This window comes from Triticum urartu, chromosome 1A (genome assembly GCF_056163025.1).
Source record: "Triticum urartu cultivar PI428250 chromosome 1A, HENAU_Tu73, whole genome shotgun sequence".
NCBI classification, from domain to species: domain Eukaryota; kingdom Viridiplantae; phylum Streptophyta; class Magnoliopsida; order Poales; family Poaceae; genus Triticum; species Triticum urartu.
In genome coordinates, this window is record NC_141873.1 from 345,344,069 (window position 1) to 345,415,428 (window position 71,360).

The following is a 71,360-nucleotide window of genomic DNA, read 5'->3' on the forward strand; positions in this document are numbered from 1 at the left end:
ATTGAAAGTGGGAGCAATTAGCTAGAGTATCTCCATGCAAAGCATTGTAGACATAGAAATTTGCAAAATACATACGGATCTGAATGTGTTAGACCCTTTGACTAAACTTCTCTCACAAACAAAACATGATCACACCTTAGTACTCTTTGGGTGTTAATCACATAGCGATGTGAACTAGATTATTGACTCTAGTAAACTCTTTGGGTGTTGGTCACATGGCAATGTGAACTATGGGTGTTAATCACATAAAGATGTGAACTGTTGGTGTTAAATCGCATGGCGATGTGAACTAGATTATTGACTCTAGTGCAAGTGGGAGACTGAAGAAAATATGCCCTAGAGGCAATAATAAAGTTGTTATTTTATATTTCCTTATATCAAGATAAATGTTTACTATTCATGCTAGAATTGTATTAACTAGAAACTTGATACATGTGTGGATACATAGACAAAACACAGTGTCCCTAGTAAGCCTCTACTAGACTAGCTCGTTAATCAAAGATGGTTAAGTTTCCTAACCATAGACATGTGTTGTCATTTGATAAATGGGATCACATCATTAGGATAATGATGTGATGGATAAGACCCATCTGTTAGCTTAGCATATTGATCGTTCAGTTTTATTGCTATTGCTTTCTTCATGTCATATACATATTCCTTTGACTATGAGATTATGCAACTCCCGGATACTGGAGGAATACCTTGTGTGTTGTCAAACATCACAACATAACTGGGTGATTATAAAGATTCTCTACAGGTATCTCCGAAGGTGTTTGTTGGGTTGGCATAGATCGAGATTAGGATTTGTCACTCCGAGTATCGGAGAGGTATCTCTGGGCCCTCTTAGTAATGCACATCATAATAAGCCTTGCAAGCAATGTGGCTAATGAGTTAGTTGTGGGATGATGTATTATGGAACGAGTAAAGAGACTTGCCGGTAACAAGATTGAACTAGGTATCTTCATACCGACGATCGAATCTCAGGCAAGTAACACACCGATGACAAAGGGAATAACGTATGTTGTCATTACGGTACGACCGATAAAGATCTTCATAGAATATGAGGGAACCAATATGAGCATCCAGGTTCCGCTGTTGGTTATTGACCAGAGAGGTGTTTCAGTCATGTCTACATAGTTCTCGAACCCGTAGGGTCCGCATGCTTAACGTTCGATGACGATTTTGTATTATATGAGTTATGTGATTTGGCGACCGTATGTTGTTCAGTGTATAAGGTGATATCACGGACATGACGAGGAGTCTTGAAATGGTCGAGAGGTAAAGATTCATATATTGGATGATGATATTCGGACACTGAAAGTGTCCGAGGGTACCGGGTACATATCGTGTCACCGGAAGGGGGTTCCGGGCATCCCCCCGGCAACTACATGGGCCTAATGGGCCAAGAAGGGGACAGACCAGCCCCTAGGGGGCTGGTGCGCCCCATGTAGGCCAAATTAAGGGGGAAGGAAAGAGGGGAAGAGAGAAAGGAAGGGGAGCAATTCGGCCTCCCCCTTCCTTCTCTCATCCCTCCTCCTTCCTTCCCCCTCCGGATGAATATGGAAGGGGGGAGGCCGAATTGGGAGGCTCCCAAGTAGGATTCCTCCTACTTGGGGCGCCCCTTGGCTGCCTCACCTCCCCTCCAACCTATATATATGAAGGGGGCACCACTAGAACACACAACATTGATTCATAGCCGTGTTCGGCGCCCCCCTCCACGCCGCCGATCATATTGTCGTAGTGCTTAGGTGAAGCCCTGCACTGATCACTTAACCATCACCGTCACCACACCATCGTGCTGACAAAACTCTCTTTCGACACTTTGCTGGATCAAGAGTTTGAGGGACGTCATCGAGCTGAACATGTGCAGAACTCGGAGGTGTCGTACGTTCGGTGCTTGATCGGTCGAAACGAGAAGAAGTTTGACTACATCAACCACGTTGTCAAACGCTTCCGCTTTCGGTCTACGAGGGTACGTGGACACACTCTTCCCCTCTCGTTGCTATGCATCTCCTAGATAGATCTTGCGTGAGCGTAGGATTTTTTTGAAATTGCACGTGACGTTTCCCAACATGTTCAACAGACCGCTGCAATTCAAGAATTCTGGGCAATTGCTGTGCCAAATCGCAAAGGAGGTGCAGGATCTAAGGTGTGCAAGGATAGGTGTAGGAGGTTTACAACAATTTGTGAGAGAGCAGCCTTAGTTGAACTTGTGGGAGTCTGCTGGCTTGAATGTTCGCATTCATTGCTAGTCTCTTGTAATTAACTTTCTGCCTTCGATAATAATATGGTACGCCATTGGTGTACTCTTGAAAAAAACAAGACCCAGCGAGTCCGTCCCGTGTGTGACGGTTAGGTTCCCATGTGGTGATCATGAGGCGTTTCGCCCTTAGTCCAAAGGTGGAAGGAAGAAGTAGCCAGGCAACGATGGAGTTGCACGTCGGTCTCCGTGCTTCGTGCTGATGACACGCCGCTTTGCATGCTTCACTTGGGGTGTGTTGGAGTTAAATCTGGCAGATCCCTTAGTAGGGTTTCCTATGCTAAGTGTCTTGAAACGATGGTAACAGGGACACAGAGTTACCCTTGTTCTAGCTCTCCCGGGGAGATAAAACCCTACATCATGTTTTGTGCTTTATTGTGTTGGAGTGTATCGAGTGTACAACGTACTGAGAGGTTGTAAGTTTTATATCTATGAGCCTGATCCCTTGCCTTATATAGGATACTAGGGGGTCCTAGGGTACATGGATCCTAGTCGGCTACGTACGAGGCAGATTCCTCCACGAATCCAACGTCTTGTCGTGGATGCCACGTCTCTTGGAATCTTCCTTGTATACGCCATGGGTCACCTGAAGTTGCACGGGACGGAGCCGACAAGGGGTCCACCGGGTACAAGCAGTGGCGTGTGCAAAACACAACAGCAGAGATGAAATATGCCCCCTTTTTTGGTTCGGTGTCGGGGTACTACACACTCAAAATCCCTATCTACGAGAAGGTGGTTTATTACCCAAATTCAGGCCACTAGAAAGCGTAATACCCTATGTCCTGCTAGGTTATATTGTTGGATGTGATGAATTGAAAGTTACAACGACACACTCTCCTTGTCGGGGCTTGCCAGGCCAAAGAAAGTGTATTCACGTGTGGAAGTAAACTGTCAAGAGTCAAACCCTTATCTACGTAGCATGGGCCTCCTTCTATACTCATAATGGGTCAACACAGTGGCTACAATAGTGTATGTATAATACATTTACATTGGCATATCTACCGCATTAAATGTGTGGGTATGTGGCGTCATATCCCGTTACCGTGGTGTAGGCGCATGTCTTGTCGTGGCAGGCTTTAGTGACAACAACCTTTTACTGTGACACATCACTAGCGAGGTGTCATGCGCATGGTAAAAGGGGAGGTGATTCACCGAGCATGCCACCTAATCTGGTTGGAGGCCTTCTCTCCACTTGATAGCTCAATCCGCACCGCTATAAATCGATACAACTCTACTTGTAGCCTTGTCGTGTAGCTCTACGCCTGTCAGTAGGCGCGTCTGCTATTGACCAGTCATTGCAGGGAACGCGGCCTTTGACGTGGCACTGGTGCTGGAAGGTCCATTGTCGAGAGGCAACCTACTCAAGAAGTTATCTTGGCTTTGACATTGTCAATGGTGTCAGAAGACTTTTCTCAAGGGTGATGATCTTGTGAGTGAATGTCTTCACAAAGATCTGAATCTTGAGGGTCTTTACAGAGATCTACATCTAGAAAGTGAATTCTTCACAAAGTTTTGCATACCACTCATACGTCTCCAACATATCTGCAATTTTAATGTTTCATGCTATTATAGTATCAATCTTGGATGTTTTATATGTAATTATTATTTTTCTTTTTATTTTCTTTAGTTTTTTGCTTTGACTTTTCTTTCGGAGCAGCTCTATGGACTTGAAACATGGGAGATCATCATTCTTTCCTCTCCCAAGTGGTTCAGCATTCTCAAATCTCTTCCAAGATCATGTCATTTCCATTCTAGTCCAAAGCAAAATTCTTTTCTTAGGAACATTCCTTTTTCTATTAAAGGAATAATCCTGTTTGGCCTAGGTTGTGAAGCAACCTATATTTCTGCCTTGCCATTTATTCCCAAAAAATTCTCATAAATTCTTTGGATCATATCTTCCCCAAATATGTTCAAACCTTCCTTGTCCAGCTCACAAATAATTCAGCAATATTCATTCTTCAATTATGTCCTGAGTGGCAGTTTATGAAGGAAGTGCCATCTATCTTTTCTTGATTTCTCCCAAACTTCTAGGGCACTCTTTCCTATCCAAATAATTATATCATGCCAAAATTTAGCTCCATTTTTCTAGCCAATCTTCCTTACGAAAATTCATACGAGCTCACGAGCGCGTGCGCTCCTGGTATCGCGCACCATCGAATCTGCTATTGAGATGCGGGATGGCCGATTTATTATAAGTTGGTAGGTGGTACATGTACGACATACGAGATGTATGAATGTAGGATACGGAAATAACAGAGGCGGTCGTGGACGGACGTTTTAGTCTCAGGCGTCAATGTTGACGGAAGAGCCGTTTGTGATGAATTAAGTGCACCGTGACCGTCAGTGGACGGAAAGCGGTGGTTGTGCAGTGCAGCCAGGGCATTTATGCCAGCAGCCCACCCACCCTATCCTTATCTTCTCATTTCCACCCGGCTGCACCTCAGTTCGCCCCCAAATCGTGTGGAAGAACTACGAACCCTAGAGAGAGCTCATGGCGAACGTGAACCAAGTCGCAGATCCAGTTGCGCTGCCTATAGTTCCATGCCCGGATTGTGGTAGGCGTGTGGTGACGTTCGTGGCGAGGACTGGTCAGTTCGAGGGGGAGAGGTTCTACAAGTGTCGTAATCACAATGTAAGATATTTTCTTTTGTTCTTGGTGTTCTTAAGAGTTGATTATTTAATCGATTTCTCGTACCAATGGCAGCCGAAGAAAGGTGGGTGCGACTTCTACAGGTGGGAAGAAGCGTACGCCGAACATTTGGCTTCACTGGGGCCAACGGCGCCTCCGCTGGCGCAAATCAATCTAGGAGAAAATGAAGTCGGGGGAGGAGGTCAAGGTGGGCAGTTGCAGGCGATGAATGGTGTGGCAGGGGGCCAGAATGGAGCACCGGTTCTCCCGCGGGTGCCAGCGACAATTGATGGTGAAGGATCTGTGCATGGTGCGGCGGTCGTTGCTCCTCGTCAGTTTACCATCGCGCTTGACCCTGCGTCAATCAATCTGGTGGTGTCAGTTGGGAATATGGCTATTTGCGTTGCCATCCTTGTGCTGGTAGTTGCTTCAAGCATGATGCGCGTGTTTGACAGGGATTAGGCATGCTAATCTGCTGTCGAGGTTTATGTATCCCTACGTCATGTAATGGTAGTGGTTAGGTGTGCTGGTAGTTGCTGCTGGTATGGATTATGGGTGTGTGCTCACCAGATGGTAAGGTTGATGTATGGTAAGGTTGATGTATGGTAGGTGGTAGTGAGGGACGCCGTCGTATGTGTTCTAGGTATCTGTTATGGGTTGTTTAAGCTTCTGGTTGTACATTTGGTTGGCCCAGTATTAATGAAGTCTTAGTGCTCAACGTAGTGAATTTATTTATGGGTGTGATTTTGATTATAGGGACCAGACGGGTTGTTTGCCTGAACGTTATGCATGTATAGCACGTGGCGGATCGGCAGGACCCAGCGTGTTTGTCCGCGTTGGCTGATGTTTGTATCAGGCAGGTGGGCCCGACCGGTTTTGCTCTCCCAGCTGTGTCTATAGGCAGCTCTCTCTGGAGACGGTGACATTTGAAAGGCTCTGCTCCTCTCCAGGCGGCGGCAATATAGATCGAGATCTCGTCTCAGCAAGAGGAGCTAGAGGTGTGGTGGTACGAGGTTTTGCTGCGTTGATTGCCAAGCCGCTTGTAAGCTGGTCTGGTAAGTGACTTCTAAACTACAGTTGATGCATATACATTTTTAGATGCGTTTGGTTGCGTTTTGGGGTCGAGATTCGCTTCCCTTTTGATGATTTCTTACATTTTATCGGCATTTAGATGGACGAAGAGGATGAAGCTCGTGGATCTCCTGGGAGAAGGCACTGTGGCTGAAGATTTGTCACCTGATGATGTTGTTTGGGCATCAGAAGACTTAGAGGAGCAGCCAGGGTTGACCTCACGTCTCTCGGTGAAGCATGTTGTTGAGGTCGTCCAGAAATTTGATGATTACAAGAGGTGGCTTGTGGTAGAGATCGATTTCGAGGGAATGCTAAAACTACCATTGCTGAAAAAGATAGATCTGAGGATGAGCGCGTGGGTTATGAGGAAGGTGAAGGTGAAATCGCGCACAATTTGTGTAGATGAAGATCGTGTGATTTTGTTTACGCCAGAGAATTTTCATAAAAATTTTGGGGTCCCTTGTGGCAACCGGGCTGTTCTTGGGAGGGACGGTGAAATCAGCAGCGCAGCAATAGAATTTATAAAGCAGACAATTGGGATGGATGGATCACCTGCTCAAAATCTTACAATGGCAGAAGATTTCCTAAACAGGGATATTTCAGAACAATCTAGCAAGATTGAGAAGGATTGTTTTCAGATTGCATTTGTTGTTTTTGTCATGGGATACCTGTTGTGTCCAAGTACGAAGCATGAGTACAAGGTGATTGATTTTTGGGGTGCTGTGTCTAATCCAGAGTTGATATCACAATTCAATTGGTGCGAATATGCTGTTGATTATCTTATGGAAGCTGTGAGGAAGTTGCAGTCTGAGTATGAGAACAAGGCGCAGATAGTTCATCTGTTTGGTTGCCATCTGTTCTTTCAGGTATAGCGAAAGCGACGGTTGAACTTAAGATAACAAAGAAGACTGCCTGATTTTTTGTTTGTTTGTGTTGTCAACAGGTTTTCGTGCTGGACAACATTGATCTTGGGATTTTCAACATGCAGCATTCTGTGTTCCCTCGCATACAATGCTTTCATCAGAAAAGACTTTGGCAAATGATCTTGATGGCGCGGTGCGAGCAGCAGGGGGTGGTAACATATGTGCCAGCAGCTGTAAGGACTTACGACAGACTTTGCAGATGATGAAGTTTAATTTTTATGTGTCATTTTGTTTTTTTTGTTCTAATTTTATTTTTGCATGTTGTCAGGTGAGGCCTGCAGATTCAGTGTGCTATACTCGGGCAGTTGCGGCCAGTCCGTCGTGCAGAGGTGTGGCATCAATCCCATCTTCTTCAAAGCAACCAGTGGTAGGGTTAGTTGATACCCCCAATCATGGAGCATCAATGGCTTCTTCAAATGTCAAGACAGATGCATTCAACTTTCTAGGAGATCCTATGTCAGCAAGTCGGTCAGTCGGTCCCATTGATTTCAGCAAGTATCTCCGTCAGATTTGCAAAGATGATCCGGTATGTGTGGTCCATGTTTTCTGCATGTGTGGAACGTTTTTCCTATTTTTATTGTGTGACATCCATTCGTTGCTTTCATTTTGCATGGGGTGTAGGTGCTGGAGGAGATGAGCCTCATGTTGAAACAGCACAATGCGAAGTGTATTTTGAGTACCACTATGTTGCCTAACCAGTTGCAGTCCGATATGTTCGCTTTCGCTGAGAAAATGGTTCCGTTTGTAAAAGACCGGTGCAGATGTTGTGCAAAAAGAGGATTATCCAAGTGCATTACACTTTCCAGAACTGGTATGTTATTGGTCATTGACTCTAAATTTTGTGGTTTATGGGTAGCTGATTGAATAATAATAGATTATTAACTCATCCTAAAACTGGTATGCTCTGATTTTGGTGCCTCTTGAGTAGTACTAGACTAATGGAGATAGACTAATGTGCATGTGTGTATATAATAATAGGTGAAGAGGAAGGTGGTGCATCACGGGGAGGAGTGTTCGAAGTGGGGCGTCGTCTACAGATGTTTGATGATGAAGGTATATTTTCAGTAGTATGAGATATCTATGTGGATATTTTTAGGTTTTTTCTATTCGGTATGGGAATTCAGGGTTGTATTCACGGGTTCTCAGATGCGCGGGATGGCATTGATGATGCTTATCAGCAAAGAATAAAAAGGAGGTGTATTTTTGAGAATGAAAGTGCAGGAGGTCAGTAGTTTGGATGTAAATATGTTATATATATTTTTTTGTCGAGAGCGGAGGATATTGAATATATATGTGATTTTTATATGTTGCATTGTACCAGATATAGGTGGCGGACGATCACATAATATGGATGACGCTCATGTTTACAATAATCCTGTTGTGGAGCATCGAATTGTTGATAAGAACAAGTTTTTCTGTGATAGAATTGCTGCATATGCGCAGGCTATTGTTGACATGGTTCAATCTTTATATGATAACTATTCATAGGAGGAAAATGTTGTGTACTTTTCTTCAACTGATGCGATTTTACCAAGGCGTAGGTATGCCACGTCTGCAAGTTTCTGTGGTGATCCATGGACACAGGGTTGTCTGCCACAGCCGCCTCCAATACCAATGACTACCAAGTTTATCCAGTGGTTAGATGGAGGGCATGATTATCATCTGGATGGGTAAGTTGTCATTTTTTTAAGCATGGACATATATGTTTCATTTGGAGGGTATGCGAAGTAGATTTTTTCTTTTATACGTCACTAACACGATTTGTCTTTTGCTCATGTAGTGTATGGTTTTTGCACACGGTACCAAGATTTGTGAAGGTAAACGCTCTATGCGTGAAGGAGCAGATCATGGGAATGAAAGATCTTGATCATGAGGTTGCTACTCTTGTGTTGCGGAGATTTCACCAGCTTGACAGTGCTGTCCAAGGAGCAAGTGTCTACATGTTATGGAGGGAAGTTCTTGAACCGGATTTCTCGGTGAGATTTGCGCGATTGTTTTTTTTGTTTTGTGCTACTGGACCGATGGCATGATTGTTTTTTAGTTTTTTATGTGTTGTTGCATGTATATGGTAGATGTCAATGTGTACTTCTGACTTTATTTTGTGTGACAGTCGCATGTTCTTGCCGGGGAGAAAGTTGTGCATATTAAGGCTGTTCAATGTCAGCTTGCAAATGCGGCACATGATATTACTGCAAGTAGGATGGTTAGTGGTTTATGGTTTGTTTTTGTAGTTTTTATGTGTTAATTAGTGACATAATTCATGATTGATGGGTGTGTCTTTTAACAAAGTAAAAATATCTACAGTTTTTCATTCCTGCTACTCTCGATCAAGGTTGGGCTGTCTATATGTGGGACATGATGAGGAAGGAGATCCATGTTTTGGACCCTTTGTGTTGTCAAGTTGAAGGGGCAGATCAACGTCATATGATGCATGAGGAGGCTGTGTCGCAGATCCATAATGCGATGTTCAGTTGCTTGAATGAATTTTTCGCAAAGTGGCATTGCACATTTGAAAAATGGAAACGGAAATTCCCGAGGATTACCAATGATGTTTTCACAAGGTAATCCAGAAGTGGAAGTAAATCAAATTTTGTTGTGGTGGGAAGGTTTCATTTGTTGTTTAGTTATTCAAATTATTGCTCTATTTTATCGCTAGGGACGAATCTGGAATTTGTATGGTACATGCAATCAGGCAGTATGACGGAGAAAAGATGAAGTTGCCACTTACCAAGGTAATTGTGGTGGAGTTAAAAAAATTTAATATGGCCAATAGATTTTGAGGTTCATAGTTACATTATATTAGTTAGATGTTCGACTGCTTGTTGGTTGTGAAAAATGCAGAAGAACATTGCAAGCTTTCGGAAGTTGGTTGTGTTCGAGGTCTTCCGTTTATGCGACGAGCGTGGGGAATTTGTTGCTGAGAGTGTTCTGCGTGCGGCGTTCGATGAACCTGAGGGATGAGAAGTGTGAAATGAATGTGTATGCTGATGGGGTTTAGCAGAGAGGAGTGAACTAGAATATGTGCCTGACTTACGAGTACCTATTTCCAAGACAGTTACTCAACTTCCATCGCCGCTTGACAATAAATCCCATGATTTGATGGAATCATGTGTCTTAAATGTATGGCATTATATTATGCATCTCGTGTTATGTAGGAAGAATGTAAGATTTTTATGTTTTGTAGTGTGCAATGTCCTTGACCATGAACCTTAAAAATAATAAAATGCTTCCAAAACGAGTTTTTCAGGATGTAAGTTCAGCAATGTTGAAATTTGTTGATGGGGGATTTACTTTTTCTTGCTGAGGAGTGATGTTCCCATTTTCTGTGTGTACGATGGTTAATAATTGGTGTTTTGTAATACACAAATGTTGTTAAATTGATTTGGCTTCAGTCGGAGCTCAGATTTGCTTATTGTTTGTCTGGATGGGATCGAGATGTTTTCGATTGGGCTTTTGATGGCTCCTGATTGTTGCCGGACAAATCATTATCTGGATCGTACTCGCCCACCTCTTCGATTGCAGATATCTTGGACTGCACTTCAGCGTCGCCGTCCAGCTCAACATCTTCTCCACTTGTCCAGGGACCATCGGCTCTGCCGTTCAATGAGTCCTGCATGTGCGAAAAGGGAGACAAGGATTTATGCATGGAATTACAGATCTAGAAGATGGATTGGTCATGCAGAGTTGCACATAGCTTACCTCGCGCAGAAGTGTAGAAGGAGACGAGATCGGGGCGCTTGGCACAATGGCTCCTGCACCAACACAAGAGAATGGCAACACAGCAGGATTGCGCACGGCAGAGGCCATTGGAACATGCGGCGAGTTCGATCCAGACGATGCATACTGTGGGGAGCTTGCAATTGAAAGTGGAGCTGACATTCTTTGCGATCACAAAGTACGATCTAGAGACAGTGCAGGGGAGCTCTTGAGGAAGTGATAGAGCGCTAGGTGGAAGAAGGGCTATTTATGAGAGCGGGATGGCTTTCTCCGGACCAGATCGTAGTGAGTACGAGCGGGCATGGGCGGGTGCTCCAAAATGATTCAAAATATGAGCTGGATGATCAAAGTGTTGCATGCCGGTGCCGGGCCAAATGAAGTGACGCGTGGCCACTGTGCTGTCGGTGCAGGACTCCACTCTTGTTGTGTGTTCCATGTGTAGTACCAGCAAAAAATATAAGTGCCAGTGGGTTTTTTGTTCGCTGTTTTTCATGGTGCGGTAACATCATTTTTTTCTGATAATACGAATGTGTTCTCGGGAAACCAGGATAGAATTATGTATACAAGATGTTGTAATGAATTCATGTTTCCATAATCACACAAATATCTCAACACGACAGACAAAGTTGCGCCAGCAACATTCGTGGCATGAAAATTAGTACTGATACATTGCAAATGCATAATACAGGGTTCAGAAAAACACACATTACCAGGTTCTCATTACACAAGGGTTTATAGAGAGGAAATGCCTAATTGTCATGCGTTACACAAGAGGGAAACAGATGGAAACCAATATTACAAATGCTAGATAGATTGGTGTACATGTAAGGATCATATCCCGGCAACAGCTTGATCAGGAGCTTTCTCAGCAACATGTAGCACAATCTTAGGATTATTGCAGGTGTTCTTTCGATGTCCGCCTACCCCACATATTGAGCATTTTGCTTCTTTCCTTTTCTTTTGAGGGATGTCACCCCTTTGTGGACATGTTGTGCTCTTATGACCAGGCCCACGGCAAATTGTGCAGAACCGTGTTCACTTGCTGGTACTGGATTTTAGATCATTATCCACATGTGGAACCAATTTGCTTTTTTGGACTTTGCTCCGTGATCATCATATGGAGGCTTGTCTCTGCTATTGGTCGGACGTCCAGCTTTGCGCTTGTGTTCCGGGGCAGATAAACCAATAAAATTCCCAATTGCACTACCTTCAGCATCGCTTCTGTACCCATTTGGTGGTACATGTGTTGGGTTTCGTAGTAATTTCAAAAAAATTCCTACGCACACGCAAGATCATGTGATGCATAGCAACGAGAGGGGAGAGTATTGTCTACGTACCCACGCAGACCGACTGCGGAAGCGTTGACACGACATAGAGGAAGTAGTCGTACGTCTTCACGATCCAACCGATCAAGCACCGAAACTACGGCACCTCCGAGTTCGAGCACACGTTCAGCTCGATGACGATCCCCGGACTCCGATCCAGCAAAGTGTCGGGGAAGAGTTCCGTCAGCACGATGGCGTGGTGACGATCTTGATGCACTACAGCAGCAGGGCTTCGCCTAAACTCCGCTACAGTATTATCGAGGACTATGGTGGTAGGGGGCACCGCACACGGCTAAGGAATAGATCACGTGGATCAACTTGTGTGTTTCTGGGGTGCCTCTGCCTCAGTATATAAAGGACTAGAGGGGGGAGGCTGGCCGGCCATAGGAGGCGCGCCAGGAGAGTCCTACTCCCTCTGGGAGTAGGATTCCCCCCCCCAATCCTAGTTGGAATAGGATTCCTTGAGGGGGGAAAGAGAGAGAGGGGGGCCGGCCACCTCTCCTAGTCCTAATAGGACTAGGGGAAGGGGGGAGGCGCGCGGCCACCTTGGGCTGCCCCTTTCTCCTTTCCACTAAGGCCCATCAAGGCCCATATGGTTCCCGGGGGGTTCCGGTAACCTCCCGGTACTCCAGTAAAATCCCGATTTCATCCGGAACACTTCCGATATCCAAACATAGGCTTCCAATATATCAATCTTTACATCTCGACCATTTCGAGACTCCTCATCATGTCCGTGATCACATCCGGGACTCCGAACAACCTTCGGTACATCAAAATGCATAAACTCATAATATAATTGTCATCGTAACCTTAAGCGTGCGGACCCTACGGGTTCGAGAACAATGTAGACATGACCGAGACACGTCTCCGGTCAATAACCAATAGCGGGACCTGGATGCCCATATTGGCTCCTACATATTCTACGAAGATCTTTATCGGTCAGACCGCATAACAACATACGTTGTTCCCTTTGTCATCGGTATGTTACTTGCCCGAGATTCGATCGTCGGTATCCAATACCTAGTTCAATCTCATTACCGGCAAGTCTCTTTACTCGTTCTGTAATACATCATCCCGCAACTAACTCATTAGTTGCAATGCTTGCAAGGCTTATGTGATGTGCATTACCGAGAGGGCCCAGAGATACCTCTCCGACAATCGGAGTGACAAAACCTAATCTCGAAATACGCCAACCCAACATGTACCTTTGGAGACACCTGTAGTACTCCTTTATAATCACCCAGTTACGTTGTGACGTTTGGTAGTACCCAAAGTGTTCCTCCGGTAAACGGGAGTTGCATAATCTCATAGTTACAGGAACATGTATAAGTCATGAAGAAAGCAATAGCAACATACTAAACGATCGGGTGCTAAGCTAATGGAATGGGTCATGTCAATCAGATCATTCAACTAATGATGTGACCTCGTTAATCAAATAACAACTCATTGCTCATGGTTAGGAAACATAACCATCTTTGATTAACGAGCTAGTCAAGTAGAGGCATACTAGTGACACTTTGTTTGTCTATGTATTCACACATGTATTATGTCTCCGGTTAATACAATTCTAGCATGAATAATAAACATTTATCATGATTATAAGGAAATAAATAATAACTTTATTATTGCCTCTAGGGCATATTTCCTTCAGTCTCCCACTTGCACCAGAGTCAATAATCTAGATTACACCGTAATGATTCTAACACCCATGGAGCCTTGGTGCTGATCATGTTTTGCTCGTGGAAGAGGCTTAGTCAACGGGTCTGCAACATTCAGATCCGTATGTATCTTGCAAATCTCTATGTCTCCCACCTGGACTAGATCCCGGATGGAATTGAAGCGTCTCTTGATGTGCTTGGTTCTCTTGTGAAATCTGGATTCCTTTGCCAAGGCAATTGCACCAGTATTGTCACAAAAGATTTTCATTGGACCCGATGCACTAGGTATGACACCTAGATCGGATATGAACTCCTTCATCCAGACTCCTTCTTTCGCTGCTTCCGAAGCAGCTATGTACTCCGCTTCACATGTAGATCCTGCTACGACGCTCTGTTTAGAACTGCACCAACTGACAGCTCCACCGTTTAATGTAAACACGTATCCGGTTTGCGATTTAGAATCGTCCTGATCAGTGTCAAAGCTTGCATCAACGTAACCTTTTACGATGAGCTCTTTGTCACCTCCATATACGAGAAACATATCCTTAGTCCTTTTCAGGTATTTTAGGATGTTCTTGACCGCTGTCCAGTGATCCACTCCTGGATTACTTTGGTACCTCCCTGCTAGACTTATAGCAAGGCACACATCGGGTCTGGTACACAGCATTGCATACATGATAGATCCTATGGCTGATGCATAGGGAACATCTTTCATATTCTCTCTATCTTCTGCAGTGGTCGGGCATTGAGTCTTACTCAATTTCACACCTTGTAACACAGGCAAGAATCCTTTCTTTGCTTGATCCATTTTGAACTTCTTCAAAATTTTGTCAAGGTATGTTGTTTGTGAAAGTCCAATTAAGCGTTTTGATCTATCTCTATAGATCTTTATGCCTAATATGTAAGCAGCTTCACCGAGGTCTTTCATTGAAAAACTCTTATTCAAGTATCCCTTTATGCTATCCAGAAATTCTATATCATTTCCAATTAGTAATATGTCATCCACATATAATATCAGAAATGCTACAGAGCTCCCACTCACTTTCTTGTAAATACAGGCTTCTCCGAAAGTCTGTATAAAACCAAATGCTTTGATCACACTATCAAAGCGTTTATTCCAACTCCGAGAGGCTTGCACCAGTCCATAAATGGATCGCTGGAGCTTGCACACTTTGTTAGCTCCTTTTGGATCGACAAAACCTTCTGGTTGCATCATATACAACTCTTCTTCCAGAAATCCATTCAGGAATGCAGTTTTGACATCCATTTGCCAAATTTCATAATCATAAAATGCGGCAATTGCTAACATGATTCGGACGGACTTAAGCATCGCTACGGGTGAGAAGGTCTCATCGTAGTCAATCCCTTGAACTTGTCAAAAACCTTTCGCGACAAGTCGAGCTTTGTAGACAGTAACATTACCATCAGCGTCAGTCTTCTTCTTGAAGATCCATTTATTCTCAATTGCTTGCCGATCATCGGGCAAGTCAACCAAAGTCCATACTTTGTTCTCATACATGGATCCCATCTCAGATTTCATGGCTTCAAGCCACTTTGCGGAATCTGGGCTCACCATCGCTTCTTCATAGTTCGTAGGTTCATCATGATCTAGTAGCATGATTTCCAGAACAGGATTACCGTACCACTCTGGCGTGGATCTTACTCTGGTTGATCTACGAGGTTCGGTAGTATCTTGATCTGAAGTTTCATGACCATCATCATTAGCTTCCTCACTCATTGGTGTAGGTGTCGCAGAAACAGTTTTCTGTGATGTACTATTTTCCAATAAAGGAGCAGGTATAGTTACCTCGTCAAGTTCTACTTTCCTCCCACTCACTTCTTTCGAGAGAAACTCCTTCTCTAGAAAGGATCCATTCTTAGCAACGAATGTTTTGCCTTCAGATCTGTGATAGAAGGTGTACCCAACAGTCTCCTTTGGGTATCCTATGAAGACACATTTCTCCGATTTGGGTTCGAGCTTATCAGGTTGAAGCTTTTTCACATAAGTATCGCAGCCCCAAACTTTAAGAAACGACAACTTTGGTTTCTTGCCAAACCACAGTTCATAAGGCGTCGTCTCAACGGATTTTGATGGTGCCCTATTTAACATGAATGCGGCCGTCTCTAGAGCGTATCCCCAAAACGATAGCGGTAAATCAGTAAGAGACATCATAGATCGCACCATATCTAGTAAAGTACGATTACGACGTTCGGACACACCATTACGCTGTGGTGTTCCGGGTGGCGTGAGTTGCGAAACTATTCCACAATTTTTCAAATGTACACCAAACTCGTAACTCAAATATTCTCCTCCACGATCAGATCATAGAAACTTTATTTTCTTGTTACGATGATTTTCAACTTCACTCTGAAATTCTTTGAACTTTTCAAATGTTTCAGACTTATGTTTCATTAAGTAGATATACCCATATCTGCTTAAGTCATCTGTGAAGGTGAGAAAATAACGATATCCGCCACGAGCCTGAATATTCATCGGACCACATACATCGGTATGTATGATTTCCAACAAATCTGTTGCTCTCTCCATAGTACCGGAGAACGGTGTTTTAGTCATCTTTCCCATGAGGCACAGTTCGCAAGTACCAAGTGATTCATAATCAAGTGGTTCCAAAAGTCCATCAGTATGGAGTTTCTTCATGCGCTTTACACCGATATGACCTAAACGAGAGTGCCACAAATAAGTTGCACTTTCATTATCAACTCTGCATCTTTTGGCTTCAACATTATGAATATGTGTATCACTACTATCGAGATTCATCAAAAATAGACCACTCTTCAAAGGTGCATGACCATAAAAGATATTATTCATATAAATAGAACAACCATTATTCTCTAATTTAAATGAATAACCGTCTCGCATCAAACAAGATCCAGATATAATGTTCATGCTCAACGCTGGCACCAAATAACAATTATTCAGGTCTAATATTAATCCCGAAGGTAGATGTAGAGGTAGCGTGCCGACCGCGATCACATCGACTTTGGAACCGTTTCCCACGCGCATCGTCACCTCGTCCTTTGCCAGTGCCCGCTTATTCCGTAGTCCCTGTTTCGAGTTGCAAATATTAGCAACAGAACCAGTATCAAATACCCAGGTGCTACTGCGAGCTCTAGTAAGGTACACATCAATAACATGTATATCACATATACCTTTGTTCACCTTGCCATCCTTCTTATCCGCCAAATACTTCGGGCAGTTCCGCTTTCAGTGACCAGTCTGCTTGCAGTAGAAGCACTCAGTTTCAGGCTTAGGTCCAGACTTGGGTTTCTTCTCCTGAGCAGCAACTTGTTTGCTGTTCTTCTTGAAGTTCCCCTTCTTCTTCCCTTTGCCCTTTTTCTTGAAACTAGTGGTCTTGTTGACCATCAACACTTGATGCTCCTTCTTGATTTCTACCTCCGCAGCTTTCAGCATTGCGAAGAGCTCGGGAATAGTCTTGTTCATCCCTTGCATATTATAGTTCATCACGAAGCTCTTGTAGCTTGGTGGCAGTGATTGGAGAATTCTGTCAATGACGCAATCATCCGGAAGATTAACTCCCAATTGAATCAAGTGATTATTATACCCAGACATTTTGAGTATATGCTCACTGACAGAACTGTTCTCCTCCATCTTGCAGCTATAGAACTTATTGGAGACTTCATATCTCTCAATCCGGGCATTTGCTTGAAATATTAACTTCAACTCCTGGAACATCTCATATGCTCCATGACGTTCAAAACGTCGTTGAAGTCCCGATTCTAAGCCGTAAAGCATGGCACACTGAACTATCGAGTAGTCATCAGCTTTGCTCTGCCAGACGTTCATAACATCCGGCGTTGCTCCTGCAGCAGGCCTAGCACCCAGCGGTGCTTACAGGACGTAATTCTTTTATGCAGCAATGAGGATAATCCTCAAGTTACGGACCCAGTCCGTGTAATTGCTACCATCATCTTTCAACTTTGCTTTCTCAAGGAACGCATTAAAATTCAACGGAACAACAGCACGAGCCATCTATCTACAATCAACATAAACAAGCAAGATACTATCAGGGACTAAGTTCATGATAAATTTAAGTTCAATTAATCATATTACTTAAGAACTCCCACTTAGATAGACATCCATCTAATCTTCTAAGTGATCACGTGATCCAAATCAACTAAACCATAACCGATCATCACGTGAGATGGAGTAGTTTTCAATGGTGAACATCGTTATGTTGATCATATCTACTATATGATTCACGCTCGACCTTTCGGTCTCCGTGTTCCGAGGCCATATCTGCATATGCTAGGCTCGTCAAGTTTAACCTGAGTATTCTGCGTGTGCAAAAACTGGCTTGCACCCGTTGTAGATGGACGTAGAGCTTATCACACCCGATCATCACGTGGTGTCTGGGCACGACGAACTTTGGCAACGGTGCATACTCAGGGAGAACACTTCTTAATAATTTAGTGAGAGATCATCTTATAATGCTACCGTCAATCAAAGCAAGATAAGATGCATAAAAGATAAACATCACATGCAATCAATATAAGTGATATGATATGGCCATCATCATCTTGTGCTTGTGATCTCCATCTTCGAAGCACCGTCGTGATCACCATCGTCACCGGCGCGACACCTTGATCTCCATCGTAGCATCGTTGTCGTCTCGCCAATCTTATGCTTCCACGACTATCACTACCGCTTAGTAATAAAGTAAAGCATTACATCGCGATTTCATTGCATACAATAAAACGACAACCATAAGGCTCCTGCCAGTTGCCGATAACTCGGTTACAAAACATGATCATCTCATACAATAAAATTCAGCATCATGTCTTGACCATATCACATCACAACATGCCCTGCAAAAACAAGTTAGACGTCCTCTACTTTGTTGTTGCAAGTTTTACGTGGCTGCTACGGGCTTAAGCAAGAACCAATCTCACCTACGCATCAAAACCACAATGATAGTTTGTCAAATAGACTCCGTTTTAACCTTCGCAAGGACCGGGCGTAGCCACACTTGGTTCAACTAAAGTTGGAGAGACAGTCGCCCGCAAGCCACATGTGTGCAAAGCACGTCGGGGGAACCGGTCTCGCGTAAGCGTACGCGTAATGTTGGTCCGGGTCGTCTCGTCCAACAATACCGCCGAACCAAAGTATGACATGCTGGAAGGCAGTATGACTTATATCGCCCACAACTCACTTGTGTTCTACTCGTGCATATAACATCAACATAAATAACCTAGGCTCGGATGCCACTGTTGGGTTTCGTAGTAATTTCAAAAAAAATTCCTACGCACACGCAAGATCATGTGATGCATAGCAACGAGAGGGGAGAGTGTTGTCTACGTACCCACGCAGACCGACTGCGGAAGCGTTGACACGACGTAGAGGAAGTAGTCGTACGTCTTCACGATCCAACCGATCAAGCACCGAAACTACGGCACCTCCGAGTTCGAGCACACGTTCAGCTCGATGACGATCCCCGGACTCCGATCCAGCAAAGTGTCGGGGAAGAGTTCCGTCAGCACGACGGCGTGGTGACGATCTTGATGCACTACAGCAGCAGGGCTTCGCCTAAACTCCGCTACAGTATTATCGAGGACTATGGTGGCAGAGGGCACCGCACACGGCTAAGGAATAGATCACGTGGATCAACTTGTGTGTTTCTGGGGTGCCTCTGCCTCAGTATATAAAGGACTAGAGGGGGGAGGCTGGCCGGCCATAGGAGCCGCGCCAGGAGAGTCCTACTCCCTCTGGGAGTAGGATTCCCCCCCCCCCAATCCTAATTGGAATAGGATTCCTTGAGGGGGGGAAAGAGAGAGAGGGGGGCCGGCCACCTCTCCTATCCTAATAGGACTAGGGGAAGGGGGAGGCGCGCGGCCACCTTGGGCTGCCCCTTTCTCCTTTCCACTAAGGCCCATCAAGGCCCATATGGTTCCCGGGGGGTTCCGGTAACCTCCCGGTACTCCGGTAAAATCCCGATTTCACCCGGAACACTTCCGATATCCAAACATAGGCTTCCAATATATCAATCTTTACGTCTCGACCATTTCGAGACTCCTCGTCATGTCCGTGATCACATCCGGGACTCCGAACAACCTTCGGTACATCAAAATGCATAAACTCATAATATAACTGTCATCGTAACCTTAAGCGTGCGGACCCTACGGGTTCGAGAACAATGTAGACATGACCGAGACACGTCTCCGGTCAATAACCAATAGCGGGACCTGGATGCCCATATTGGCTCCTACATATTCTACGAAGATCTTTATCGGTCAGACCGCATAACAACATACGTTGTTCCCTTTGTCATCGGTATGTTACTTGCCCGAGATTCGATCGTCGATATCCAATACCTAGTTCAATCTCGTTACCGGCAAGTCTCTTTACTCATTCTGTAATACATCATCCCGCAACTAACTCATTAGTTGCAATGCTTGCAAGGCTTATGTGATGTGCATTACCGAGAGGGCCCAGAGATACCTCTCCGACAATCGGAGTGACAAAACCTAATCTCGAAATACGCCAACCCAACATGTACCTTTGGAGACACCTGTAGTACTCCTTTAGAATCACCCAGTTACGTTGTGACGTTTGGTAGTACCCAAAGTGTTCCTCCGGTAAACGGGAGTTGCATAATCTCATAGTTACAGGAACATGTATAAGTCATGAAGAAAGCAATAGCAACATACTAAATGATCGGGTGCTAAGTTAATGGAATGGGTCATGTCAATCAGATCATTCAACTAATGATGTGACCTCGTTAATCAAATAACAACTCATTGCTCATGGTTAGGAAACATAACCATCTTTGATTAACGAGCTAGTCAAGTAGAGGCATACTAGTGACACTTTGTTTGTCTATGTATTCACACATGTATTATGTCTCCGGTTAATACAATTCTAGCATGAATAATAAACATTTATCATGATTATAAGGAAATAAATAATAACTTTATTATTGCCTCTAGGGCATATTTCCTTCAACATGTACTAGACTTAGCTCTGAAACTTTCAATTTTTTGAATTCTAGTCTGTGCTGCAGTCCCAATCCATCCTGATCAGCAGCTAAAGGAGTGAGTTTATCCATAGCTGATCTAAGAAGATCCATTGCACAGTCATATGCAATTGGATTCGCATCGCCAAGTCTTACAACCTCCAAAGCATGGGTATAAAGATTGGTATGTCTGAATGTGATGGAATTAGCTGAGATTTGGTCTTTCTGCAGGTGTGCCAAGTGTCCTGGGAGTATATCTCGTGCATCCCTAGTCCATCTTTTGATGATGTGCTTCGATGGTATTGTGGATATACCCAAAAAATCAAGCACCTGTAATTTTACAGTTCAATTGATTATGAACTGTTTTTAATTATACATATCACTCTATGTAGTAAGGTGGTACCTTGAGTGAATGACAGCAAAGTAACCCAATGTGCTCGAAGCCAGCACATTCACAGATAAGCTCTTCCCCATCTTGAAGCACATGCACTATGTACATAACTTTGCACCACTTGGCATGCTTCTTGGGGTTATATCGATGTACATAATATTTTGATGCTTTTTCAACCTCCTCTACTCTGTATTGTTGTGCTTCATATAGGATATCACCAAATTTCTCTAACATTGCGATAGTGTAGATCTTGCTTGCATGGTATTCTAGTGGTGAATTAAGCTTCATAGCAGGTAACACCTGAGGCAAGAGAATGTAATGTTCAGTCAGTATCATTACTAGAATAAGCTTGGAATGGAATGATATATATACATGAATCAATTGAAATGAACTTACTATTTTTGTTCGCCGTTCTTCATAGTTTTCATTTGCTTCTCGGTCAAAAAGAAGTCTCATATACTGTCTTACAAATAAGTGCATCGGGCAGCTTGCTGGGACATATCCTTTGAGCATATGATTTGCACTCTCACTGCGTTGTGTGCTTGTCATTTTCGCGCAAAATTTCCCATTGAAGTATGGTTTGGCCCATTTTGATCTGACTTCATATATGTTTGCCAAGTAAGTGTTTTTTTGCAGACTGTACTTATCAATCAGCTCTGACCACGCTTTTTCAAATTCATCAACTGTGAGCATGTGGTTCACAATTTTATGAAACTCTGCTATGAAGTTACTTCGCTTTGTGTAGTATGCTCCCAACTTTTCTTTGGACTTTTTAAGAACATGCCATTTGCACCAGCGATGTGTGGTGTTTGGCATTACCTTTTCCAATGCAAGTTCCATAGCTCTGCATTGATTTGTGGAGGGAAAATTATTTTTATGTGTCAGTAACATCAGATAAAATTTTGAGTGAAAATATTGTTCATTTGCAAAATTGCAACAATTTTTCTAATCTTTCGCATGAACTAGAAGTTTAAGCATCAAATGATTCAGAGTTACAGAGTAAATAGGATTCTGGAATTGATGAATTCACCTGTTAGTATGGTTTGTGGATTTTTGCCACCCATCATGCAGATAATTCACTGAACACACACTCGAAAGTTTCACATGTTTCATCCCTGACAAGCACACCTCCGAATATAATACTTTGGTAGTGGTTGTTCACTCCAACGAACAGCCCAAATGGCATATCATATAGTTTGTCCGGTATGTGGTGTCAAATGTTATTGCATCTCCAAAGTAATGGTACTGCATCCTGCTTGCTCCAGTTGACCACAATAAATTCCTTATCCGGCTATCACAGTCAGGCTGTACTCTGTAGTACAAACCTGCATCCTTTGTGCCCAGTTCTGTGAAAACATCCATAGTTTTTCGGACATCATCATCTGCTTGGCCTCGGCTTATCTCGCCACATAGCCCCCTCAAAGCCCGCTTACTGAAAGGGACATTGCTCATTGACTCGAAGAAGCTACCAATTATGTTGTAGACTTTACCAATGCTGATGTTGTTCTCTCTAAGCTGCTTCACAAGGTCCCGTGTATATATATCAATATGCTTATGTGAAGGCCAGTACAGATTCTCACCACATCTGGCTGTCAAAGCATGGTTGTGTGATGGACGGTGTTCACATATGTATCATCCACTGTCATTTGTTCGAAGGAGGCGTATCATTGCCGGGCACTCACATTGAATTGTGCGGGTGTTTCCTTTTTTTGGTTTTCCCTGAAATTGCAAGTATGTCAGACATTTATTGAGTGCACGTTTTATACAGATGTACATTTTTGTATGATCAATTTAGTTAGTACTCACCGAGCATCCACATACTATCTCTTGCATACACTTAGTTCTCTCCACATTGAGCCTACTTTTGCCATATCTTATTCCAAATCATATTTCCCAAGAATATAGATTGTAGTAGTCGTATGCTTCTCCCAATGAATCAAAGTTGTTTCCAACAGCTGGTACCACCACTGTCTCAGTTTTCTTCTCTGCATATCCTCTGAGACTTTTTTCAAGAGCGGAAACCCTCCCCGCACAAGGCGGACGTTCAATAGGAGCTTGCCTGACTCGAACTCTGCTGCAACAACAATTGAAGTTAAAACAAAGTCATGCTGCTGCTAAGCATGGCTTATCTTTTGTTGTTAGGGAATAAGATGGTTTCAGTACGAAATGATGGCCAAGTATGTAAGCATGAACATGCCAAGATGGAGTAATGAACAATTCAACAAGGATGAGAGTAACTAATCAGTGGGGAATAAATCTGAAGTCTGGTAGCACAGTTCATAAGCTACAAGCATTCAAGAATGCACAGAACACGACATGGCATTGAGCATTCCAACCAGGCTAAGTTCATAAGCAGGGCAGAGCACTGAAGTTTTTAAGCATCCAAAATCAGAATTCTTCCATAGTCCATAATTTCTACATGGCATGAAGAATGTAAATTATTCAGATGACGTTTTCTCCTGATTGATAACATAATTTCTAAGTTGGCAAGTAAGCACAAGACAAGGGACCACATTGCAGCACCAACACATCAAAAAAATTCTGCAGCATACGAATCGCATTACCTTTTTGCCCATCCGGTCGCTTCATCGCCTTCCTCTTTAGCTGAGCATTGCGAATTTGTCGTTGGTAAGATTAGTGCATCGCACGTACTGTCGATGGCTAATTGGAGAGCAGGCGCCGGATCGCCAACATCCCCCATGCTTGATTCAGCAGCCGATTGTGTGAGAATAGTATCTTCCTCGCCATCCGGGCTGAAATCTGTGCCTTCAAGATCCGGCAGGGGAAACCTGCGAGAACAACCATGTAGACTTGAGGAATTTGTCGCAGGAGGCATTTGGATCGGAGAAGATGAGGCAGGAGCCATACCTGTCGACCGGATCTGAGAGAAACTCCAGCCCGTCGCCGGTCTCCTCCGCCGTCGCCATAAGGTCTCCTCTGTCTCGAGCGTTCTACATATCAGGCAAAAAAAAACTAAGTCGTTCCCCCGCCTTCTGCCTCTCCGCGGCCGCCCGACAGACGGGGTGAGAAAATGCAGTTGGCCAGTATTGGCATTTAGTGTCTTCTCTCACGGAAACGGAGTTTGGTGGATGGAACTTTGTGTATGGACGTCCATGTACTGTCAAAAGCTTCCATGTACCGATAGTACATTTGCGACGTTTGACATTACCGTCAGTTTACATACTTTTGTACCATATGTATGCCCACGGACGTACTGTTCACAGATACGCCAGGCCGACAAGGCCCACCAAAATGGAATATCGCCATTGGGCCACGTATCAGGAGCAAGCGCACCCATGCTGTCTAACGCCACTCTCATCTTCTTCAGCAATTTTCTAAAGTTTTTGTCCAGAGGGAAACTTGGTGAAGGAAGTATTAGCTAGGATTATTTAAATGAGTTGAAATTTTGCAAGCTACTTCATTTGTTCAAATGTGTTTTCTTCTCAATTCACTGTTTTCGTGAATGCGTTTTCCAATTTATGTTTTTCTTTATTCAAATAATTTATAGGGGGTATATAGTACCACTATATATTTAATGTTTGTACTAAGAGAAGGGTCAAATAGAGTTTGTTTCCTGTAATAATCAACTAACTGGGACTTGTTTTAGTAGTTAACGCGCGTGGGCTGAAATCAGGTTGGAGTTTTTCCTTCACGATTTCCTTCTTTTTTCAGTAGGTTGCTGGCGCGGCCCACTACGCGGCACGTGCGAGTGCCAGCAGCGTGAACCGGCGCTTACATCACTGAATAGGACCTCGCCGAGGCAGCGCAGGCGCGACAGGCAGCCTGCTATTGCACCGTGTGGCCGTGCCGGCGACCCGGCCATATGGCATCCGACGGCATCGTGCCATCCTGCGCAAACAGTGACTCGACGTCAGTGAGTTCGTTCAGTCTTTCAACAAATTATAAGTACATATTCATCTATGATCCGTCCTGCAATTTCAATGTACACGAAGCTTCAAGTTTGATGTATAAATTTCTAATTCAATCTTTCACTGGCACGTACTTCATCCATCCTAAATTTCTATGTACATGTCTAGGGTTCTAATGTATAAATTTTATGTACATGCCTAGGGTTCTGATGTATAAACTTTTTCTCGAAGCACTGAAGTATTATTGCTGTCGATGAAGGCATTTGAATTTGGTTCTTATTTGAGGTAATCATGTCATATTAGTTTCATTTTGTCATCTTTTAGTCTTTTTGTCTAATATGGCATTGTTCAATAATTATTATAATCAAATATCAAAATAAAGATGTGTGGTTGAAAGTTTAATAAGCAAATGAAGTTAGAGCATTTACAATCGGACTTGGCAAATCCGGCCCGTCAAACGCCCGCGGGCGCATCTGGACGGGCCCTCACATTTCTTTTCGTGCATCCACATATCTCAAATCCAGACTCTTAAATCCATGCAAATACATGCACGTCAATCATGCAACACAATATCACACGTAAATAGCAATTGTTGGTATCAAGCATAGATAGCGTTTACATAAAATTTATTTGAAGTGCCAAACTCAAGCATTGCCTCCTTGGTTGCCATTGTGGATCCACATGTGCTCCACAAGATCATTGAGTAGTTGTGTGTACACCTGCTGATCTCGAAGTTCTGATGCATCTGCAGAAAGTTCATAAGCTGAGCCACATCTTGATCTTTTGGATTTTCAACTTGTTCTCCGGGTGCTTCGAATCATGGGTTTGGGCTACACCATCACCCTCATTCTCGACAATCATATTGTGTAGAATAACACAGCATGTCATCGGCTGCCACAAAGTTTCCGATTCCCACATCATTGCAGAGCTCTGCATAATTCCCCAACGAGCCTGAAGCACACCAAATGCCCTCTCTACGTCCTTCCTAGCCGCTTCCTGCATTGTTGCAAGGTGGCTCTGTTTATTGCCACGCGGCTTGGATATGGTCTTCATAAACGCCGTCCACTGAGGATAGATACCATCGGCAAGATAGTACCCCACGTTGTAGTCCCGGCCATTGACGGTGTAGTTGCACGGTGGTGATTCCCCATTGCAAAGCCTCCTGAACACCGGAGATCGTTGAAGCACGTTGATGTAGTTGTGAGAATCAGGTATTCCAATGAAAGCATGCCAAATCCATAAGTCATGTGATGCCACCGCTTCTAGTGTGATGGCGGCCTCTCTTGTGTGATCTGATACATTCCCCGCAGATCTTTGGGGCACTTCTTCCATTACCAATGCATGCAATCAATTGATCAGAGCATTCCTGGAAACCCCTTGCCTCTCTAATGGCCAACAACTTCTCTTGCGCATTTGGTTCTCTGAGATACTCAGGTCCAAACACCTCAACCACGACGCGGGCAAATTTGACAGTGGTCTTCAGGCACGTGCTCCCCCCATCCTAACCATCTCACCAACGGCGTCTGCAGCAATATCAAGTGCAAGCATCCTCAGAGCAGTCGTGCACTTCTGCTTGGCCGAGAAAGAGAGTTGGCCGCAGCAATCCCTTCTGAGCTTGAAGTAGTCGTCATGTGCCTCCATTCCCCCCACAATGCACAAAACAATGTTTTCTGCATGCGAAAACGACGACGAAACCATGGATCTTCCGGGGAAAGCAGGTGTGGGAGCAAAGTAGTCATTGTGCAGTAGCTTTGCTATGGACACCCTATTTCGGTTGATCACTCTTCTCCCTTTGATTGAGCCCTTAAAGTTGAGAACATACTCCACTTGCCATTCCATTTCCTCTTGCATGCTCATGTCCACTTCTTCGTCCAAATCCGACGAATCGAAGAACTCATCTTGAATCATTTGGTCAAGCTCTGTCGATCCATACTCCTTGTCCGATGAAGCATCAGAATCCATCATTTACCTAACAAAACCACAATAGTTCCGGGCGGTCAATGTGTCGAACACATCAAGTGCAAGGCGGAGCGGAGAGTTGCCAGACGTACCACGGTGGCGTCCGGGCCGGCGACGACATTTCCCGCGGCGAGGACGGGAGCGCTCTTTCGGAGCTGGCGGCGAAGAGCCTGGGAACGGCGGCGGAGCGCAAGACGGACGGCGCAGAGGAGGAAGAAGAGAGGAGATATCAAATGGATCCTGCTGGTCTTCGGGGTAGATTTGGTGCAATTTAGGGTGGGGTCTGGCTGTCGGGTCCAACGTGGTGGGCGTGCTCGGGCGTCCTCATATCAACCCCATATGTAGGATGGGTATGGGGGATGCCAGTTAGCCCGGGCGTTTGAGGGCCGTATGAGAGGCCCGTCTGGGTCAAAAAATCGTGACCGAGCAGTGACTGGACGGCCCGCCCAGACATATGAGACGAGTTTGAGAGGGCCGATTATAGATGCTCTTATACAACTCGAAGAATATCTAAAAAGAGAGCCCTCCTACCGTCATTTGAAGATGCATTATCTGCTAAAGCACATTTTCAGATCAAATGCCTTAAACCATAGTTTCTTTTATCTGTTCAAGCACGTTTTTGCATCAAATGCCGTAGACGATAATTGTTTGGCATTAGCCCTAGATGCTCTAACAAGTGTGTGGCTGACAAAGCAGGGGCGGAGAGAATATGAAATAGACCAACCCTGTGTACGACTAGGACTCGCTAGTCAACGCAATCCCCATTCCCAAACACGCAATCGCGAACGCCGCGAGCAGCGCAGGAGCAGCCCCACCGCGGCAGCATGGCAGCGCCGCCGTCCCACCCGTTCGTCTACATCGACGCCGAGGCGCTCCACGCCGTCCTCCCCTTCCCGTCCCTGATCTCCCACCTCCGCGCGGGCCTCCCCGCCTTCTCCGGGGACATCCACTGCCCGCACCGCGTCTCCTTCCCGGTCCCGACCTCGCCCTCCGCGGCGCTGCTCCTCATGCCCTCATGGTGCGCCCACCCGTCGCTCCCCTACCTCGCCCTCAAGGCCGTCACCTCCTTCCCCGCCAACTCCCCGCACCGCCCCTCCATCCACGCCACCGTCTCCCTCTTTAGCTCCGCCTCCGGCGTTCCCCTCGCATCCGTCGACGGCTCCGCGCTCACCCTCCTCCGCACCGCCGCGGTCTCCGCCCTCGCCGCCTCCCTCCTTGTCTCCCCCTCCCGGCCTCCCTCCACCCTTGCGCTCGCGGGTGCCGGGGCCCTCGCGCCCTACCTCGCCGAAGCGCACCTGTCCGCCCTCCCCTCACTCTCCCGCATCTTGGTATGGAACCGCACCAAGGCCAAATCCGCCGCGCTCGTCGCCAAGCTCCGGGACGCGCACCCGGGAGTGGCCGTCGAGGAGGTCGACGGCATGGACGAGGCGGTGTCCGCGGCGGACATCGTGAGCTGCGCGACGGGGTCGCAGGAGCCGATCGTGCGGGGGGAGCTGCTGAAGCCCGGGGCGCACCTGGACTTGGTGGGGTCGTTCACGCCGGCGATGCGGGAGTGCGACGACGAGGCGCTCCGTCGGGGCAGGGTGTTCATCGACTTCGAGGCGGCGTTGGAGGAGGCCGGGGAGCTTGTGGGCGCGCTGCAGCGCGGCGTGCTGCGGAGGGACGATGTGGCCGGGACGCTCGCGGAGCTGGCCGCCGGGACCGTGGCCGGGCGGCGCAGCGACGATGAGATCACCGTGTTCAAGTCCGTTGGCACGGCCGTCGTCGATCTCTTGGCGGCACAGTTGGCCTACGAGAACTACACTGCAGCCAAGAACGCGTGAGGTCGATCGATGCATGGAACTCATGGATTGCGAGAAGGCTCTTCTTCTTGCAGGCAGGTTGCACAGGCTGTTCCTTCCAGAGAGTCATCATCGGCGAAATACAAATAAATAAAACTGATCAGATTAGCACTTTGTGCTTCTGATCATCAGCTGTGGCATATTCACCTGTTGTTAGGCCGATTCGAATAAGAAGGTGTTGTCATCTCATGGTACCTTGTCTCTGTATCCGATTCTAATAACATGGTGTGGTATTTATCAAGGAGAATTACAGTGTAATGGCTTATCTGTGAACTCAAATCTTTTGTATTGTTGGCATTGTTGCTGAGTGTGCTGCAATGTCAGGACTCAGGTCTCAGGACCATCATGATTGCCAATATGGCTGCACATCTGAATGCTCTCTCGGGCAAGGATGAGCTCAGACCTTAATACAAGTGTTTTCAGATAATGGGAGAACCCTAATAAGTGGGGGGAAGCAGATGTAAAAGCATCACCGGATGGTTGTAGTTGAGCCATCTTTATCTTCAAAAGCAACTGATCCCACATCACTTGTTTCTTGGTTTTCAATATTATTAGCTTATACCGCGCAATTGTAATATAGGCATCCATCTGGAACTGTGACAACCTAGCTAGCTCGGTTCTCTGCAAGGAAAACTCATGTTGAGTGACTGACATGTCCTGGAGGACCTGAATTTTGTTGAAGGAACACCGAGCGTAACAGCTCCATGAGTGTCATAACGAGCTTAGAATGATTTTGTCTATGTTGAACGGCATTGGGGTTAAGATAAAGCATGAAGACATTCATGGTATGCCGTAATACAAAATTGTGTGTTCTGACAGATTGACTTCACTAGCTTTTATCGTCGCATTTACAGCAGCAGAGATTGAGTTCCCAAATGATCCAGATTCTTTATACTGAGTTACCTGCCGTTATGTTTCGCCTGTAACAGATACTCCTACGCAGTGTGTTAACTAAGGTGTACATGGTTTCGAACATCAAAGTGGCTGTAGTTTAGTGGTGAGAATTCCACGTTGTGGCCGTGGAGACCTGGGCTCGAATCCCAGCAGCCACACTTCGATATTTTTTATGAACTTTTTATTTGAGCAAACCTGTCTGAACTTTTAAGCCGACGGGCACGATGAGGTCGCATCGGTAAACTAGCCACACTTCGATATTTTTTATGAACTTTTTATTTGAGCAAACCTGTCTGAACTTTTAAGCCGACGGGCACGATGAGGTCGCATCGGTAAACTAGCCACACTTCGATATTTTTTATGAACTTTTTATTTGAGCAAACCTGTCTGAACTTTTAAGCCGACGGGCACGATGAGGTCGCATCGGTAAACTGGGCCTGGCCCAAAATAGGGACAGGCGAAAACGGCCCCTCTCTCTTCCTCCGTGTCTCTCTGTCTCATTCTAAACAAACCCAACCTCACCACCGACCTCCTCAACTCAAAGTCCCCCCCTTGCCACAATGGCGCAGTCCGACAGCCCATGCCCTGCAGCGCCGGCGCTGTTCCACCCCGCTCCCTAGCGCCGGTCGCCCCGGTGAGGATCACGAGCCCCCGACGACTCCCCGCCCGTAGATTTTGCTCCAATTCCAAATCCCAGCCCGCAGAAAGCCCTCCAGGTATATGCTTCGATTCTTCTTCGGATTTGATCTAGGGTTCGGGGCGTGCGGCTCCGGGGCGCATTTCGTCATTTATGTCGCCTAAGTTTGTTCTCCGGTTCGATTAGAGCTAGCAATCGCAGGAGGCACCATCTATCTTCTGCTCATGCCCCGTGTTACCTTGGCAAGCAGATTTTGATTTACTCTGAGGAAACGTTGGGGATGCATCCCGTCCTACATGATTTGCAGCATCTTGGATGTGTTAATTAAGCGTGCTGCATGTTTATATGTGCCACCCTTTGAAATTTTGAATCCCTGAACTTGCATTTGTTGTTGCATAGTCATTGCTTCAGAGGATCTGCATCACTGCAGATAATGAGGAACTTAACTATGGTTACTCTTGCATGCTATGTTTATGCCCTCTGACCCCTGTCCATGTAGGATACTTAACTTATGTGATCATACAAGGCTTAATTGTTTCTTTAAACATCAAGAAAGTGTTGCTCTTTTACTAGACGGACTAGTACGGAAACAATGTTGTAATTCCCTAATGTTGGTTATCTTGCTTAATACCACTACTTTGTCAGTTTTGTTATCTTGGTTGGCACTTTCGAAATGTTGGTTACCTTTCCTGTTCATATATTTCTCATGAGATTTTCAACGCTCATCATGTGCATAGAATTTTGAACTGAGAGTTTTGTTTATGTCATACTCCCTCCTTCCCAAAGTTCTTGTCTTAGATTTGTCTAGATACGGATGTATCTAATACTACTAAAACGTGACTTGATACATCCGTATTTAGACAAATCTAAGACAAGAATTTTGGAACGGAGGGAGTATGTTACAGTAGGCTCCTGGTTACTTATTCCAATAAGATGAGTAGGATCCATCGTGAATTTTAACAGTTCGTTTATTTATTCCGAGCACTTAAAATATAATTTTGGATGCTGCAGATGTCTGATTCCTCGGAGCCCTCGAAAGAAGGTTCTTCAGCCAATGGTTCCAGTGCTCTCCAAAAAACTGGAGCCTGGAGTAGCATATTGAGCACTCTTGTCCAGCAAGCTTCAGTGTATGGCTTGGCTGCTGGCTATTGCCTGTCAGCATCTTTGCTCTCCATTATCAACAAATGGGCAATCATGAAATTTCCGTACCCTGGGGCACTGACAGCTCTACAGTACTTGACCAGTGTTGTTGGAGTTCTCCTATGTGGACAAGCAAAGCTTATTGAGCATGATGGCCTTAATTTCGCAACCATGTGGAAGTTCTTACCTGCTGCTGTGATGTTCTACATCTCCATCTTCACAAACAGCGAACTCTTGCTGCATGCCAATGTGGACACTTTCATTGTGTTTCGCTCTGCTGTGCCAATATTTGTGGCCATCGGAGAGACGTTGTACCTTCACCAACCATGGCCGTCATTCAAGACATGGCTTTCACTATCCACCATACTTGGTGGAAGTGTGATCTACGTTTTCACAGACAACCAGTTCACTGTGACTGCTTATAGCTGGGCAGTGGCCTACCTAGCGAGTATGTCCATTGATTTCGTATACATCAAGCACGTTGTCATGACCATTGGCCTGAATACATGGGGCCTTGTGCTTTACAACAATCTTGAGGCCTTGATGCTGTTCCCCATTGAGCTCCTTGTAATGGGAGAGTTCAGTCAGATGAAGGTCGACAGCTCTAAGATGACAAACTGGCTGTCATTCGACATGATTCTTCCGGTTGCTTTGTCGTGCCTTTTTGGGTTAGCAATATCCTTCTTTGGGTTCTCCTGCAGACGGGCTATCTCAGCTACTGGATTTACGGTCCTTGGTATAGTAAACAAGCTCCTCACTGTCGTGATTAATCTGCTTATCTGGGACAAGCATTCATCCCTTGTGGGAACAATTGGGCTGTTGATCTGCATGTCTGGTGGTGTTCTGTACCAGCAATCCACCACAAAGCCCAAGGCACCAAATGTTGAGCCGAAGGAAGAGAATGATGAGGAGGAACAGAAGTTGCTTGAGATGCAGCAAGGGCGTGACATCAGTTCAACTGAAGAGCATTCCTCATAAGCCTCATCGCTGAAGTTTGTTATTGATACTTCACTTCTGGCAACAGCTTGCGTGGACCATTGGAAAGAAATGTTTATCTACAGGGCATAGTTGAGATTAGTTAGGAAATGCAGAGGAACCTCAGTATCATTCTACGATTCTTTTTTGTTATTGTTTATCGTTTTCGTTTGTTAGAGAGAACCGCTGAGCTCTAGGGCCTGATCCCTGAATGCAGATCATATACAGTAGACATTTCCTTATTTAGTTATTTTATCATTTTCTTTCTTTTCTCTTAGTTGTTAGCAGTAGCGGTGGCACATTGAGTGGAACACATATTGTATGTTCGTACTGTAATGGACTACCTTTTTGGCGAGCCATCACCCCATGCACTGTCTTTTTGGGTTCATTTTGAGATAGCAAACCACACTAGATGGAAAAATACCCTTAACAGTGTACTTTATAAGGGTAATACGAAAATTGCTATTGGAGCTTGGGCTCCATGGAGCCCCTTTTCTGAAAAATTCAAAAATCATTTTATGAAGTTTCAAGTTTGTGAATTTTCTTGAAAAATTCAAGAATTCAAAAATCATTTTTTGAAGTTTCCTGATTTACGTTAAGATGTCCCAGCATGCGGCTCCCCCAATCATGACCACTACAATGAGTAGTGGACATGACAAAATTGACATCCCCAAACTTCTAGTTTTGTGTATTATTGGCACAATTGACATTAATAGAATTTATAATAACATCATTACAATCATGCTTTTTGTTCAAGGAGATATCATGGATCACCTTATAAATTTATTCTTTTAATATTCCGTCACAATTTTCAGATTCACGATTTTCAAGCAAAGCTTCACAAAGATAATCTAGTGCACTCAACTCAATAGCAATTGGTTCATCATAATTTGATCTTTTGAAAAGATTAGCAAGTGGATGAGGATCCATATGTCTTTACTTTTCTTGTTCCTTTTTTAATTTTTGAGTGTTGACATTAACGCAATAAAAGCAAGCGAGCAAGCAAACAAATAAATGAACAAAAAGGCAAACGAAAAATATTTTTGTATTTTTGTAAAAAAAAATTAGAAGTGGGGGAGATGAAAACGAGAGGCACGTGACAAATAATGTAAATGCAAAGAGATGAAAGTTTATGTGTAGGTACTTGATAGATGTTGATGATATCTTCTCGGCAACGGCGCTAGGAATTCTTCCTGCTACTTGTGAGTTGCGTTGGGTTTTCCCCAAAGAGGAGGAGATGATGCAGTATGGTAGAGATACGTATTTCTCTTAGTTATGAAACTAAGGTCATCAATCTAGTAGAAGAATCACGCAACAACTCGTTAACAGTATCTGCACACAAAATAAAAAAATCCTTGTACCAACGTGAACAAGGGGTTGTCAATCCCTTGGCGGTTAATTACAAGATTAAATCATATGGTGATAGATAGATAGATCGAACAAAAATACAAATAAAAACAAATAAAGTAAAATTGCAGCAAGGTATTTTAGGGTTTTAAATATATGATAGAAGTAGACCCGGGGGCCATAGTTTTCACTAGAGGCTTCTCTCTTGAAAATAGCATACAGTGGGTAAATAAATTACTATTGGACAATTGATAGAAAAGCAAATAATCATGACGATATCCGAGGCAATGATCAATGAATATAGGCATCACGTCCGAGACAAGTAGATCGAAACGATTCTTCATTTACTACTATTACTCCACACATCGACCACTATCCAGCATGCATCTAGAGTATTAAGTTTATAAAGAACGGAGTAACGCCTTAAGCAAGATAACATGATGTAGACAAAGTAAACTCACGCATGAATAAACCCCATCTTTTTATCCTTAATGGCAACAATACAAATATGTGTCATGTCCCCTACTGTCACTGGGGTTAAGCACCGCAAGATTGAACCCATCACAAAATACCTCTCCCATTGTAAGATAAATCAATCTAGTTGGCCAAACCAAATCAACAGATCGGAGAGATACAAAGCTATAACAATCATGCATAAAAGAGTTCAAAGAAAACTCATGTAATATAATGGATAATCTGATCATAAACTCACAATTCATCGGATCCCAACAAACACATCGCAAAAAGTAATTACATCAAATAGAACTCCAAAAACATCGAGGAGAACATTGTATTGAAGAACAAACAGAGAGAAGAAGCCATCTAGCTACTAACTATGGACCCACAGGTCTGTGGTAAACTACTCACGCATCATCGAAAGGGCAACAAGGTTGATATAGAGCCCCTCTGTGATTGATTCCCCCTTCTGCGGAGTGTCGGAGAAGGCCTCTGGATGGTATCTCTCGACATAGGAACTTGCGGTGGCGGAATAAGTATTTCGTGGACACCTTTGTTGGTTTCCCGATTTTAGAGAATTTATAGAGTCAGAGTTAGGTCAAACGGAGCCACGTGGACCCCACGAGCCACCAGGGTGCGCCCTGGTGCCTTGTGGGCCACTGCTCCATCTTCTTGTCCCCTCCCGAAGCTTCCAGGGTTTCTTATGTTCAAAAAAAATCTCCAAAAAGTTTCATGGCATTTGGACTTCGTTTGGTACTGATATTCTGAAAAACCAAAAGTAGGTAGAAACAACAACTCGCACTGGGCACTAAGTTAATAGGTTAGTCCCAAAAATGATATATAATTGCTTGTAAGTGTATATAAAACATCTAAGGTTGGTACTATAATGGCATGGAACAATAAAAAATTATAGATACATTGGAGACGTATGATACCTACTTTTTGCTCTCTGTTATTATTAGTTAAATGCAATAAAATGCCATGATTATCCTGTTTTCTGAATTACCTGTGCAATAAAAATAGCCCAAAAATAAAAGTGATCGGAATGATGTGAAATTTCAACATGAATTTTTATAGAATATTTAAGAATTCCTGACACTGAAAACACCCCGGGGGCTGCCCCAGGTGCCCACGAGGCACCAGGGTGCGCCCACCCCCCTAGGCGCGCCCTGGTGGCTTGTGGGCCACATAGGGCCCCACTCACTTATTACTTTAGCTCACTTCGTCCCTTAACTCTAGGAAAAATTCCTGGTAGCTCTCTCTCTCTCTCTCTCTCTCTCTCTCTCTCGTGTTCTTACTCCCAAACCTAAGATTTTCAAACTCTTTGCTTTGAGTTCTGTTTTCGAAACTATTTTGGGGGATTGCTACTTGGTATGTGACTCCTCCATTGCTGCAATCAGTTTTTTCTTTAGTGGATTATATGTTGCATAATTAGCTGCTCTTGGTGCTACTGAAAATGAGCTTGCATGTTGAATTCTTTGAGTTTCAAGTAGTTTGAATGCTTGATATAGCCTCTAGACATCCATATGAGTAGTTGCTATCAATCTTGTGAAGTTTTACTGATATCATTTTGTGGCCCAAAATTTCAGAAATTTGTTCGTAGGAAAAATGAATTTCTTCCAGAGGAGTTCCTCTAAACGGAATGCCAAGGGAGTCCTTGGGGACTCCTCAGATAGCGACCTCAACATTTCGCGTAGGACAGAGGTTCAACGTGCGAATGGCCACACAATGCCTTCATGAATGAAGCCGGATTCTACTAAGAGTTCGTGCAGTTTGTTGCAAATGATGCATTGACTGACTTTGTCGCAGATGAGTATTACCAACACCACATCCTTACGAATTACTTTATGCAAATTTTTCATTTCCTGAATAGGCTTGAACCTCTTTGATTTATATGATGAACATTATCATATACCGTTGTCGGATTGCGGGTTCTGGCAAACCCTTGTGAGGTTTGAACTCTGGGGTGCGCACGAAGAACACTCTCTTCCTCGCTCGCTTGCTCAACGATTCCACGGCCTAGCTCGACAGACCCAAAGAACAAGAGATGCGAGGGTTTATACTAGTTTGGGCCACCTTGCGGTGCAATACCCTACTCCAGTTTGTGGGTGGATTGCCTCGAGGGGCTGAGGATGAACTAGTACAATGGATGAACCGCCTCAGGAGGTGAGGTGTTCTTGGGATGGATGAACTGGTGAGCTTGTTAGGGTGGAATGAATCTGATTCCGACCCCTCTCCATGGTGGTGGCTAGGCCCTATTTATAGTGGCCTTGGTCCTCTTCCCAAATGTTAGGCGGGAAGGGATCCCACAACAGCCAAGTTTGAAGGGGGATAACAAGTACATGCTATCCTGACAAAAGGTGGTCTTCGCCTGCCGAAGGCTCTGGTGGTGATGCTGTTGTGGGCTCCGCGATGACCTCCGTCCTGTCGTCCTTCTAGTCTTGGTCTTGTTGCACCGATATGGAAACCTTTTCCTGATTCCTCGGGACCTCGCGCCTGCGCTTGCCTCCTTAGCACCAAAGAGGAAACTGGTACACTGCGCCCGCTGGCGCCCGCCTGGCCTTGGTCGTCATGGCTCACGTCACGTGAACCTCGCGAGGTGCTCCCTACATAGATATCTCCGCTCCTCAGGAGCTGATGACCCACAAGTATAGGGGATCTACCGTAGTCCTTTCGATAAGTAAGAGTGTCGAACCCAACGAGGAGCAGAAGGAAATGATAAGCGGTTTTCAGCAAGGTATTCTCTGCAAGTACTAAAACAAGTGGTAATAGATAGTTTTGTGATAAGATAAATTGTAACGAGCAACATGTAACAAAAGTAAATAAAGTGCAGCAAGGTGGCCCAATCCTTTTTGTAGCAAAGGACAAGCCGGAACAAACTCTTATATAAGGAAAAGCGCTCCCGAGGACACATGGGAATATCGTCAAGCTAGTTTTCATCACGTTCATATGATTCACGTTCGATACTTTGATAATTTGATATATGGGTGGACCGGTGCTTGGGTGCTGTTCTTACTTGAACAAGCATCCCACTTATGATTAACCTCTATTGCAAGCATCCGCAACTACAACAAAAGTATTAAGGTAAACCTAACCATAGCATGAAACATATGGATCCAAATCAGCCCCTTACGAAGCAACGCATAAACTAGGGTTTAAGCTTCTGTCACTCTAGCAACCCATCATCTACTTATTACTTCCCAATGCCTTCCTCTAGGCCCAAATAATGGTGAAGTGTTATGTAGTCGACGTTCACATAACACCACTAGAGGCTAGACAACATACATCTTATCAAAATATCAAACGAATACCAAATTCACATGACTACTAATAGCAAGACTTCTCCCTTGTCCTCAGGAACAAACGTAATTACTCACAAAGCACATTCATGTTCATAATCAGAGGGGTAATAATATGCATATGGGATCTGAACATATGATCTTCCACCAAATAAACCAACTAGCATCAACTACAAGGAGTAATCAACACTACTAGCAACCTACTAGCACCAATCCCGGACTTTGAGACAAGAATTGGATACAAGAGATGAACTAGGGTTTGGAGATGAGATGGTGCTGGTGAAGATGTTGATGGAGATTGCCCTCTCCCGATGAGAGGAGCGTTGGTGATGACGATGGTGATGATTTCCCCCTCCGGGAGGGAAGTATCCCCGGCAGAACAGCTCTGTTGGAGCTCTAGATTGGATCCGCCAAGGTTCCGCCTCGTGGCGGCGGAGTCTCGTCCCGAAAAGTTCCCTCTTATTTTTTTCTCATCGAAAGACTTCATATAGGAGAAGATGGGCGTCGGATAGCCACCAGGGGGGCCACGAGGTAGGGGGAGCGCCCTAGGGGGGCGCCCCCCACCCTCATGAGCAGGGTGTGGGCCCCCTGGCCTTCATCTTTGGCGAGGATTTTTCTTTATTTATTTTAAGACGTTCTGTGGAGTTTCAGGACTTTTGGAGTTACGCAGAATAGGTCTCTAATATTTTCTCCTTTTCTAGCCCAGAATTCCAGCTGCCGGCATTCTCCCTCCTTATGTAAACCTTGTAAAATAAGAGAGAATAGCCATAAGTATTGTGACATAAAGTGAAATAACAGCCCATAATGCAATAAATATCGATATAAAAGCATGATGCAAAATGGACGTATCAACTCCCCCAAGCTTAGACCTTGCTTGTCCTCAAGTGAAAAGCCGATAATAATAAATATGTCCTCATGTTTAGAGGTAGAGGCGTCGATAAAAATAAAATACGGACATGAAGGCATCATGATTTTTCTCATAACAGCAACATATATAGATTTTGTCATATGATTACTTATGTTCAAGTGATGATCTATTCACAATGCAAAAGTATAAATCATAAACCTTATTGGGCTCCGACAAACTATAATCTCAGTCATTGAAGCAAATGCAATTTATCATAACATCAGAAAGAGTCTATGTCAGAGCTAAAAAGCAGGTCCACATACTCAACTATCATCTAGTCCTCCATGATTGCTAACACTCACGCAATACTTGTGGTTATGGAGTTTTAATCGAACACAGAGAAGGATAGGGGCTTATAGTTTTGCCCCACAACCTTTTACCTCAAGGGTAATGTCAACAATAATGGTTCATGCTCCCCTACATCCAATTAGATATATATATATATATATATATATATATATATATATATCATGTTCTTTCCAACATGCTAAGCTTGCCAAAGGATAAAATGAAAAAGGAAAGGTGAAGATCATTATGACTCTTGCATAAGGTAGAAGATAATAATAAAGGATAGGCCCTTCGCAGAGGGAAGCAGAGGTTGCCATGCGCTTTTATGGTTGGATGCATAAAATCTCAATGCGAAAGAACGTCACTTTATATTGCCCCTTGTGATATGAACCTTTATTATGCAGTCCGCCGCTTTTATTACTTCCACATCACAAGATTGTATAAAGCTTATTTCTCCCACACCAATCAATCATACATATTTAGAGCAATTTTTATTGCTTTGCATCGATGACAACTTACTTGAAGGATCTTACTCAATCCATAGGTAGATATAGTGGACTCTCATGGCAAAACTGGTTTAGGGATTTTGGAAGCACAAGTAGTATTTCTACTTGGTGCTGAGAATTTGGCTATCATGAGGGGGGAAGGCAAGCTCAACAAGTTAGAGGATCCATGACAACATACTTTATCTCAGATATAAGAAAGACATAACTCATTACGCTGTCTTCCTTGTCCAACATCAACTCTTTAGCATGTCATATTTTAATGAGTGCTCCCAATCATAAAATATGTCAATGATAATATATCTATATGTGAAAACCTCTCTTTCCTTATTACTTCCTATTAAATTGCAACAATGACCAAAGCTATGTCTGCCAACTCCCAACAACTTTTAATCATCATACTCTTTCTATGTGAAGTCATTACTCTTAATAAGATCAATATGAACTTTTTGTTTCTTTTTATTCTTTTTCTCTTTTCTTTTATTCACCCAAGATCATGGCAAAATAATCAAGCCCTTGACTCAACACTAAACTTTATTATATATAGCTCACGGACTTGATTACAAAGAGAGATCATAAAGCAAACTCAAAACTAGATCATGCCATAAACTTTATTCTACTAGATCAAGATACTACTAATAGGATCGAACTAAGGAAAAAACGATAAAGATAGGAGTTGTGATGGTGATACGATACTGGGGCACCTCCCCCAAGCTTGGCAGTTGCCAAGGGGAGTGCCCATACCCATGTGATTATGTCTCCTTTGTCGGTGAAGAAGGTAGTGGTGATGTTGGTTTAGTTGATGGCTCAGCCTTCTCCCTTAATTTGCGCTTGAGGACGGCATTTTGATCCCTCAGATCACCAATCTCCCACTCCAGGGTTAATATCTTTTTGCATAGGTCCTGCTTATTTTCCTGCAAGAGACGAAAAGGGATAAACTCGAACTTGGGTTTCTTTACCCTATCAGGGAGACTTGACTTTTTGAACTCCACGTGCATGTCCCCAGGTTGAGGTAATGGTGCTTCATCTTCATCTGAGCTCATCTCCTCCTTCCCTTTGGGTTCATAGTCCTCTTCTTCCTCCGTGGTCCATCCATCGTGTTCCACATCTCCATAGACCTTGGGATTTGCTAAGTAATCATCCACATAGATTTCTCCTTCCGAATCCTGGGAAGACATGTTGATTTAATCTGCAACGGGACAGCTCGAAACAAAAACAGAGGATATTTGCGTGATACGGGAGTCAAAACCTTTGGGAGAATATATAATGAATTTTTACCGACCAAAATACGTATCGTGCAAGAAAACGGAGTCCGGAAGGCACACGAGGTGCTCACGAGGTAGGGGACGCGCCTAGAGGGGTAGGGCGCACCCACCACCCTCATGGGGCCCTCGTGTCCTTCCCGGACTGCTACTTATTTTTCTATTTTTCTAAATATTCTAAAACGGAGAAATATTGCCTTAAAAATTGTTTTGGAGTCGGTTTACTTACCGTACCACATACTTATTCCTTTTCGGAGTCTGAAACGTTCTGGAAAGTGTCCCTTATGTACTCCTCCGGGGTTACGGTTTCAATAATATTGGTTTCAACATTTATGGGATTACCTGAGATATTGTAGCGACCCGACCTCAGATGGTCAAGTCTCTGTGCTTCAGTGTCATCCGTGGATCGGTAATGCTGACACACACAGTACTCGAAGGATTTATAACAGAGTAGCAATCACACACTATTACATCGAATGTCTCCAAAGAGAACTTATTACAATAATATGGCTTAAGGCCATCTAATGTGATAACAGCGGAAGGCTTGGAAGATAGGGTGAGTCCATCAACTCCAACGGCATAGCTGAGCTGCACGGCAACGACCTAACGAACCTTACTCCTCGTCTGAAAAGTCTGCAACATAATACGTTGCAGCCCGAAAACGGGTCAGCACATGGAATATGCTGGCAATATAACACAGTAGAGCAGAAACAGAATAATGCTATCACTACATGCATATATGGCTGGTGGAAAGCTGTATGGTTGTAGTTTTTGCGAAAAGCCAATTTTTCCCTACAACAACGGAATAGATTTTAATTTACTATCATGGTGGTTGAAACATCATTGAGAAGGTATCCCCAACTCAATCCTAATTAAAGTGATTAACATCCCAACAGTATTAGTTAAGCATGGTGAGATACATGGGATAACCCAAGTACTAGATACTCAAGAATTGTCCATAACCGAGGACACGGCTAACCATGATTAGATTGTACACTCTGCAGAGGTTTGCGCACTTTTCCCCACAAGACTCGATCGCCTCCGTTGGATTTCTCGCACTACATGGTGTTTGAGAAACGGATGACCGAGACACAGTCTTTCAGAAACGTTAACTCTCTACTCCGGGTAGACCATACCAAACCTACAAAACCCACTACCTGCTGATCTACCTCTTCAAGAGCTTTAGGTAACTTACTCAACTATGCTAGAGCCCATAATAGCTTGTGGCTGCACACGAAAGTTTCTAGCATGAATCATCTCAGTTCCCTTTGAGCCTGGGTGGCGGTCCATAGGAAGATCACACGGGTACCCCGGGATTTCCAAAAAAACCAGACAACACTGGGTTCCCCAGGTGCCTCAATCCACCCAGTTGTTTGATTAAGTTACCACCTTAAGTTGAACCATTAATTAACAATCTCACATGTGACATGCATTGCACTCAAACCCAAACCACGTCTACGAGCATAGCATAGCAATAAGCAATACGTAGAAGTAACCCCCAAGGGTTTGAATATAACAGGGCAATAGGTTCTACCTCAGCAACTACTTCCCAACCCACAAGTTAATGATATCCTAATCATGCAATGTTTGAGGATTGGAACTAATGCATAAAAACTGGGTAATAATGGGATATGATCAAAGTGTTACTTGCCTTGCTGACGATCCACGAATCCTAGAGACCCGTAGTAACACGCTTCGCACTCCAGGAATTCTATCGCAAGCAAACAATAACATACATAAGTAACAAGCAACGATGCACAAGCAAAACTCAAATAAGAGAGGTTGACCAGAAAGTTCAAATTAAGAACTCTGGTTCGTAAAAAGAATCAAATCAAACGGAGCAACGAAACTCAAACGGCGAAAGAAAGAAGCTTCGTTTACTAATGTGAAACTAGGTCAAATTTTACAGTAGCAAAAACTTGTTTGAGTTGGTTAAACGGAAAGAGGGTTTCGAGACAAAACTCCAGGCGCTTGAATCGCCTGATTCCGTTAAACGAGCGAAAAGATAAATAGAAACTAAGATCGGATCAGAAATCACGATCAGAAAAATCGCGGAATAAATCCGATAAAAGAAAACTCATGAACAGACTAACGAACGAGCGTTCGTTAGCTGTAACTAACGGGCGAAAACCGTTCGTTAAAATGAACGTACGGACGAACGTACGTTAACTGGAAGAACGAAAAAAAAACCGGCGAATCCAAGAAAAAATGGATCTAGGGTTTCTGAAAAAAAACCAAGCGGTTTTTATAAAAAAACCCGGCGGCGGGGCGCGGTGGCTACCTCCGGCGAGGCGGGGCAGCGGCTCGCGAGGGTGGCGGCGGCGGCTGCGCGAGGCGGCGGCAGCTGCGGCTACGGCAACTAGCGCGGCGCAGGCGGCAGGGTTGGCGGCGGCGGTGGTGGTGTTGGGGTGGGGGTGGTGGTGTATATAAAGGGGCGGGAGCGGCGACTTGGAGGAGGGGGCAAGGCGCGGCGGCTGCGGAGTCCAACTCGGACTCTGGTCCGAGTGGCGGCGACGGCGGAAGCGCGCGCGCGCGCAGGAGACGGCGGCGGCGGCCTGGCGCGGCAGGGCCCTAGGCCCAGTCGGCGCGGAATCTTTTTTTAAAAACTTCGCCGACCGAAATAAAATCCTAGAAAAAAAACCTAAAAATGCCAAAACAATTTTTCACCGTCTAAATAAAATATTTAGAACAAGATGAACGTTTTCTTGGCCCTAAAAATGCAATTTTGAAAAACATGCAATTTTGCAAATAAAATCCGAATAAAATCAAATAAAAAATCAATTTAATGATTTTAATATTTTTCCTCCAATATTTCATTTATTTTGGAGAAGTCATATTATCTCCTCTCTTTAATTTTTAATGTGAAATATTTTTCGGAGAGAAATAATTAAAATCAAAGCCTCTTTTCATTATTTGATAAAAGAATCAAATATGAAGACCGGGAAATCCCCAACTCTCTCCGAGGGTCCTTGAGCTGCTTAGGATTTCGAGGATTACGGAACGGAAAATCAATAAAACATGATATGCATGGATGATCTATGTATAACATTCCAAATTGAAAATTTGGGATGTTACAAACCTACCCCCCTTAAGATGAATCTCGCCCTCGAGATTCGGGTTGGCTAGAAAATATGTATGGGTGGTCCTTGCGGAGATCATCCTCTCGTTCCCAGGTAGCTTCATCCTCGGTATGGTGGCTCCACTAAACTTTACAAAACTTGATAACCTTACTGCGGGTGACTCTGCTGGCAAACTCAAGAATCTTTACTGGCTTTTCCTCGTAAGTCAAATCACTGTCCAATTGAATTGCCTCCAAGGGTACTGTATCTCTTAACGGTATTTCCGCCATCTCAGCATGACACTTCTTCAGCTGTGAAACGTGGAACACATCGTGGACTCCTGACAATCCCTCAGGTAACTCCAACTTGTAGGCGACTTCTCCCATCCGTTCCAAAATGCGATACGGTCCTACAAATCTCGGGGCTAACTTTCCTTTAACTCTAAGATGTTTCACTCCTCGCAAGGGTGATACTCGCAGATATGCTCTATCTCCAATTTCGTAGGTTACCTCCTTGCGTTTTGAGTCTGCGTAACTCTTCTGCCTGGACTGAGAAATCTTCAATCGGTCTCGGATCAGTTTTACCTTCTCCTCAGATTCTTTAATCAAGTCAGGTCGAAACAACTGTCGGTCTCCTACCTCATCCCACATCAACGGTGTTCTACACCTGCGTCCATACATGGCTTCAAACGGTGCCATCTTCAAACTGGCTTGGTAGCTATTGTTGTATGAGAACTCTGCATATGGCAAATTGTCATCCCAACTGGATCCATAATCTAGCGCACAGGATCTCAACATGTCCTCCAAAATTTGATTGACTCTCTCAGTCTGTCCATCTGTCTGCGGGTGAAATGCTGTACTGAACTCCAATCTCATTCCCAAAGTCTGGTGTAACTGATGCCAAAACTTTGAAGTAAACTGTGTTCCTCGATCCGATATGATGGTCCTCGGAACTCCATGCAGACATACGATTTTGGACATATAGATCTTGGCCAACTTTGCACTTGTATAGGTGGTTTTCACTGGGATGAAGTGAGCTACTTTGGTCAAACGATCAACTACTACCCATATGGAATCTTATCCTGCTTTAGTCCTGGGTAATCCGGTGATAAAGTCCATGCCAAGTTTATCCCACTTCCATTCGGGTATCGGCATATGCTGTAACAGTCCTGCTGGCTTCTGATGTTCTGCCTTAACTCTCTGACATACATCACATACGGCTACATACTCGGCAATGTCCTTCTTCATACCATTCCACCAGAAACGTTCCTTCAAATCCAAATACATCTTGGTGTTTCCGGGGTGTATCGAGTATGGTGAGTCATGGGCCTCTTGAAGTATTAACTTCCTAATCTCCTGGTTGTTGGGCACATAAACTCGGTCCTGAAACCATAGGGTATCGTGCTCATCCTCATGAAATCCTTTGGCCTTTCCTTTGCCCATCTTCTCCTTTATCTCGGCAATCTCTTTATCATCTTTCTGAGCTTCCCGAATCTTGTCCAACAATGTCAACTGAACCTCCATTGTGGCAATGAACCTTCTAGGTACAATCTCTAACCGAAGTTCCATGATGTCCTTTGCTAATTCCTTCGGCAGTCCTTTACTTTCAAGGGTATTAGCATAACTCTTCTGACTCAATGCGTCTGCTACGACATTGGCCTTTCCTGGATGATAGTGTAGCTTCATGTCATAATCCTTTATAAGCTCCAACCATCTCCTCTGCCTAAGGTTCAGCTCCTTCTGGGTGAAGATGTACTTCAAACTCTTGTGATCCGTGTACACATTACAACGGTTTCCAATAAGGTAATGTCTCCAGGTCTTCAATGCATGCACTACGGCTGCTAACTCCAAATCATGCGTGGCATAATTCAACTCATGGGGTTTTAGTTGTCATGAGGCATACAAAACAACTCTTCCGTCCTGCATAAGCACACATCCAAGTCCTAAGCGAGAGGCGTCGCAATACACTTGGAACTCTTTATGTATATCTGGCAGTACTAGCACTGGGCTGTAGTCAAACGTTTCTTCAACTCCTGGAAACTTGCTTCACAATTTTCTGTCCATTTAAACTTGGTGTCCCTCTTCAACAGTTCAGTCATTGGTTTTGCAATCTTGGAAAAATTCTCAATGAATCTGTGGTAGTATCCCGCGAGTCCAAGAAAACTGTGGATCTTGCTAACTGAGGTGGGTGCCAACCATTCAGTGACTGACTGAACCTTGCTGGGGTCTACTGCTATACCTTCTCCTGATATAACATGTCCAAGGAATCCGACTTCCTTCAGCCAAAACTCGCATTTGCTAAACTTAGCATACAACTGGTGTTCCCTGAGCTTCTCGAGAACTAAATGCAAATGCTCTTTGTGCTCCTCCTCGTTCTTCGAGTATACCATGATATCATCAATAAACACCACAACAAACTTGTCCAAATACTCCATGAACACCTTGTTCATCATGCTCATGAAATAGGCAGGGGCGTTAGTCAGTCCAAACGACATGACCGTGTACTTGTATAATCCATATCGCATTGTGAACGCCGTCTTTGGTATGTCCTTCTCTCGTATCTTCAACTGATGATACCCCGATCGCAAATCGATCTTCGAAAACACTTTAGCTCCTTGCAACTGATCAAACAGATCGTTGATCATCGTCAGTGGGTACTTGTTCTTAATCGTCACTTCATTCAATGCTCGATAATCAACAACCATCCTTAGGGATTTATCCTTCTTCTCAACCAAAAGTACTAGGGCTCCCCAAGGTGATGAACTTCTTCGGATATATCCTTTCTCCAATAACTCCTCGATCTGTTTCTTAATTTCTTCCAGATCATTTGCGGGCATCCGATAGGGTCTCTTGGATATTGGTCCTGTTCCTGGTAACAGCTCTATCAAAAACTCAATATCTCTGTCTGGTGGCATGCCTGGTAACTCCTCTGGGAAAACATCCGGGTAATCCTTCACTACAGGCATTTCCTCCTGAACAACCCCCGTAAGGGCATTCACTTGACTCCTCCTAGGCACATGCCTAGATACATACTTAATCCTTTTTCCTTCCGGGGTGGTGAGATAAATCGACTTACTAGCACAGTCAATGCTTCCTCCAAACTTTGACATCCAGTCCATACCCAATATCACATCCAATCCTTGTGACTCCAAGATAATTAGGTCAGACGGAAAAACATGTGTACCAATGGTTAAGGGTATCTGGTCACACCATCGGCTAGCCATATACTCTGCTCCGGGTGAACTCACTAAAAGAGGGGTCCTAAGGGTTTGGGTTGGTAGTTTAAACTTATCCACGAATCCCCTTGATATGTATGAATGCGATGCACCAGTATCGAAAAGAACAAGAGCGGTAAATGACTTAACCAAAAACTTACCTATTACCGCGTCCGGCTGCTCTTCAACCTCCTCCACGTTAACGTGGTTCACTTGTCCTTTGTTGAATGGATTAGGCTTCTTCCCAGTGCTTCCATTTCCGTTTCCATTCCTTCCTTCGGGGCAATCATTGGCATAGTGCCTTGTCTTCCCGCACTTAAAACAGGTAACCTGACTTAAGTCTCTTTTGGCGGGAGTGGACGGGTTGGAGCGGTTCTGATTGTTGTTAGCTCCATTCCCATTCCCATTCTTAGCACCACTGTGGTTATGTGATCCTCCTCCAGTGTGGTTGTGACCTCCATGGTTGTGAACAAGTCCTCCCGTGTTCGGGGTTAGGCGAGGCTTCTGCTGAGCTCCTGAGTTATACTTCCCTTGCCCATACTTTCTCTTGCGGCTCTCAATCTGCTGCTGTTTCCCTTAAATCATAAGAGCCTTATCTACCAACTCTTGGTAGTTGTTGAAGGTTGCTACCATCAACTGCATGCTCATCTCATCATTCAGCCCTTCCATAAACTTCTCCTACTTCGCGGCATCTGTGGCCACATTATCAGGGGCGTAGCGAGATAACTTGCTAAACTCATCCACGTACTAAGCCACAGTACGGTTCCCCTGGCGTAAGTTGCGGAACCCCCGCTTCTTCATTTGCATAGCTCCAGTGGAGACATGGGCTGTGTGGAAAGCTTGCTGAAACTGGTCCCAAGTGACATTGGCTATAGGAAAAGTGGCCGTGTAATTCTCCCACCATGAGGCTGCTGGTCCATCCAATTGATGTGCGGCAAAGCGCACTCTCTCAGCATCTATGCAACCTGCGGTGGTCAACTCCCTTCCAATACGGCATAGCCAATCATCAGCAACTATAGGCTTGGTGCTACTGGAAAACACCGGCGGCTGTAACCTTAGAAAACGGGCTAGGTTGTCCACTGGTGGTGGGTTGTTGTTGTTGTTGTTGCCCTGGTTCTGAACTAGCAATTGCATCAAGGCATTCTGCTGCTGGATCAACTGGGTGAGCTCCGGCGGGAAGGCAAAACCGGTGTCACGTCTCGGAGGCATCTAAGGGGTTTAGATGGGAGAGATTTAGAATAGAAGAGGTCTAATGAGAGAACACTACCCATATGCACATGAGACAAACACAATCATTTCACTCAATCGATCAAGCAAGGGTATACAAACGGTCTAGAACTATCACAAAAGTGCTCACTACTACTATATACATGGGGGAAATACTACTAATATATGGTAGTCATCTAGAAATTTTGATCGGTGGAAGAGTCCATGATGTCTGCTCCAGCTTCGTCTTCAAAGACATCATCACTAGGGTCGGAGTCGGTGTCGTCGATGATTATGTAGTCCTCGGGGCGTATTTCCTTGGGTTCTTCTTCTTCTATTGGTGCTGGTCCTCCCATGAATACTCCGATCTTCTTGACTAAGTCGTCATTCTTCTCCAGTAGGGTCTTGATTTCCTCCTCATATCCATCGCGGGTAAACTTGAGTTCTTCCTCCAGCTCGATGATCCTATTCTTCGCCTTCTTCAAGTCCATCATGTCCGCACACATCTGGTTCTCCTGACGTCGAACGTGCTGGTTTAACTCCTGGATGAAAGCTACAATGGATCTATCCTTCTTAGTGCTGATTACTTCCCATTGCTCGTCTCGGCGCCCACATATTTGGTAAATAGTGTCCTTAAGCTCCCTGTTGTAAACTTCTCCAATGCGTCCCATGGTGATGTGAGCTGCCATACTCTTTCCTAAACTCCAGGTTGGTGCATCGAAGGAAAATTCTATGGGTTTAGAAGTTGGCGAGAACGTCCTTCCTGGAACTTGTACTTGAATCATCCAGCGCTCCTCTTCAGGTAAAGTGGCGTTGTACGTCCCGGTGAAGCTTGGTATTCCAATGTTCAAGTACCTAGTGACTTCCTTCAAGTGGCATCCAAAAGGTGTGTCCTCATCCGGTTGTGCAAACTTGTTCTTCATCTCCGTCATCCTAAAGAGTAGAAAATGGAGAGGAGTCAGAAATGAGAAGAGAAGTGTGACCTAGGGTTTATCTTAGTGGTCGTGTCCTACACTCAGCGTGTGCTCTGATACCATCTTGTAGCGACCCGACCTCAGATGGTCAAGTCTCTGTGCTTCAGTGTCATCCCTGGATCGGTAATGCTGACACACACAATACTCGAAGGATTTATAACAGAGTAACAATCACACACTATTACATCGAGTGTATCCAAAGAGAACTTATTACAATAATATGGCTTAAGGCCATCTAATGTGATAACAGCGGAAGGCTTGGAAGATAGGGTGAGTCCATCAACTCCAACGGCATAGCTGAGCTGCACGGCAACGACCTAACGAACCTTACCCCTTGTCTGAAAAGTCTGCAACATAATACATTGCATCCCGAAAACGGGTCAGCACATGGAATATGCTGGCAATATAACACAGTAGAGCAGAAACAGAATAATGCTATCACTACATGCATATATGGCTGGTGGAAAGCTGTATGGTTGTAGTTTTTGCGAAAAGCCAATTTTTCCCTACAACAACAGAATAGATTTTAATTTACTATAATGGTGGTTGAAACATCATTGAGAAGGTATCCCCAACTCAATCCCAATTAAAGTGATTAACATCTAAACAGTATTAATTAAGCATGGTGAGATACATGGGATAACCCAAGTACTAGATACTCAAGAATTGTCCATAACCAGGGACACGGCTAACCATGATTAGATTGTACACTCTGCAGAGGTTTGCGCACTTTTCCCCACAAGACTCGATCGCCTCCGTTGGATTTCTCGCACTACATGGTGTTTGAGAAACGGATGACCGAGACACAGTCTTTCAGAAACGTTAACTCTCTACTCCGGGTAGACCATACCAAACCTACAAAACCCACCACCTGCTGATCTACCTCTTCAAGAGCTTCATGTAACTTACTCAACTATGCTAGAGCCCATAATAGCTTGTGGCTGCACACGGAAGTTTCTAGCATGAATCATCTCAGTTCCCTTTGAGCCTGGGTGGCGGTCCATAGGAAGATCACACGGGTACCCCGGGATTTCCAAAATAAACAGACAACACTGGGTTCCCCAGGTGCCTCAATCCACCCAGTTGTTTGATTAAGTTGCCACCTTAAGTTGAACCATTAATTAACAATCTCACATCTGACATGAATTTCACTCAAACCCAAACCACGTCTACGATCATAGCATAGCAATAAGCAATACGTAGAAGTAACTCCCAAGGGTTTGAATATAACAGGGCAATAGGTTCTACCTCAACAACTACTTCCCAACCCACAAGTTAATGACATCCTAATCATGCAATGTTTGAGGATTGGAACTCATGCATAAAAACTGGGTAATAATGGGATATGATCAAAGTGTTACTTGCCTTGCTGACGATCCGCGAATCCTAGAGACTCATAGTAACACGCTTCACACTACGGGAATTCTATCGCAAGCAAACAATAACATACATAAGTAACAAGCAACGATGCACAAGCAAAACTCAAATAAGAGAGGTTGACTAGAAAGTTCAAATTAAGAACTCCGGTTCGCAAAAAGAATCAAATCAAACGGAGCAACGAAACTCAAACGGCGAAAGAAAGAAGCTTCGTTTACTAATATGAAACTAGGTCAAATTTTACAGTAGCAAACACTTATTTGAGTTGGTTAAACGGAAAGAGGGTTTCGAGACGAAACTCCAGGCGCTTGAATCGCCTGATTCCGTTAAACAAGCGAAAAGATAAACAGAAACTAAGATTGGATCAGAAATCACGATCAGAAAAATCGCGGAATAAATCCGATAAAAGAAAACTCACGAACAGACTAACGAATGAGCGTTCGTTAGCTGTAACTAATGGGCGAAAACCGTTCGTTAAAACGAACATACGGACGAACGTCCGCTAACTGGAAGAACCAAAAAAAACCGGCGAATCCCCCAAAAAAACGGATCTAGGGTTTCTGAAAAAAACCGAACGGTTTTTATTAAAAAAACGGCGGTGGGGTGCGGTGGCTACCTCCGGCGAGAGGGCTCCGGCGAGGCACGGCAGCGGCTCGCGAGGGCGGCGGGGCTTGGCGGCGGCGGCGAGCGCGGGCGGCGGCGGCGGCTGCGGCAGCTAGCGCGGCGCGGGCGGCAGGGTTGGCGGTGGTGGTGGTGGTGTTGGGGCGGGGGTGGCGGTGTATATAAAGGGGCGGGGGCGGCGACTTGGAGGAGGGGGCAAGGCGCGGCGGCTGCGGAGTCCAACTCGGACTCCGGTCCGAGTGGCGGCGGCGGCAGCGTGCGCGCAGGAGCGGCGGTGGCGGCCTGGCGCGGCTGGGCCTTAGGCCCAGTCGGCGCGGAACCTTTTTTTTAAAAAAACTTCGCCGACCGAAATAAAATCCTAGAAAAAAATAAATAAAAACATAAAAATGCCAATTGGCCCTAAAATGCAATTTTGAAAAAACATGCAATTTTGCAAATAAAATCCGAATAAAATCAAATAAAAAATCAATTTAATGATTTTAATATTTTTCCTCCAATATTTCATTTATTTTGGAGAAGTCATATTATCTCCTCTCTTTAATTTTTAATGTGAAATATTTTTCGGAGAGAAATAATTAAAATCAAATCCTCTTTTCATTATTTGATAAAAGAATCAAATATGAAGACCGGGAAATCCCAAACTCTCTCCGAGGGTCCTTGAGCTGCTTAGGATTTCGAGGATTACGGAATGGAAAAGCAATAAAACATGATATGCATGGATGATCTATGTATAACATTCCAAATTGAAAATTTGGGATGTTACAGATATAATGTTTGATTCTTTAACCGTTTACCACCTTCGGATTTGTGTCCTCGAAGTTGTTGATTTTTATGGCACCGGAATGATAGACCTCTTCGATAACATAGGGGCCTTCCCATTTAGAGAGAAGTTTTCCTGCAAAAAATCTTAAACGAGAGTTGTATAGCAATACATAATCACCTACATTAAACTCACGCTTTTGTATCCTTTTGTCATGCCATCTTTTAACTTTTTCTTTAAACAACTTGGCATTTTCATAAGCTTGGGTTCTCCATTCATCAAGTGAGCTAATATCAAATAACCTCTTCTCACCGGCAAGTTTGAAATCATAGTTAAGCTTTTTAATAGCCCAATATGCCTTATGTTCTAGTTCGAGAGGTAAGTGACATGCTTTTCCATAAACCATTTTATACGGAGACATACCCATAGGATTTTTGTATGCAGTTCTATATGCCCATAATGCATCATCAAGTTTTTTAGACCAATTCTTTCTAGACCTATTAACAGTCTTTTGCAAAATTAATTTGAGCTCTCTATTGCTCAACTCTACTTGACCACTAGACTGTGGGTGATAAGGAGATGCAATTCAATGATTAACGTCATATTTAGCAAGCATTTTACGGAAGGCACCATGAATAAAGTGTGAACCACCATCAGTCATTAAATATCTAGGGACTCCAAACCTCGGAAAAATAACTTCTTTAAGCATTTTAATAGAAGTGTTATGATCAGCACTACTAGTTGGAATAGCTTCTACCCACTTAGTAACGTAATCAACAGCAACTAGAATATGTATGTATCCATTAGAGGCAGGAAAAGGTCCCATATAATCAAAGCCCCCAACATCAAATGGTTCAATAACAAGAGAATAATTCATAGGCATTTCTTGACGTCTACTAATATTACCAATTCATTGACATTCATCACAAGACAAGACAAACTTACGAGCATCCTTGAAGAGAGTAGGCCAATAAAAACTAGATTGCAATACCTTATGTGCAGTTCTATCTCCAGCGTGGTGTCCTCCGTAAGACTCGGAATGACACTTGCGTAGGATCTGTTCCTGTTCATGCTCAGGTACACAACGTCTAATAACACCATCTACTCCTTCTTTATAAAGATGTGGGTCATCCCAAAAGTAATGTCTCAAGTCATAGAAAAACTTTTTCTTTTGCTGGTATGTGAAGCTAGGTGGTATAAACTTAGCAACAATATAATTAGCATAATCAGCATACCATGGAGTACTACGAGAAGTACTTATAACATTTAATTGTTCATCAGGAAAGTTATCATTAATAGGTAGTGGGTCATCAAGAACATTCTCTAACCTAGACAAGTTGTCTGCAACGGGGTTCTCAGCTCCCTTTCTATCAACAATATGCAAATCAAATTCTTGTAGCAAGAGAACCCATCTAATAAGTCTAGGTTTATCATCTTTCTTTTCCATAAGGTATTTAATAGCAGCATGATCAATGTGGATAGTTACTTTAGAATCAACAATATAAGGTCTGAACTTATCACAAGCAAATACAACTGCTAAAAGCTCTTTTTTAGTAGTAGCATAATTTCTTTGAGCATTGTCTAGAGTCTTACTAGCATAATGAATAACATTTAATTTCTTATCAACTCTTTGCCCTAGAACATCACCTACAGCATAATCACTAGCATCACACATAATTTCAAAGGGTAAATTCCAATCAGGTGGCTGAACAACAGGTGCAGAGACTAATGCTTTCTTAAGTATTTCAAATGCTTCTACACAATCATCATCAAAGACAAATGGTATATATTTTTGCAATAAATTAGTCAGAGGCCGAGAGATTTTTGAGAAGTCCTTAATGAACCTCCTGTAAAAACCAGCATGACCAAGGAAACTTCTTATACCTTTGATGTCCTTGGGACATGACATCTTTTCAATAGCATCAATCTTAGCTTTATCAACTTCAATACATCTTTCAGAAACTTTGTGCCCCAAGACAATACCTTCATTAACCATAAAGTGGCACTTTTCCCAATTCAAGACAAGATTAGTTTCTTCACATCTCTGCAAAACTCGATCAAGGTTGCTCAAGCAATCATCAAAATAGGAACCATAGACGGAAAAATCGTCCATGAAAACCTCACAAATCTTTTCACAAAAGTCAGAGAATATAGCCATCATGCATCTTTGAAAGGTAGCAGGTGCATTACATAAACCAAAAGGCATACGTCTATAAGCAAAAGTACCAAAAGGGAATGTAAAAGTAGTCTTTGATTGATCTTTAGCCGACACAGGTATTTGAGAGAAACCAGAATAACCATCTAGAAAGCAATAGTGTGTATGTTTGCATAATCTTTCTAGCATTTGATCAATAAAAGGTAAGGGGTAATGATCTTTCTTAGTAGCCTTATTTAATTTGCGGAAATCAATTACCATCCTATAACCTGTGATAATTCTTTGTGGAATCAATTCATCTTTATCATTAGGAACAACAGTAATACCTCCCTTCTTAGGGACACAATGGACAGGACTTACCCACTGACTATCAGCAACGGGATAAATTATACCTGCCTCTAGAAGCTTGAGTATTTCTTTTCTTACCACTTCTTTCATTTTAGGATTCAGACGTCGTTGAGGATGACGAACTGGTTTGGCATCTGCTTCCAAATTTATTTTATGTTGACATAGAGTGGGACTAATGCCCTTAAGATCATCAAGAGTATATCCAATAGCAGCACGATGCTTCTTCAGAGTTTTCAATAATCTTTCTTCTTCATGCTCTGAAAGGTTAGCACTAATAATAACAGGATACATCTTCTTTTCATCAAGATGAACATATTTAAGATTATCAGGCAAAGGTTTAAGTTCAAACACGGGATCACCCTTGGGTGGAGGAGGATCCCCTAAAATTTCAACAGGCAAGTTGTGTTGCAGAATAGGTTCATATTTAAAGAATACTTCATCTATTTCCCTTCTTTCATTCATGAAAATATCATTTTCATGGTCTAGCAAATAGTGTTCTAAAGGATCACTAGGAGGTACGACAATAGAAGCAAGACCAATAATTTCATCCTTACTAGGTAATTCTTCCTCACGATGTTGTTTACTAAATTTAGAGAAATTAAACTCATGAACCATATCATCCAAGCCAATAGTAACAACATTCTTTTCGCAATCTATCCTAGCATTAACAGTGTTCAAGAAGGGTCTACCAAATATAATGGGACAAAAGCTATCTTGCGGAGAAGTAAGAACAAGAAAATCAGCAGGATATTTAGTTTTCCCGCACAAGACTTCAACATCTCTAACAATTCCAATTGGTGAAATAGTATCTCTATTGGCAAGTTTAATTGTGACATCAATACCTTCTAACTCAGCAGGTGCAATCTCATGCATAATCTCTTTGTATAAGTCAATAGGTATTGCACTAGCACTAGCACCCATATCACATAAGCCATGATGACAATGATCTCCTATTTTAACAGAAATAACAGGCATGCCTAGCACAGGTCTAGGTTTATCTGTATCACGGGGTTTAGCAATTCTAGCAGTTTCATTACAGAAGTAAATAACATGCCCATCAATATTATCAGACAAGAGATCTTTAACAATAGCAATATTAGGTTCAACTTTAACTTGCTCAGGAGGTGTATATGTTCTAATATTGCTTTTACGAACCACAGTTGAAGCTTTAGCATGATCCTTTATCCTAACAGGGAAAGGTGGTCTCTCAACATAAGAAGTAGGAACAATAGGATCATTATAAGTGACAGTCTTTTCTTCAACTTTAATAGGTGCAGCTACTTTTACTTCTATGGGAGGATGGTATTTAAACCACTTCTCCTTAGGGAGATCAACATAAGTAGCAAAAGATTCACAGAAAGAAGCTACTATCTCAGAGTCAAGTCCATATTTAGTGCTAAACTTACGGAAAATATTGGTGTCCATAAAAGATTTAACAAAATCAAACTTAGGTGTCATACTTGTGTAACGCCCCAAGACCAGAGCTTCAGATGTCTTACAGGGTTTCCGAGATTTCGTTGTGTGATTTGTTTCGTCTGTTGCATTCATCTTTGCATCATGTGCATTGCATCATGTCATCATGCCATCATGTAATTTCTTTTCTTAACTCAACTAAATAAACCGTATGGATCTTCGATCCATTTAAACCAAGGGAATTCACATGGTGATTCTCTTTACAACATATCCTCTCGATATTTAGAGAGCCATAGTAATTATTCCATTTATTTGGAATTAACCATAACACACTTGCAAATATCCCATGCCTTTATTATCTCAATTCTTGGTCTCCAAACTTTGCCCATAAATTCTTTCGTCATTTTCCGGAGCTCCAACAAAAATCGCCAGGAGGCCGCCGCATCGCCGGGGACGCCAAGCGCCGCCCTCCTTCCTCTTCTACGCCGGCGCCGTCCATCCTCGTCGCCCCGCTGCATCGTCTGCTTCCTCGTCAAGGCCATGGATGCCTGCAGCCGCCGCCGTCCTGCTGCCATTCAGCTCCGAATCAGGCTGACCTCACCCTGCTCTGCTGCCTCCCCATCGTCTTCCTTGAGCAGGAGCTCATGCCTGAGCCCCTCCACTCCTTCTTCCAGCGGGGCCCCGTACCTCGACGCCGCCACCATGTCCTCGCCACCACGCCGGAGCAAGCCAACAGGTCCCTGCCGCTCCGTTCGTAGTTCGCCGGAACCAGGAGCTCGACCTCGAGCCTCTCCACGCGCGTCCGGCACCCCTGCTTCCTCCCACGTCGCCCCTGCCTCATTTCCTGCTTGCCTCTGTGCCCCTCCATGGAACCCAAGCATCGCCGCCGTGCGCTGCATGCCACTGAAGCTCTCGCTGCCGTCGTGCACAACCTCTGGCCCCTCTTGTCGTTGTCAAGACCCTCCAAATCAAGGAGTACCATGGCCGCCACCGAGACACTTGGATTCACCAAGATCGGCAAGTACCACGACTTACGACACATGAACGCCCACCGCTCCGAACGCCAAGTACCAGGATGTTGAGGACCCGCCAAGTTCATCTATGAACCGTGTCGACTACACACCCGGAGTGCGTTGAGTACCTCTACGGAAGACCCGAACGTCTACGAACCGTGTACGGTGACCGTTGCCAAGGACCTTCGAGTGAACGTCTACCCACGCCGTGTTTTTTTGACCAAGTTCAATGACGACCTTCGAAGAACTCGGATTCACCAAGTTCCACTACCGTCGCCTTCGGAAACCTTGGATGCGTCAAGTACCTCTTTAAAACGAACGTGTACCACTACCGCCGAGGACCAATTGTACCACTACTTCTTCTACCATCGCGGAACGACTACATCCCTCGACGAACTCGAACCGTCTTGTTTGCACGCTTCAAAGGTATAACCGCCGAGACGACCTTCCGAGAATGAATGCATGTTGTTTGAGATGCCCGTGCTTGCTCTGTGCCCGAATTGTCGGTGCACGTTGCCCCTCTTTTGCCTTATCACCGTCGTCGACTCATGGGACACCCTGTATCCGGGAGTGCCCCACCATCTTTTGCATGCATCCGCACACTTCTCCTTTGCATCGGTATCTCAATCGAGTTACTGGAACTAGAACGTTGCAGTGGCACCGTTTTCGTTATCATCACCGTGGCACCCCTTTTGTTTCCACCACGATGTCAAATGCCTCATCTCTTATCCTGTCAACTTTTAATAAAACTTGCATAAAACTTGAACATGTCATCCGCATCATGTTAACAACTTTTGAATGTTTAAAATTGTTGTTTGCATTAACTTACTAATGCATATGGGGATTTACCGGATTTGTTGTTTGCTATATCCGGCCCCATTTAAATTGTTTAGATAGATAATCCCTTTATGTTTCACCTCTTGACATGCTTAACAACATTTAATATTGTGGGGTACATAAATGAGATCGAACTAAATAACTTGAATGTGGTGTTTCGTCAATGTGCAACGGAGTTGCATATTGAGCTCCACTTAATTTGTAGGGCTGTTTGTGCACTTTGCCATGCCATGCCTCATTAAACCGGACATGCATCATACTTGTTTGCGCATCGTGTCATGCTTATGTGATGGTTGTTTACTACGTTGTTTGCTCCTTTCCGGTGTTGCTTCTTCGGGCTAGTTCCGATAACGTCGCGTTTGTGAGGAACCATTCGACTACGTCCATTTGTCTTCTTCAGGGACTCGTTCTTCTTCCTTGCGGGATCTCAGGCAAGATGACCATACCCTCGAAATCACTTTTATCTTTGCTTACTTAGTTGCTCGCTCTTTTGCTATGCCTATGCTGCGATACCTACCACTTGCTTATCATGCCTCCTATTTTGTTGAACCAAGCCTCTAACCCACCTTGTCCTAGCAAACCGTTGTTTGGCTATGTTACCGCTTTGCTCAGCCCCTCTTATAGCGTTGTTAGTTGCAGGTGAAGATTGAAGTTTGTTCCATGTTTGGAACATGGAGATGTTGTTCCTTGTTGGAACATGTTTACTTGTTGGGATATCACATTATATCTTATTTAATTAATGCATCTATATACTTGGTAAAGGGTGGAAGGATCGGCCTTATGCCTGGTGTTTTGTTCCACTCTTGCCGCCCTAGTTTCCGTCATATCGGTGTTATGTTCCCGGATTTTGCGTTCCTTACGCGGTTGGGTTATAATGGGAACCCCTTGACAGTTCGCTTTGAATAAAACTCCTCCAGCAAGGCCCAACCTTGGTTTTACCATTCTCCACCTAGCCTTTTTCCCTTGGGTTAGGCCAGCCCAAGGGTCATCTTTATTTTAACCCCCCGGGCCAGTGCCTGTCTAAGTGTTGGTCCAAACTAGAGCCCCTTGCAGCGCCACCTCGGGGAAACTCGAGGGCTGGTTTTAGTTGTACGGATTGCTTATCCGGTGTTGCCCTGAGAACGAGATATGTGCAGCTCCCATCAGGATGTCGGCGCATCGGGCGGTCTTGCTGGACTTGTTTTACCATTGTCGAGGATGTCTTGTAGAACCAGGATACCGAGTCTGATCGGAATGTCTCGGGAGGAGGTCTATTCCTTCGTTGACCGTGAGAGCTTGTGATGGGCTAAGTTGGGACACCCCTGTAGGGATTTGAACTTTCGAAAGCCGTGCCCGTGGTTATGGGCAGATGGGAATTTGTTAACGTCCGGTTGTAGAAAACCTGAAGTTAACCTTAATTAAAATGCATCAACCGCGTGTGTTACCGTGATGGTCTCTTTCCGGCGGAGTCCGGGAAGTGAACACGGTGTTGGAGTAATGCTTGACGTAGGTTGTTCTAGGATCACTTCTTGATCATAGTTGTTCGACCGTGCTTTTGCCTTCTCTTCTCGCTCTCTTTTGCGTATGTTAGCCACCATATATGCTAGTCGCTTGCTGCTGCTCCACCTCATAACTTTTACCTTACCCATAAGCTTAAATAGTCTTGATCGTGAGGGTGCGAGATTGCTGAGTCCTCGTGGCTCACAGATACTTCCAAACCAGCTTGCAGGTGCCGATGAGTCCATGCAGATGACGCAACCAAGCTCAGGAGGAGCTCAATGAAGATCTTGTCCTTTGTGTTGTTTCGTTCTAGTTGCTCAGTAGTGGAGCCCAGTTGGGGTCGATCGGGGACCTTGTCGCATTTGGGGTTCTTCTTTTATTTTGGTTCCGTAGTCGGACCCTGATTGTATTTGGATGATGTAATGCTTTATTCATGTATTTGTGTGAAGTGGCGATTGTAAGCCAACTATGTATCTCTTTCCCTTATGTATTACATGGGTTGTGTGAAGATTACCTCACTTGCGACATTGCTTTCAATGCGGTTATGCCTCTAAGTCGTGCTTTGACACGTGGGAGATATAGCCGCATCGAGGGCGTTACAACTTGACTCTTTACCTTCCTCGAGGTCCCAATCTTCAGAGTTGCGTTTAATTCTATCCAATAAATTCCTTCTGAATTCAGTAGTCTTCATCATAAAAGAGCCAGCACAAGAAGTATCGAGCATGGTGCGATTGTTATTAGAAAGCCGAGCATATAAATTTTGAATAATCATTTCTCTTGAGAGCTCATGATTGGGGCATGAATATAACATTGATTTAAGCCTCCCCCAAGCTTGAGCGATGCTTTCTCCTTCGCGAGGCCAGAAATTATATATATAATTGCGATCACGATGAACAAGATGCATAGGGTAATACTTTTGATGAAATTCCAATTTCAATCTTTTATAGTCCCATGATCTCATATCATCACATAGCCTATACCATATCAATGCGTCTCCCTTCAAAGATAAAGGGAAGACCTTCTTCTTAGCAACATCATCGGGTATACCTGCAAGCTTAAATAATCCACAAACTTCATCCACATATATTAAGTGCTCATCAGGATGCTTTGTTCCATCTCCTGTAAAGGGTTAGCTAGCAGTTTTTCCATCATACCCAAAGGAAATTCGAAAGGAGTTTCATTTTCAATAGGTTCAGTAGATTGAGGAGCAACTCTTTGCTCTACTGGACGGGGTGAAGATACCCCGAACAAGCCCCTCAGAGAAGTACTTTCCATAATAACAAGTGATAGTAAATTTCAGCACACTATATAATTTTTTCCTTACCAAATTCCACCTACCAAAGGCGCTACACTCCCCGGCAACGGCGCCAGAAAAGAGTCTTGATGACCCACAAGTATAGGGGATCTATCATAGTCCTTTCGATAAGTAAGAGTGTCGAACCCAACGAGGAGCAGAAGGAAATGATAAGCGGTTTTCAGCAAGATATTCTCTGCAAGTACTGAAACAAGTGGTAACAGATAGTTTTGTGATAAGATAAATTGTAATGAGCAACAGGTAACAAAAGTAAATAAAGTGCAGCAAGGTGGCCCAATCCTTTTTGTAGCAAAGGACAAGCCGGAACAAACTCTTATATAAGGAAAAGCGCTCCCGAGGACACAAGGGAATATCGTCAAGCTAGTTTTCATCACGTTCATATGATTCACGTTCGATACTTTGATAATTTGATATGTGGGTGGACCGGTGCTTGGGTGCTGTTCTTACTTGAACAAGCATCCCACTTATGATTGACCTCTATTGCAAGCATCCGCAACTACAACAAAAGTATTAAGGTAAACCTAACCATAGCATGAAACATATGGATCCAAATCAGCCCCTTACGAAGCAACGCATAAACTAGGGTTTAAGCTTCTGTCACTCTAGCAACCCATCATCTACTTATTACTTCCCAATGCCTTCCTCTAGGCCCAAATAATGGTGAAGTGTTATGTAGTCGACGTTCACATAACACCACTAGAGGCTAGACAACATACATCTTATCAAAATATCAAACGAATACCAAATTCACATGACTACTAATAGCAAGATTTCTCCCTTGTCCTCAGGAACAAACGTAATTACTCACAAAGCACATTCATGTTCATAATCAGAGGGGTAATAATATGCATATGGGATCTGAACATATGATCTTCCACCAAATAAACCAACTAGAATCAACTACAAGGAGTAATCAACACTACTAGCACCAATCCCGGACTTTGAGACAAGAATTGGATACAAGAGATGAACTAGGGTTTGGAGATGAGATGGTGCTGGTGAAGATGTTGATGGAGATTGCCCTCTCCCGATGAGAGGAGCGTTGGTGATGACGATGGTGATGATTTCCCCCTCCGAGAGGGAAGTATCCCCGGCAGAACAGCTCTGCCAGAGCTCTAGATTGGATCCGCCAAGGTTCCGCCTTGTGGCGGCGGAGTCTCGTCCCGAAAAGTTCCCTCTTATTTTTTTTCTCATCGAAAGACTTCACATAGGAGAAGATGGGCGTCGGAGAGCCACCAGGGGGCCCACGAGGTAGGGGGGAGCGCCCTAGGGGGGGGGCACCCCCCACCCTCGTGAGCAGGGTGTGGGCCCCCTGGCCTTCATCTTTGGCGAGGATTTTCTTTATTTATTTGAAGACGTTCCGTGGAGTTTCAGGACTTTTGGAGTTGCGCAGAATAGGTCTCTAATATTTGCTCCTTTTCCAGCCCAGAATTCCAGCTGCCGACATTCTCCCTCCTTATGTTAACCTTGTAAAATAAGAGAGAACAGCCATAAGTATTGTGACATAAAGTGAAATAACAGCCCATAATGCAATAAATATCGATATAAAAGCATGATGCAAAATGGACGTATCAGGAGCCTGCCTAGTGAGGCTGTCCTTAGGGAGGTCTTGGCGTCATCTGCCTCACGTGGCTTGGCCCCTTGCGAGGGTCTTGAGTTGTTGCTATTGAAGATGGGCTATACCAGGCCGTTGGTGGAGCCACGCCTTGGGCTGCAGGCAGGCAAGTCTGGGCACCCCCGGTCCCAGAACACCGACAGTAGCCCCCGGGCACAAGGCGCGCCCGAACTTCGCTTCAAGGCGAAGCCAAAGGGCAAGTGCGGAGCCCCAACCTGTTGGGGAACGCAGTAATTTCAAAAAAATTCCTACGCACACGCAAGATCATGGTGATACATAGCAACGAGAGGGGAGAGTATCTTCCACATAACCTCGTAGACCGTAAGCGGAAGCTTTATGAGAACGTGGTTGATGTAGTCGAACGTCTTCATGATCCGACCGATCCAAGTACCGAACGCACGGCACCTCCGAGTTCAGCACACGTTCAGCTCGATGACGTCCCATGAATTCCGATCCAGCAGAGCTTCATGGGAGAGTTTCTCAATACGACGGCATGATGACGATGATGATGTTGCTACCGACGCAGGGCTTCGCCTAAGCACCGCTACAATATGATCGAGGTGGATTATGGTGGAGGGGGGCACCGCACACGGCTTGGAACAATCAACTTGTGTCTCCTAGGGTGCCCCCTGCCCCCGTATATAAAGGAGCAAGGGGGAGGCCGGCCGGCCCTTGCAGGGCGCGCCAGGAGGAGGAGTCCTCCTCCTAGTAGGAGTAGGACTTCCCTTTCCTACTCCTACTAGGAGGGGGAAAGGAAGGAGGGGAGGGAGTAGGAAAGGGGGGCACCGCCCCCTTCCCTAGTCCAATTCGGACCGGGGGAGGGGGCGCGCGGCCTGCCCTGGCTGGCCCTCTCTCTCTCTCCACTAAGGCCCATGAGGCCCATTACTTCTCCCCGGGGGGGGGGGGGGGGTCCGGTAACCCTCCGGCACTCCGGTTTTCTCCGAAATCACCCGAAACACTTCCGGTGTCCGAATATAGTCGTCCAATATATCAATCTTTATGTCTCGACCATTTTGAGACTCCTCGTCATGTCCATGATCACATCCGGGACTCCGAACTACCTTCGGTACATCAAGTCACATAAACTCATAATACCGATCGTCACCGAACGTTAAGCGTGCGGACCCTACGGGTTCGAGAACTATGTAGACATGACCGAGACTCATCTCCGGTCAATAACCAATAGCGGAACCTAGATGCTCATATTGGTTCCTACATATTCTACGAAGATGTTTATCGGTCAAACCACATAACAACATACGTTGTTCCTTTTGTCATCGGTATGTTACTTGCCCGAGATTCGATCGTCAGTATCTCAATACCTAGTTCAATCTCATTACCGGCAAGTCTCTTTACTCGTTCTGTAATGCAAAATCCTGTAACTAACTCATTAGTTACATTTCTTGCAAGGCTTATAGTGATGTGCATTACCGAGAGGGCCCAAAGATACCTCTCCGATACACGGAGTGACAAATCCTAATCTTGATCTATGCCAACTCAACAAACACCATCGGAGACACTTGTAGAGCATCTTTATAGTCACCCAGTTACATTGTGACGTTTGATAGCACACTAAGTGTTCCTCCGGTATTCGGGAGTTGCATAATCTCATAGTCATAGGAACATGTATAAGTTATGGAGAAAGCAATAGCAGTAAACTAAACGATCAAAGTGCTAAGCTAATGGATGGGTCAAGTCAATCACATCATTCTCTAATGATGTGATCTCGTTCATCAAATGACAACTGAGGGAGTCCGGGATTAGGGGGTCTTCGGACAGCTGGACTATCTCCATTGGCCGGACTGTTAGACTATGAAGATACAAGATTGAAGACTTTGTCTCGTGTCCGGATGGGACTCTACTTGGCGTGGAAGACAAGCTAGGCAATACGTATATGGATATCTCCTCCTTTGTAACCGACCTTGTGTAACCCTAACCCTCTCCGGTGTCTATATAAACCGAAGGGTTTTAGTCCGTAGGACAACAATCACAACATACAATCATACCGTAGGCTAGCTTCTAGGGTTTAGCCTCTCTGATCTCGTGGTAGATCTACTCTTGTAACACCCATATCATCAATATTAATCAAGCAGGACGTAGGGTTTTACCTCCATCAAGAGGGCCCGAACCTGGGTAAAACTTCGTGTCCCTTGCCTCCTGTTACCATCCGGCCTAGACGCACAGTTCGGGACCCCCTACCCGAGATCCGCCAGTTTTGACACTGACATTTATGCTTTCATTGAGAGTTCCTTTGTGTTGTCGCCATTGGGCTTGATGGCTCCTGCTATCATCGATAGCGATGCGGTCCAGGGTGAGACTTTTCTCCCCGGACAGATCTTCGTATTCGGCGGCTTTGCACTGCGGGCCAATTCGCTTGGCCATCTGGAGCAGATTGAAAGCTACGCCCCTGGCCATCAGGTCAGATTTGGAAGTTTGAACTACACGACCGACATTCGCGGAGACTTGATCTTCGAAGGATTCGCGCTGCAGTCGGGCGCGCCCCACTATCGCGATGGGTATGACCTAGCTCTACCGCCGAATAGTACCCCAGAAGCCGCGCCCGCATCAGCTCCGACCCTTAGTTCGGAGCCAACTGCGCCAATAGAGGACGGGTGGTTAGACACCGCCTCAGGGGTTGCAGTCTCAACGGCGATCGAGCCGAACACCAGCATAAATCTCTGTGCAGCCCGTGACTCCAAGGTGCCAGACTCTCTTCCGGACCCCGAACCATCCGCGCCCTGCCAATCGAATCTGATTGGGCACCGATCATGAAATTCACCGCCACGGATACCTTTCAGCACTCGCCCTTCGGCGACATTCTGAATTCACTAAGGTCACTCTCTTTGTCAGGAGAGCCCTGGCCGTATCATGGCCAACAGGATTGGGATGTGGACGACAAAGAAATTCGACGCCCACCCACCACCCACTTAATAGCCACTATCGATGATTCAACCGACATGCTCGACTTCGACTCCGAAGACATCGACGGTATGGACAATGATGCGGGAGGCGAAGAGGAACCACCGCCCACAGGTGTCATGACCCCGATTCTAAGTCACACCGATCTAGCCTGTAACACCTCATATCGCTTTGCGTCCTCACGCACGGTATTACCATGGGTGTCGCCTTACCATGGCCCGGGACCGTTTCCGCCTTTTGGCTCATGTATATGATAGTGTCGCTAGCATCCATATGACAGAGAACCCGGGCCGACACGACTAGTCGTGAACCCAAGGTGGCACTAACTTACGGGGACAGGCATACATGAATCAACATCGAGCATGTCGGTCAGCAGCGTGCGAATCCGGGCTATAGCACTGGGCTAACAGGACTCCGGGAACCCGGGCTGTAGCAGGCTAGGCAGGACTCCGGATGTCACCGCGTGACATTTCCCCCAAGGGACAGACACAGGAATGAAGTGAATCACATGCCGGCTAGTCAAGTGTTCCGGAGCAGTAGTGCTGGGCTAGCAGGACTCCGGTGAACCGGGCTGTAGCGGACTACTATGGCTCATGGAAGCACAAGACTACATTTCCCCATAAGAGAGGCTACCAAGGATAAACAACTAGGTTGTCGGATCCCACACATACCAAGCATTTCAATCATACACACAATATGCTCGATATGTGTAAATACAACATGGCATCACAACATAACTCTACGACTCAAGTACTTATTCATTAGGCTCCGAGGAGCGAGATATTACAAACATGGGTCTCACGACCCAACATTCAGAGCTTACAAGTCAAAGCACATGCGGAAGCTTAACATGTCTGAGTACAGACATCTACAAATGAAAAAAGCTGAGAAGCCTGACTATCTACAAGACCCTCCCAAGGTACAAGATCGTAGCTGAGGTAACAAGCTAAACATCGAAGTCCAAGCGGAACTACTAGCAGGACTGAAGTCTCTCTGCAAAACATAAATTAAGCAAACGTGAGTACAAATGTACCCAGCAAGACTTACATCAGAACTAACTACATATGCATCGGTATCAACAAGGGGGTGGTGGAGTTTAACTGCAGCAGGCCAGCTTTGATTCGGTGGCTATCCTGAACTACGACTGCAAGTAACTCTTTGAGGTGGCGCACACGAGTCCACAAATTCACCATACCAATACACCACTATGGATCCGCTCCCGTCTCCCTACGAGAACGCCATCCATAGCACTCACACTTATCTTGCGCATTTTAAAGTATCCAGTTTCGCTTGTCTATGAACTATGCAAGGGGTCCAAGTTTCCATATCCGAGGAATCCGGCTATTCGAATAGATAATGATAACCCTGCAGGTGTGTACTTCTTCACACACGCTCTCGCCACTTACCACCATGTACACGTCGTGTATCTCGGCAACCTTCAAGCGGAAGCCTGGTGAGGGAGTCGGCCACGACCTGACTAACCACACAAGTCTCTAGTCCAGGTTTATCGCCTATTTGGGTTCCATCCGCAAGGAGATCCGGCCGGGGTGTCGCTCACGGCCCCAAACGATGTGTACAGGGTTCCCAAGCCCACCATCCGGGTGCCACTTGGTACACCGGGCCACTGTGCCTAGTCTGTCCCAAGCCCACCTGTACCGGGTGCCACTTGGTAGACTACTAACAATACCTACAAACACCAGAAACTAGTTGCAACTCCTGGACAGAGATCAAGTTGATTAATAAGTCGAGAGAGCTTGGAGCGCCCGGAGCCCAATGTGTGGTAGTAACTGTTCATGGATCACAAACACAGAATTCAGTTCCTGAGGACGGTTTCAATGAGACAACCCACCATGTACTCCTACATGGCCTCTCACCGCTACCTTTACCAAATCGTGTTCACACACTTAGCTCTCAATAGTAGGACATGTTCACCACATTCCAATTCATTCCCGATGAATCAGACCCGACTCAACTCTAAGCAGTAGCAGGCATGAGAACAAGCATGAATGAGTAGGCACATCAAGGCTCAAACAACTCCTACTCATGCTAGTGGGTTTCATCTATTTACTGTGTCAATGACAGGTCATGCAGAGGAAAGGGTTCAACTACCGCAGCATGTAACAGTTGAATCAGTGTTGCCCTAATGTAGTAAAAGAGAGCAGGAGCGAGAGAGTGGGACTGTATCGGAATGAACAAGGGGGTTTTGCTTGCCTGGCACTTCTGAATATAGAATAGCTCTTCATCGGTGTCATCGATCATGTCGTTGGAAACAACGTCTACTGAGAGGGGGCAATTACCGGCAAACAAGGAAGAATACAATCAATACATGACGATATGCAACAATCTGATGCATGCTATGACATGGCAATATGAATGTGTTTTGGGCTAATGCAAGCTAGAACATATTGAAATGAGTCCATTTGAACTAAGGATTCAAATGCAAACCCATTTTATGAAGTCATATAAGTGCATTAACTTGTTTCACCTAAACAGCAAGGTTAAAGTGTTCTAACATGCATGAAACTAGCATAAATGGATAGATTGGATTTTTTTGATAATTTTCCATATATAATTTATCTTATTTGGAGTTATAGATAATTTTCTATGATTTTTAGAAGTTTTGGGCATTTCTAGAATTTTCTAATTATTTTAAATCCAGAAAATCAATTACTGCATCAGCATTGCGTCTGGGTGACGTCAGCAGGGTCAACAGGCCGGTCCAGGTCAAACCTGACCAGTGGGGTCCACTGGTCAGTGACCCGGGGTCATCAGTGTCACGGACAGGTGGGTCCGGTCAATGGCCATGTCAGCAGGGTCAACTCTGACTGGTGGGGCCACAGTTATTAGTTAAAACTATTCAGAAACTAAACTATGGATAATTAAGGGCGTGGGGCCCATATGTCGGTGTCATTGGAGGGTTAATTAGTGGGGCTGTTAGCTACTAATGACCGGCGGCGACCACAGAACACGGCGGGGCGCGCCGGATTTGCGCTAGAGGCGTCGGGTTAGTGCGCTGAGGGCACCAGGGCATAGCCCTTGCTCGCCCGCATCAAGAGGAGGCGGAGTTGGGCGCGGGGCTCGCCGGAATCAATGCCGGCGACGAGGTTTGTGGCGGCCGTGGTTCGGTCAAGCTCGGAATCAGCGTTGTAGTGCATGGCGGTTCGAGCAGTGCGGTGCTTCGTGCTCCTACAGACACGCTGAGCACGGTGACGCTCTCAGGCTCGAGCTGCAGTCGCTGCAATGACGACAGCAACATGGCCGGCAGCAGGGGAAGCTCGGCCATGGCGGTTACGGACGCTGGAGGTCGCAAACGACGAAGATATCGAGGGGGAGAAGACGGTGAGCTCGCAGCGGTCACGTAGACAAGCTCAGCGGGCTCGGGGACGCACTGGACGAGGCGAATCGATGGAGTTGATCTCCAGGCACCGGAGGTGAAGACGACGACGCTCCGGTCGACTGGGGCCTCTTCTGGTCGCGTGCGTCGGTGTGTTGCTCCACGGGGTCGTGGCGGAGCTCGGGGACGCGGAGAGGGAGCCAGGGAGTGGCTGCAGCCATGCCGAACGGCGTCGGTGCACTCCGGCTCGTTCGGTCGGCTATGGGAGAGAGAGCAGAGGGGAGGAAGAGGTTGCGGGCGAGGGAGAGAGAGGACAGGGGTCTCTGGCATCTTCGTGGCGTCGCGAGGACAGGGCAAAGGGGGAGCAGGAGGTGGAAGCAGGAGGTGGAGCTCGGTTGCGCGCACGTTGACACGGCGTCGTCCTCCTGGCAGAAGCTAGGAGACGACTGGCAGGGGTTGGTGAGCTGGGCCAACTGGGCCAGCTCCAGGTAAGTGGCTGGGCTTCTCTCTCTCTGTCCTTTCTAATTTTATTCTATTTTTCTGCTTTATGTTTGCAAATAAAATACCAACCAAAACACTTTGGTTAATTCTGTAAATTTTTGTGAGGAATATTTGAATTATTTTCAAACCACACAATAAATTTCAGAATATTTGGAGCAACCAATATTTAATGGTAACTTTTAAACTCCAACTCAAATACCATAATGATTTAATTCAATGACCAAAATGTCCTGGAAAAATATGCATGATCTCTGGTAGAGGCTTTCACCTTTTTCCATAAATCATGAACATTTTTAAAAGGATATTTTGAGGTCATTGAAAATATTTTGGTTGAACCTATTTGAATTGCATTTGTGCTAGGGTTTATCAATCCCCATTTCAAATTTATTAAATTGAACATGATGACATGAATGCTTATGAAACTAAGTGCAATCAAACTCTAGGGCTGTGAAAACTCACCCCCACTAAAACAAGAATCTCGTCCCGAGATTCAAGAAGTGGAGTAAGAAGACAGAGGGGTCACAAAACTATCACAGTCTTCTCGATCCAACTGCCCTTCTCAAAGATACCAATATATTGCATCACATTGCTCTTGACGTCTTTGTCTTCGAGATCTTCATCCAACACGATGAAGACGGAAGGAAACTCTACAGGGAACGATCTTCTCAAAGATCGAGCAACTCAAGATCAACTCATGGAGTGAGACATTAGAACATCTCTTGAGCTGAGACACAAAACACACATTGAGAGATATGGAAGGTAATAGATGACAAGGGTTCAAATTGGTAGGCAACAATTCCACGCCGGAGTAGGATGGTGCATGGTTTCAAAGTAGCGAGGAGGTAATTGCCATGATTCCATAACGGGACACCTTAGGGAAAGGTGACTCGTAGAGCATTTCCCTTAAGTGGCAAAAAGAATTACTTTTGATACAAAGATCATTGAAACTCTTTATACCAGCCTGAGGTAATCACAATCGATCGTTGGAAGGGGTTCGAAAGAATGGCATACTCCGACTAGGATGGATGATGTGGACTACCTTGTTGAAGACAACGCAAGGGATGATTTTTGCTTATCACCGGAAATGGAAGGGACCCATAGTAAGTCCACTTTTGAAGATGATCCTGAACAACAACTACTAAGGTGCAAGCTGGGAACAAAATGCAAATGTTGGGAATGATTCTGGTAACTGGGGAAGAACTCAACAGTCGAGAGTGAGTCCATTGTTTGAAAAGGTTATATCATAACCGAGGAAACTGGAAGCAAATCCCAGTTAACGCCAACGGTAAAACCTAGTGCTTGCGCGTGCTCTCAAGAACTTGAGCATCTCCATATTCATCAAGGTTTTACCAATATCCGTGTCAAGGATCCTGGCAACACAACATACCACGATGATGAATGGTGATGGATGATGCAGATGCAAAGGAAAATAACACTTTCTTAGATTTCACCTTAGCGAGGCCAAGGGAACAAAATCTGGATGATCGACCGAGAGACATATAGCACTCCGCTTCTAATGTTCTCCTTGATGTGCTAGTGTATCCCATTCATAGATATGGTTTGATATATAGAACATCAAGTAAAAGGTCAGACTTCGGGAGCACAAGAATCCGTAAGGATTAACTATGGAGGTAAATCCTACGAAATCCTCATGGGGAGGTGGCCAACTTTGAAAGTGCGACTATCCCTAGGTGGTTTTGGTAATTCATAACAACATATAGCTCATTGAGCTAATGCTATTCCAAGATGACTATTTCAGGAAAGCTCAATGATTGGCATGGCATGGATGTGAAAGTGGAACCCTCAAAATGCTAAGGACAAAGGATTGGCTCAAGCCCAAAAGCTCAAGACTCTTCATTTTATATTTTAGTGATCCAAGATCACATTGAGTCTTTAGGAAAAGCCAATACTATCAAGGAGGGATGAGGTGTTGCTTAATGAGCCTCTTGCTTCATGTGCTTAGTGATATGCTCCAAAACCCTCAACTACTTTCCCATATCCACATATGACCTAAACCCTAAGCCAAACTCGGTCCTACCGATTCTTTCTATCCGGCACCACCGAGTTTCACTTGTCATAAGCCACTGCCAAACCCTAGCAATTTGGTTCTACCGATAGGGATCTCGGTCTCACCGAGATGGGATTGCAAACTCTCTGTTTCCCTTTCGTAACTTTTCGGTCTCGCCGAAAGAGCGAATCGGTCCCACCGAGATTGCAGTGTAAACTCTTTGTTTCCTTTTTGTAACTTTTCGGTCTCACCGAAAGAGCAAATCGGTCCCACCGAGTTTACCTGACCAACTCTCTGGTTAGCTTATTACCAAACCCGGTCTCACCGAGTTTGTGTAATCGGTCTCATCGAGATTACGTTATGCCCAAACCCTAACCATATCGGTCCTACCGAGTTGCATGTCAGTCCCACCGAAAATCTCTAACGGTCACTAGGTTTACCTTTTCGGTCCGACCGAGTTTGTTGATTCAGTCCCACCGAGATTGGAAAACTGTGTGTAACGGTTGGATTTTGTGTGGAGGCTATATATACCCCTCCACCTCCTCTTCATTCGTGGAGAGAGCCATCAGAACACATACACAATTCCAACTCATATGTTCTGAGAGAGAACCACCTACTCATGTGTTGAGACCAAGATATTCCATTCCTACCATATGAATCTTGATCTCTAGCCTTCCCCAAGTTGCTTTCCACTCAAATCTTCTTTCCACAAAATCCAAATCCTATGAGAGAGAGTTGAGTGTTGGGGAGACTATCATTTGAAGCACAAGAGCAAGGAGTTCATCATCAACACACCATTTGTTACTTCTTGGAGAGTGGTGTCTCCTAGATTGGCTAGGTGTTACTTGGGAGCCTCCGACAAGATTGTG

General features: G+C 44.7%; 6 protein-coding genes and 1 non-coding gene across 7 annotated transcripts; 6 read left to right on the forward strand and 1 right to left on the reverse strand.

The window, feature by feature from the left end:
• The first annotated feature begins 4,751 nt into the window (after positions 1 to 4,751).
• Positions 4,752 to 5,351, forward strand: LOC125533099 (uncharacterized). The gene is made up of 2 exons (XM_048696875.2): positions 4,752 to 4,892; positions 4,965 to 5,351. The coding sequence occupies exons 1-2, from the start codon at positions 4,752 to 4,754 to the stop codon at positions 5,349 to 5,351; spliced, it is 528 nt and encodes a 175-aa protein (XP_048552832.1).
• Positions 5,352 to 6,160: 809 nt separating this feature from the next.
• On the forward strand, positions 6,161 to 8,371 carry LOC147991159 (uncharacterized). Its single transcript, XM_087538548.1, has 7 exons — positions 6,161 to 6,826; positions 6,904 to 7,056; positions 7,152 to 7,409; positions 7,505 to 7,694; positions 7,862 to 7,936; positions 8,030 to 8,107; positions 8,205 to 8,371. The coding sequence occupies exons 1-7, from the start codon at positions 6,269 to 6,271 to the stop codon at positions 8,369 to 8,371; spliced, it is 1,479 nt and encodes a 492-aa protein (XP_087394674.1). The 5' UTR covers positions 6,161 to 6,268.
• A 126-nt stretch (positions 8,372 to 8,497) lies between these two features.
• LOC147991160 (uncharacterized) lies at positions 8,498 to 9,844 on the forward strand. Its single transcript, XM_087538549.1, has 6 exons — positions 8,498 to 8,553; positions 8,664 to 8,859; positions 8,994 to 9,086; positions 9,188 to 9,444; positions 9,540 to 9,615; positions 9,725 to 9,844. Exons 1-6 carry the CDS (start codon positions 8,498 to 8,500, stop codon positions 9,842 to 9,844), a joined length of 798 nt encoding a protein of 265 aa, XP_087394675.1.
• Positions 9,845 to 20,424: 10,580 nt separating this feature from the next.
• Positions 20,425 to 23,998, reverse strand: LOC125510642 (protein FAR1-RELATED SEQUENCE 9). Its single transcript, XM_087520843.1, is given in 9 exon segments — positions 20,425 to 20,905; positions 20,979 to 21,266; positions 21,363 to 21,820; positions 21,997 to 22,041; positions 22,044 to 22,160; positions 22,163 to 22,685; positions 22,773 to 23,040; positions 23,531 to 23,755; positions 23,835 to 23,998. Coding segments are annotated over 9 exon segments (2,343 nt in total). The 5' UTR covers positions 23,894 to 23,998; the 3' UTR covers positions 20,425 to 20,545.
• Positions 23,999 to 27,521: 3,523 nt separating this feature from the next.
• On the forward strand, positions 27,522 to 28,953 carry LOC125510637 (NAD(P)-binding Rossmann-fold superfamily protein). Its single transcript, XM_048675876.2, has one exon. The coding sequence runs from the start codon at positions 27,619 to 27,621 to the stop codon at positions 28,615 to 28,617; it is 999 nt and encodes a 332-aa protein (XP_048531833.1). The 5' UTR covers positions 27,522 to 27,618; the 3' UTR covers positions 28,618 to 28,953.
• A 662-nt stretch (positions 28,954 to 29,615) lies between these two features.
• On the forward strand, positions 29,616 to 29,687 carry TRNAH-GUG (transfer RNA histidin (anticodon GUG)). Its single transcript has one exon. It is a non-coding gene; the product is annotated as a tRNA-His (tRNA).
• A 318-nt stretch (positions 29,688 to 30,005) lies between these two features.
• On the forward strand, positions 30,006 to 32,640 carry LOC125510630 (GDP-mannose transporter GONST3). The gene is made up of 2 exons (XM_048675865.2): positions 30,006 to 30,245; positions 31,178 to 32,640. Exon 2 carries the CDS (start codon positions 31,178 to 31,180, stop codon positions 32,282 to 32,284), a length of 1,107 nt encoding a protein of 368 aa, XP_048531822.1. The 5' UTR covers positions 30,006 to 30,245; the 3' UTR covers positions 32,285 to 32,640.
• The last annotated feature ends 38,720 nt before the right edge of the window (positions 32,641 to 71,360 follow it).

What these genes read in the sequence shown, in the direction of transcription:
- LOC125533099 (XM_048696875.2), top strand. Translation starts at nt 4,752, where the DNA reads ATGGCGAACGTGAACCAAGTCGCAGATCCAGTTGCGCTGCCTATAGTT. An exon ending in ACAAGTGTCGTAATCACAAT is followed by an intron (nt 4,893 to 4,964) that starts GTAAGATATTTT and finishes TACCAATGGCAG; the next exon opens with CCGAAGAAAGGTGGGTGCGA.
- LOC147991159 (XM_087538548.1), top strand. Translation starts at nt 6,269, where the DNA reads ATGCTAAAACTACCATTGCTGAAAAAGATAGATCTGAGGATGAGCGCG. An exon ending in GTTGCCATCTGTTCTTTCAG is followed by an intron (nt 6,827 to 6,903) that starts GTATAGCGAAAG and finishes TGTTGTCAACAG; the next exon opens with GTTTTCGTGCTGGACAACAT. An exon ending in AGATTTGCAAAGATGATCCG is followed by an intron (nt 7,410 to 7,504) that starts GTATGTGTGGTC and finishes CATGGGGTGTAG; the next exon opens with GTGCTGGAGGAGATGAGCCT.
- LOC147991160 (XM_087538549.1), top strand. Translation starts at nt 8,498, where the DNA reads ATGACTACCAAGTTTATCCAGTGGTTAGATGGAGGGCATGATTATCAT. An exon ending in CATGATTATCATCTGGATGG is followed by an intron (nt 8,554 to 8,663) that starts GTAAGTTGTCAT and finishes TTGCTCATGTAG; the next exon opens with TGTATGGTTTTTGCACACGG. An exon ending in ATATTACTGCAAGTAGGATG is followed by an intron (nt 9,087 to 9,187) that starts GTTAGTGGTTTA and finishes AAATATCTACAG; the next exon opens with TTTTTCATTCCTGCTACTCT.
- LOC125510637 (XM_048675876.2), top strand. Translation starts at nt 27,619, where the DNA reads ATGGCAGCGCCGCCGTCCCACCCGTTCGTCTACATCGACGCCGAGGCG.
- LOC125510630 (XM_048675865.2), top strand. Translation starts at nt 31,178, where the DNA reads ATGTCTGATTCCTCGGAGCCCTCGAAAGAAGGTTCTTCAGCCAATGGT.